The 72,089-nt window shown below is 30.9% G+C and overlaps 1 protein-coding gene across 1 annotated transcript; it reads left to right on the top strand.

Moving 5' to 3' along the window:
- The first annotated feature begins 21,609 nt into the window (after positions 1-21,609).
- Positions 21,610-71,025, top strand: LOC116770634 (neuroglobin-like). Its single transcript, XM_032662189.2, has 4 exons — positions 21,610-21,696; positions 46,543-46,939; positions 64,266-64,497; positions 69,730-71,025. The coding sequence occupies exons 2-4, from the start codon at positions 46,752-46,754 to the stop codon at positions 69,886-69,888; spliced, it is 579 nt and encodes a 192-aa protein (XP_032518080.1). The 5' UTR covers positions 21,610-21,696; positions 46,543-46,751; the 3' UTR covers positions 69,889-71,025.
- Positions 71,026-72,089: the final 1,064 nt, after the last annotated feature.

Genomic DNA, 72,089 nt, shown 5'->3' with positions numbered 1-72,089 from the left:
ACTCATGGGCAGCCTGACTAAAAAACAATAGTTATTTACAGTACGTTATATTAAAATTATATTACTTTTCTGTCATATTTCTTAGTTAGTTTAAAAGAAATTTCTTATTATTCATTTTCGCTATTCATCTGCTATAGTACTACTATATAGGAAAGGCGGAGGTTCGTTAGATTTTATTAAAGGTATTTGTTGAAAGACACAAATCTATTTTCTATAATATTTAAACGAGAAATATTTTTGCACATCGAATATAGTTCGAAGTTTAAGCAATTTTAAAGTGACGTACAGACTGTTTGCAAGATAGATACATTAATCAGAATATAATTGTTTTAATTAATTATGATACATATAAATAGTGATGACTTACTAATTTCCTGGTTTTGTCTCTTTATGGAACTGTCAAAATGTATGAACTTTATTCAACGACATGTACCTGTCCTTATAACACCTATAAAACTATTGTGAGTGGTTGAGAATTAGTAATCATAATATCTCCGGTCGCAATCTGTTTGAATCCATTTTTAAATAACTTAGGTTCAATGTTTTTATAACATTCCAAGCAAAAATACAATAGCCGTTACACGAAACTATAACAACTTGTAAACGGTCAGTTGTTTTGTTTAGGATATTACAAGTAAAAAATATTCCCGATAATGTTACCGAGGATTACTGAAATATCTTAAATACATTACCAGAAATACTCATAAAGAGATTTAAGTAGTTAAAATAAGTATTCTCAGAGATCTTTCCGTACTTTACGATTCTACTTCTCAGTGTAGTTAATATACTAATATGTCCATTAAAGTTGAATAGAATAGGTATTTTATTTGTTGACCTTCCAATTTCAAGGCCTATTTTTGACATCCATATTTATATGAATTAAAAATCGATACATCTAACATACGTCGGTTAAGTAGGACATTCACATTTATTGTGTTCAGGAGTTATTAGTTTTATACGGACTAAAAAATATATGTGTTAAATAAACTTAAACAAAATTTACAATGGAGATACGAATAAAAAGAATGACAAAAGATTTATGATAGTATGGAAAATATAACTGGACTCCAAGGTTTGGTTGCAATTGAATTGAAGCCCTGTTTTTAATTTGCACTGGGTTAGATTAGCCTCGTTTAGAGATCGTAGGAGCATTGAATTATGGTATACTTCATGTCAGGAAAAATTAATGTCCCTGAACTGACGTCACACCTTTACTGTATAATATTCTGAATAAATACGTAGTTTCTTATTTAGCTTTAGTTTCCTTATTCTTTCTTAATGCATCTGTTTATTTAATTGTAATTAGTTTATTTACTTTATTTAAATATTCATTTATAACTTTTCATTCGTTGTCTTGGGAATTTCTAGAAGATATTCATTCTCTATCAAAATGTGGTAATTAAAAAGTTATAAATATTTTTCTGTTTTTAAAATATAAAGTTACTTCGAAACATTAAATAAAGATGTCAATAATTTTTTTTATATCATTTTTTAAATTGTATTCGTTACATCGCAAAATAAATGTTAATATTTTTGATAAACAATATTATACGCATATATTATAACTTTTTAATCATAAAACGTGTTAATTGATTCCAAAACCCAAGCATGTTTTTAACAAAACAGACAAATATTTTTACATTAATTTAAAATTACTTTAAAAAAAATTCCTTAATATATATTTTTTTATAATAAAATTTTATTATTATTAGTTGTCAATACATTTATTCATGGTGAGGCTAGAGTATAAGTATTAGACATATTTAAAGTTAATATTTCATTTTTATTAATTTTGTTAGCATACATATTCTCGTGAAAACCAGACATACAATAAAATACGCCATCGTATGCGATGATTATTGAAGTACATATGTTTATAATACATAGGTTCTCACTAAAACAGTTGCTTATACAAAATGTGTTTAATTTATTCAGATATAGGATAATATGGCTGACGGCTGTATCGACAGGAGCTGGTAGTGGCAAGCGTTCAAAGGCATAAGGTTGTCCTTTGAGTAGACTAGGATCTGGGCTTAAAATTATATATCTAAGTTTCAGACATGGTTTTTTTCATTGTCAGTCAGTAACTTTGTTTGTATTTATATACTTATATATTAGTGTGTGTGATCCTTCTCCATGTGAGAAGAGGCCTTTCCCCAGCAGCGGGCTCCGATAGGCTGATGATGATTATGACCAACACTATATTTCAAAGCGAGAGATCTTTTAATGTGACATATGTTTTTATTTTTCATGTTAAATTTAAGTAATAAAAATGTATTTGTTAATTAATATACAATTAAAACGGTAGGAACTTTACGTTGAAAATGACGGTAGTGATGTTTCCAGTATATTTTGTGTGTGGTCTCTCCGGTGACATCTGTCTATAAATCTGTCATGTTTGCGTGTCAGCATGATTTCGCGTGTGTATAGGTTATAACTATAAAGTGTTTCCGACTTCTGTTACGTGAGCTGGAAAAAATGAAGAGATAGCCTTATTTTTTTATGTCACCAGACGCGAAAACAACACCAAGATAACATATTTTGGTTTGAGATTTGGGTATTATGTTGAACATTTTAGAATTAATTACGTATAAACACGGACATATAAATTTTTGACTGGTTAATTTAAATAAATGAAATCTTGATTATTTTAATTTTATAGAAATCTTTTGGATATCTGTTTATATTGAGAACTGTTTTAATAATTTATTCAAGGACGGATTATGTCGAACAACATAAAATGTTGAACAGATAAAGTGACAAATTATACATATCATTGAGACGCGTTAGTGCGGGCGCCATTTTGAATTTTGTATCCGTCACTCGCTGGGAGATTTAAAGCTACAAAGGAAACGAATGTTCCTACATAGTTGTCATTAAAGAATGAAATGAGATAAAACAAAAAGTGTCATTAATACATTAAAAAGAAAAGTATAAAAATATTTTCATTTTCAAATGTAATGAAATAAAACTATCCAATTAATTAAAAAAACTCTGCAGACAGACTCGTTATAATAATACTACGTGACGCGCTACTTATATTGAAGTAAGGAGCAGACAACATACAAAAACGCTATCATAATATTTATAACATAAAAATATGTATTAAATAATTTTATTGTGATAATGACAAGAGAGCTTTGCTGTTCCATATAATGGAAGAAAAAAATATTTAAGCTAATAATAAGATGTTATATATATTTATTTATTATTATTGCGATAATGTTATAGTACATGTATTTAAATAGTATATAAGCGTGAATTTAAAAAAAACATGCAATTTATATAACTTATCAGAACTTCTGCATGTATTTGTCTCTCGTCTGTTTTACGTTCTATGTGAAGTGTGCAAGTTCTGTCATTAGAAATAAAGATACAGCAAATGGCGTCAATTTATTTGATGCTCAGCGATAAAATAATTTGTATAGAAAAAGTTTTTATATTAAGAAAAGCCTTTGTTTCCCTCTATTTGATGGTTATTGTTTTATTAGTGGACATTATTTTATCTATATAGTATTAAGCGTGTATTTAGTATCATTTCTATCAAGAAAAGCGTGTTACTGATGATAAAGCAACTTAAAATAAATGTAATGTTTGGTAAAGTATACAATAATATATTACTGGTTGTCAAACGTTTATATATGTGAATAACTTAATTCCAAAGAAAAAAAAGCCTTCCAAGTATTACCTCACTCAGGCATTCATTGCCTTCAGGTTTAAATACTTTTAATAGCTTAATGATTTTAAGTTAAATGTTGGGGAATAGTTTTATATGACTGTTTTTGTTTTGATTGGATTGTAGTGAGATATAGCAATTGGTTATTTAATTTAATTTTTTTCCCTTTGAATTGTTGATATTCAAATAGAATAAAAAAAATCCTTAGGACAAAAAAAAAGTATGACATTGTTAAAAATACTTCTTCTTCTTCTTCTTTCTTGATCCTATGTCCCCTAGATGGGGCAGAGGGCATCCACAGTACGTCGCCATCTCGTTCGATCTTGAGCTTCGCCTTTTATGTCGCTCCAAGTCTTGCCGATGTTTTTGACCTCTGCAATGATCGTCCGCCGCCAGGTCTGCTTAGGGCGACCACGTTTCCGCTTTCCTTCAGGAGTCCAGTCTAAGGCTTGTCTCGGTATGTGTTCCGGATCCCTTCGGAGCGCGTGGCCGATCCACTTCCACTTGCGACGTTTGATTTGCAGGTCAATCGGTGTCTCACCGCAGCGTTCCCAGAGATTAACGTTGGAAATTTTCTCGGGCCAGTAAATACCGAGAATACGGCGAAGACACCAATTGACGAAGACCTGAAGCCGATGCGAGATGTCCTTAGTAACCTTCCACGTCTCACATCCGTATAACAGCACGGATTTGACGTTGGACCGGAATATTTTGAGTTTAACTCTCCTGGTTAGTTTCCGCGACTGCCATACAGGACGGAGTTGCGCGAAGGCTGCTCTTGATTTGGCGATTCTCGAAGCGATGTCCTCTTCGGCACCTCCACTCTCCGATACTATGCTTCCTAGGTAGGTGTATTTGTGGATTTTTTCTATAGCCTCTGTGCCAATGAGCAACGGCAGAGAGGTTGTTGCTCCGCACCTCATCTCCTGGGTCTTACGCGTGTTTATTTTTAGCCCCATCTCTAATGCTTCTCGTCGTAGGTCGTCCAGTTTGGTTTGCATGTTGGCGTGTGTATGGCTCAGCAGGCATAGGTCATCGGCATAGTCCAAATCTTCCAAAGTGCTGGACAGTCCCCATTCTATGCCGCGGCGCTTGCTTTTCGTCACTTTCTGCATGATACCATCCAGAACGACAAGGAAGAGAATAGGAGAAAGGAGACACCCCTGGCGAACACCTGCATTGACTGGTATGTCCTCCGACAAAAGACCGTTGTGAATTACTTTACAGGAATATTTCCTGTAGAGGGCTTTTATCAGGTTGATTATTTTGTCGGGGACTCCAACTTCACGTAAACGTTCCCAGATACCTGTCCATCTCAGCGTGTCGAAAGCTTTTTCGAAATCCACAAAGGTCAAATACATTTCCCTCTGCCATTCTGATGCTTGTTCGAGGATTATGCGTAAGGTAATAATCTGGTCGGTGCACGATCTGTTGGGTCGGAATCCAGCCTGTTCTCTGCGAAGAAGAGGTTCAATGGCCCTCGATAGTCTGTCTAGGATAATCTTGCACAGCACTTTAGACGGAGTAGAAAGCAAGGTAATCCCTCTCCAGTTGGCGCATTCACTGAGATCTCCCTTCTTTGGCACAGTGATGAGAAGCCCTTTAGTCCAGTCATCCGGTAACTCCTCGGCTGACCAAATGTTCCGCAGAAGAGGTGTTAGCGCGTTCGCAGCGGTAGGTATATCTGCTTTTAACATTTCCGCCGTGATGAGGTCGTATCCAGGAGCTTTACCATTCTTAAGCGACTGGATGGCTTTCACTACTTCCTCTTCAGTGGGGGGAGACTCGTCGATATCGAGGCTTACAGCGGGCAGGTTGGCAGCTGTGGTTGGTGTTACGGGGCTATTTGAGACTTGGAAAATTTCCTCAAAATGTTCACGCCACCGTTGGAGCTGTCCCTCCGATGTAGCAATCAGTTCACCCCTTTTGTCCTTCAGGGGCTTCTTCTTTAAGGCCCGTTTTCCGGTCAAGATCCTCGTCGCCTTGTACATCTCCCTGAGATTACCGGAGTTGGCAGCTCGTTGGGCGCAATCCGCCACATTTTCCGCCCACACTCGCCGATCGTGGCGAGCACTGCGGTATATGGATTTGCGTATGCGCCTATATTGCATCCTCAGGTCTTCGCGCACTGCCTCATCGATAGTTGCCAGAATTTGAAGGTGAGACTTGCGCCTCTCCTCAATGAGATTCCAAGTTTTCTGTGACATCCAGTCCTCGCGTCTATGGCGTTTGTAACCAAGAACGACGGAGCTGGTCTCTGTGTAGGCCATTTTGATGTAGTTCCACTCCGCGTTGACAGATGAATGGTCCGCTTCAAGGGCGGAGAAGCGATTTCGTAGTGATACCCTAAAGGCCTCACCTACGACTGGGTCCTGTAGTTTGTTGATCTCAAATCGTTTCCCAACCTTGGTAGTGGTGTTTGTGGGCCGAGCTACAGCTACTTTGAGTCGTACCTTGGCAACTAGAAGGTGGTGATCGCTATCGATATCCGCGCCACGACGGTTGCGGACATCAAGCAGTGATGAGCGCCATTTGGCGCTGATAGCAAGGTGGTCGATTTGATTCTTGGTGACTCCATCGGGTGAATTCCAAGTGTACTTGTGGTGATCACCATGTATAAATAATGTCCCCCCGATGGTAAGGTCGTTGTCCTGGCAGAACTCCAGGAATCTCTCTCCATTATCGTTGCGGCCTCCCAGCCCGTGTGTGCCCATGTGTCTTTGACAGCCGACGTTTTCCGTGCCAACCTTGGCATTCAGGTCCCCCATGACGATCACTATGTCTTGTTTGCGAATGTTCTTTATAGTCAGATTGAGTGCACTATAGAAATCGTCCTTGTCCTCCTCTGACGCCAAATTTGTAGGCGCGTAACACTGAACGACGGTTATCTTGCGGGCCCTACTGTTAAACCGAGCTGTGATGATTCGCTCTGAGATAGGTTTCCAGTCCAGGAGGCTCTTCTTCGCGGTGTCAGAAAGGAGGAATCCAACTCCGTTCTCACGTACACCTTCTTCGTCTTCCTTTCCTGAGTAAAGAAATGTAAGGCCTCCAGACAGTCGTAATTCACCAAATCCGTTTCTGCGCACTTCGCTGAGACCGAGTATCTGCAGCTTGTATCTTAGCATTTCTGCTCCTGCTTGAGCTAGTCGGCTATCCTCGCTCAGCGTTCGTACGTTCCAGCAAGCAATTCGTGTCCGTATTTTCATGCCAAATGTCTTCGTAGTTTGATCGGTCCGGTTTTGTACTGTGTTGGTTTCGCTAATCTTTTTGGATTTAGGTAAGCGAGTGATTAGCCCACTATACCCTAGCTCACTGGTGGGGCTGCCACCTTAGAGCCAGTGAGCGTGCTCGGTTTTGTCACGGGTTTCCTCCCTAGTGAGTGGGTTCTGTTTTGAGGCGCAGAATATTCGCCTTTCGCCCTGTACCCTCAGCTCAGCTGCATCCTATGGTAGCGGTCACGCGTCTGCGCGGTTGCAGCAGTTCCCAGGAGGGCCGACGGGGACGTGGGTAACTCGGACTTGCTAGGGCTCTGCGTTAGAAAGGTGTTCCGCCACTAACACTGCAGATAGTTTCTTGGCATTTTGTAGGTAATACTGTCCTCACCAACAGTGATTCCCACCAAGACTTTACCCTGCCTTCCCCCGGTTATATGACGTGTCATACACATCTCGTCAGCCCGTGATCACGGTTGCTGAAAAGTAACCGAAACGTCGGGAGTATGTAGTTTTTGACAAAAATAAAGCACGCGTAGTATATCCGAATAATACTAGTTTAATTTAAATGATGAGATATGTTTATATATTTGTAATTTGATACACAGCCTAAGGTCCGGCTTTTTAATCAACCGACCAAAAATAGCAAGCGGTTCTAATACAATTCGGTTCGGTTCGGTTCGGTTCGGTTGTAATACTTTTATTACAGAAATCTATAAATCTGTATGTTAGGCGTCTGTTCGTAACAAAACCCATGATTGTTATTAAATTTTGGTAGTATAATGGCTACCTATAATAATATATTAAAAATTACGACAGCAAAATTATTTTATACGAATTTACTATTCAGTAACCGTCAGATAAACCTTATATAACGTTATGTAGCCACGAACACTGATACAAAGTGATAAATAATAATGAACATGTGCATATATTCAATGTATTAAGATTATCTATTCCTATAGAACTAGTTATGTTAGTGTGAAATCGTGCTATTCCACAAAAATAATAAAATTATAAAATACATAATATCGTTCTTCATAATATTGTAATAGAACGGCTCATAATATTATTTCTAAATATAGAGAAATATAATATTGAGTGCTGAAGCTCACAGTTGGCCTGTTGCTCGCCACGTTCTGAGCTCCGGCGGACTCTATTTTTATTTATAATGTTAAAGAAAAAATATATTACTAAATACTAAAACTTATTGGAATGACGAATGAATTTATAGAATTTCGCCATAATAGCCAAGGGTCTTCGGTCCACGGATGAGAAATGGCAATAAGAGGATGAAGTTTTGATTAAAATAACTTGATTTTTATATTAATTCGTACTTCATTTATTCATGATTCTCATGTTCAATATTTATACGCGGTTTTCCCGAAATTGAGTTTGGTATCGTCATGAAATAAATTAAAAATGAACATTGATTTCGAAATGAATCGATAAATTATTCTTATACACCTATTTATACTAAAAGAAATAGGTTCCAGCAATGTTATACGTCTTATAACAACAGCTCGAATTTCGTATTTAAATTTTACTTCAACATTTTTTTTAACTATCGTGTTACATGTAAGCTTATTCAAAATATAAACGACTGGTTAGACATAACTCACATAAGAAAAATTTCATAAATTTCTATCGACTACAAGATAACCAAATCGGAATTATTAGATGCTTTCCCATCTATATTAGAAGGATGAAATTAAAGTATTTTTTAATGACATTTAAATTAAACTAAGAAAATTTCGTATACTACGCGTTTTTTTATTATTTTATATGTACATTATACCGATGTTTCGGTTCCTTTACAGCAGCCGTGATCACAGACGAGATGAAAGTGTGTTCAATTCAAACCGCATATTTAATGAAAATAAAAAATAGCATATTAACCGAAAAACTTACTTTCATATAAATATATACATGCTACAGATATCAATGTTCAATATATTTTTTACATACTTAAAAAACTAACTTATACACTAAACGTATCTCAATATTTTTAATAAAAAAAACCATGTTAAAGCATATTGTAAGTTTAATTTAATACTATAAATTTATGTATTTCTGTTAAGAAACCTTAAATTAGTGACGGGATCTCTAGTTCCCAGTGTTGGACGGAGGGTTTGTCATCGCGAACTGCACGTAACAACAATAAAACACATTCGCAGATAACCACATCATAGTGACAATGCGTCAAGTTTCTGTTTGAATGCTGTTTACTGTAGCATTGTTGGTGGAGCTATAGACCGATAGCTATTCAGCAACTGTTCCCACGCTGTATGAAGGTATTCTACGCTATGCTCAGTTCGTAACTAGTTTAATAGATTCTTAATTAAAACTATCGCTTTAAGTATATTAATGTTAATGTAGAATGGTTATTAACTGAAAATACGTGAAGTGAAATTAATTCAAGCTATTTATATTGCTTTTGATATAATTATAGCAAAAATTTCCTTTAAAAATCATTACATTCGTCTTGCTGTTTTTAAAGAAGTGTAAATATTTTTTTTAATATGTAGAAATGGTTTTATCTTAACAGTTCTTGCTACAGAGGTTATTCTTATTTTCATTATTTATATTTTTAAAAATAAATATATTGTTCTATAATAATACAACTTAGTACTGATGTTATACCCGAATAAATGACATTACTTCTACAATAGTAACGTACACTGGTCGTTAGCTGAGGTAGATTTCCCTAGAAACGACCACTGCTGTACATTTACCGGGAATGCTAGTTCGCAAGTTAATAGTTTTAAAAAACCCTTGTATTTTATGAACTCACATCTAATAGATCTTACATTAATTATTATTTAGGTTTAATTTTAATTAATAAAAGTAGTTCAGATTAGTTTCCAGTATTACTTGGGGCTTCTGACTGTAGCTGACATATCTCAGTAGTATATTAACTGTATACTACTTTTAATTCAATATCTTTTTATCGATACCTACATTAAAGATAGTTATGACTGAAGTGGAGAATGTAAGTTTTAACTGTGTGTCTTTAATAGATAAATCATTTGATTTATTAAAATTGTATCTAAGCTCTTTTGTTTCTGTGAAACGCCTTTGTTATTTATAGTCTTGTTAGATAAGTTGCCAATTAAATTTCAAATATTTTCAATAAGATTTTCATTCAAATTTAAATAAATTATGAAAAATATTGCAATAGAATATTTTTTTTGACCTTGAAAGCTTTTAAAGATTTCCTTGAACCTCAGTTGAATATCCACCAGTAAAAGCATTTACCGGAACCTTCGCTAGCTTTGGATAGCGTTGTATGAATAACAACGGTCTAAATGTTAGGAATAATTTTCTGTATTGATTTCAGGTACTCGGGGAGCGAAATATTTTTTTATTTATCATTAATGCATGCCTTTGATATCTTACAGCGGGACAAGGCATTGAAAAACCTATACACGACCATTGGAAAATTGCAACATTACGAGTATCTACTTTATTTCGTTAAATTTGTGACGTCATAATTTTTAATTCATATTCTTAGTATATAAATAATCACAGACTTCATCCAGACTTGGTTTTACTAATAATATTTGCAGCATAAATACTTTTTTTTCATAATATACTTGGATCCCTACTGACCTCGTTTCCCAGATTTTCTGTTACTCCTGATTGACACATAAACTTTGTCTTAGAAATATTTTACATGTATATATTTAAATATATATAAATATTATATAAAGGTATGTATATTTCGTTTAACGTTTTCTTATTGTGTTCATTAATTTTCTTATAAAAACGAAGCGCCTGTTCTTTTATCTATAGCAATAAAATTTAAACCCAATTTCGTAACTACAAATAATATAAAGAAATTAATGACACTTTATAAAATTGAATTTTGTCTCATTATAAATATAAAAGGGAAATTAATGGAAAATAACCAAAAATCGCTTCTCCTGTTAATAAATACCAAAATAAATAACGGTTCCATAATTTTCTATTGGTGCGTTAATTTTTGTCATTATTTTTAGTTATCGTCTTTCTAACAGTAAAAAAAGACCTTAGTATTTGTATTAAGTCAGGATTTTTACAGTGGAATTTTAAAACATTATGGGTCAAGGTATCCTGGATTAATTTACTATAGGTTATAAATGGAAAAATAACTTTTGATATTTTAATAGGTTTGTTTACAACACAAAAAAGATTCTCTCAGCTGATAGACTGTAAGGGAAAGCACACGTCGCGTGATTAAGAACGTAGTGTGTAAACAACTTGATTGCTTCGGTGATCATCCACCCACCTTAAAGAGCACTTTAAATCGATCAGTGGAGCTGTAACCAAGGACTCGGTTCCCAGCTAACGAGCCCTATACTATGGATTTTAAAATTAATAAATAATTGTAATATTTTACTTAAAATATGTTAATGACAAACATTAAACACTAAATAAATAAGGTTAAGGAATATTACACAAATAGTAATTTATTCCCCATATAAATTTCTTATTGTTATTTTTACAATACATCTGATTGATACTGGATTGAGATAAGATATATGTTTATATGCTAAAGTGTGTTAAAATAGTCATACCGTTGGAAAGATTAAAATGACCTACAGAAAAATGACAAAAAATAGAGTTATGATAGATGAATAAAAAGAAAGATTTAGTTTTAGATATTTTAACTTTCTAAATTGACTTTTACGATTAACTTAAAAAAATACAACTGGTGTACACATTTTTTTCTTTTATTTGAAAAATGTATGTCCCCCTTAAGGAAAGCGAACACGTGTAGGCAAGATGGTATTGTTTCATAAATAACAAATAAAGTTATATCAGGTGTATCCACGTTTGTTTTGATCGGTAGGCAGAAGGCATTGGATTTTCTCACACATTAAATAAAAGAGATCAAGGAATTGTCGGTATGAGATGGTGAGGCGTATAAAGCCATATAATACGCCCTAAGTCTTAAATGCAGATGACACAGGTTATGGAAGGCTTGTTTTATAAATTAAACTTCAAAGCCGTAGATTATTTTAATTTAAAAATAAATGAATTAATTGAAAGCATAAAATTCTATGAGTAACAGGTGACTTAAGAGCGGATTTACGGTGGATGCTGGATCAAAAGTTAATTAAATCAGAGCTTCCGTACTCTCAGCGATCAAATAACAACGAATACTCTAGATTTTAATTACATAGTTTTAAAGCTGATTTTAATTTTAGTTTTGATAGGGATATTATTAGGAAGAAGTTTGCTTAGGGTTAACATAACGGAAAGTATAGTATTGTACTGAAGTTTTGCTCTCCAGGAATAAAGCTGGAAGGATTATACTGTCCTGAAAAGATTGATAACTTGTAATCAATTCTTGAAATGATTTATTAGAAAATTGGATATTGATGGTATTAAAATAGCAAGCTTTCCGTGTTATTCAAAACAAGTATATAAATTAAATAATTTATAAATAATGTATTATATAGTGAACGTCTGTATATAACGATCACTATGTTATCATTGTAAATAACTCGCAAACAATATTCACGTTCTCATTTGTCTGTCCATGTGTATACAATCATTACTGTCACGTCGATTTTGTATTGATGTTTTTCTATGTCATGAAACTTAGAAGTGAAACATATAAATTTAAATCAATTGTAAATATATATTGTTCTGTTAATTACTTATATTAGAAGTTAATCAGAACAAAACCAATTAACTCTCTTAAGCTATTAATATTTTTTGCATCAGATAAACTTATGTTTGTCAGGTTCTTTTTTGCATCAATGACATATATATTCCATGAGAAGAAATAAATTATAGAAATGCCTATGTAAGGTAATAGTAATAATTTTAAAATATTTTGAAAATTTTCTTTCTCACGAAGCTTTTAAGATTATTTTTGTATTAAATGTTATTCTTGTAGTAGTGTCTAGATAGTATACAGCTTACAGTTTGAAGGATTTTACGATCTACTTCGAGTTCATTAATTTCTAAAAAAAACAGCACCTTTAGTCTATAAAGACAACGTAATCAGATAAGGGTGATGAACTGCTGATCTAAGAAACGGATTTTGAATCGGGCTATCTTAACGACCCAGGACATATTTATTGTGTCGTAACACGAAAAGAAAGGAAATTGTTTGACTTCTAAAATTTATATAGAACAGGTAAGAAAGGTGTATAAATACGTTCATTTTGTTAGGAAAATTTATATGGAAAATACCTCATAGTTTCGATTTCTTATAAAATCTAAAAAAATTAGATTACAATCATTGATTTTGAGAAATTAAATGTTGAATTTAAATTAGTGTCTATCTGCACTTAAACTAGTGCTTTCATAAGTAAACTTGAGTGACTCAACAGAGTGAAGAATACAAAGAGTGACAATTAGGGATCCAGTCAACAGCGACTTTGGAGTGCAGAATACAAAAAGTTAAAATTTAGGGATCCAGTCAACAGTGACTTTGGAGTGCAGAATACAAAAAGTTAAAATTTAGGGATCCAGTCAACAGTGACTTTGGAGTGCAGAATACAAAAAGTTAAAATTTAGGGATCCAGTCAACAGTGACTTTGAAGTGCATTTTGTTGTCACCCAGAGGAGTCACTCTGTCTGGTCTATCATAAGTATTTTGATTTACTGATATCAACACTTAAGGTGATTTCTGTTGTTTATGAGTTCAGTGGATAGAATTCTAACCTGTTGACCCACTTCGATGTTTGTTTGTTTTAATAACGTAGTATTGAAAAAAAGCAACTCAGATATACTTAGGGCATTTGAATAAAGAACATACAAGAAATTAAATTAAAGATTGTCTACCGCTACAGTTTTCTTTTATTTAAGACATCTCTAACTTGTAATTTTTTTGTTTTTCTTCAAGAACCTTGTGTCTACCTTCGTGCGTCAACGTGTTAATGAAGCACTTAAGACGGAATATTCGGCATCTTAAGAGCTCTCTACCAACAAGAAATGAAATGCTGCTACAGTCGCAGCAAATGGTCACAAAAAAAAATTGTGCGTAGAGTCTCTCCGCAGGGAAGAATGAAACTTCGTAATGTTGCTATGAATACAGAAAGGGTAGAAATTGATTTTTAAGAAATTTTTAGTGTTTCTTTGAGACAAAATTTATACACATTACTTACAATTGCGCCACGCAATTCCTCTCGCTCTGCCTCTTTTTATCCCCTCCCCCTCCCTCCCAGAAGCGTTAAACTTCTAACACAACCGTGTTGGAAGTCTCATAAAAAGTTTCACTTCTAAAATTGTGTCAACATAAAGAAAAGACCATTAAAATTTTAATAAAGACCATTAAAAATTTACACAGAATATTTATATTAAAAATGTAGTACCCATGAGAATACTCCATATTTTTGTTTGAATTTAACACCTTTACAAATTAACACATATTTATATTATGTAAATACCTAAAAAAGGTACCTCCCCTTATAAAAAATACATATCTCTGAAAGTCGTTACTCAACCAACATCTTAACAATTAAAAACATATGATTTTGTCTTTTTATTGTATTTTATGTCATTATAAATGACCCAGCTACTGCCGTCGCAATTTAAAGAAGAAATTAACTTCAGCTGTATTTTGTTAATGCTCTTATAAATAAGGAACATCTTGATATAAATTAGAAATAATACTTTGTGACATCCGAAGTGCGGTAGAGCTTACTATGTAACGTTAGTAGAACAATTAAAAGTTAAAATTATGAACCGCAGGTTTATTGCCATTAATTTTTCGTATTTAAATATATAAATAAATATATATTTTTACTATTGCTGTCACTTCTAAAGTGATTACTTGTAATTCATTAGAATAAAAATACAACTTATTTGATTTGTTACGTTTTCTTTTTGTCAACTCTATCGTTCAAAGTTTCATAAACGCGTAGGGTAAGCAGCATCATAAGGAAGTTTATCTCATTATTTATCTACAATTGCCGCAGGTGACCAGAATCGCAAGAACCAAGCATACTTGATAGATATCCTGCCACATAAGCAAATATGAAGTTTCAATTAATTATATATGTATTATATAGGTATAATATATGAACTAGAAAAATGTGTGAAATCTAAGACTTTCGCGAGTATTCATTTAAAATGTGTGAATCCTATATGTTAGTTAAGTATATCATATCTCAACAAAAAATCGTTGTATATAAACTTGGACTTCGGTCGTGGTTTATTCGTGCGTTTGATTAAAAAAAAAAAAAAATTGAAATCAGAATTAAGAAACATACCTCGGACATTAAAAATAGATTCATTGATTTTAACAGACTGAACATACACCAGACAAGCCGAGCCATTACGTTCTTATATATGTAAGTGTTAACAAACAAGAGATTCGGCGTGATGACAGATATACCCAGATTAAATGTCGAGGCTTCAGAAATTAAAAAATAACCTCATTTAAATGTTGGGGATGTCTTGTAATTGTATTCAATTTAAGATACTCATCAAAAACATTGAATGAGTTGTCCGTGACCAAACTTAAAGATCTTAAGACACAGTTACCCTGTTCTGAATGATACTAAACTTTTATGGACGAAAGTTATAGACTTGTGGTTTGTATATAACGAAAAATTAGGACACCTGTCAGATAATTTTATCTCACCTTCCCTCAACAGAAGATTGCTTTTTTAATTTTTGTAAATAACATAAAAAGTGAGCTATATCCTTTTCCACAAACGAGTGTATACAAATTTGATTGTGACTGTCGCTTGTCATTCATCGCACAAACCAAGAGGAGCATCGGTACAAGGGTTAGAACATATACGTACGAAGAAGTCAGCGTCGTGTGAACAAATAATGGGCCAGCTGAGACATTGCATATGGTTGGACATACCGCAGAACCTCTCTCGTAGAGGCACTTATATACCGCGATTAATCTAAGAATCTATTAAAATAAAAAATATATATTTATTGGAACAGAGATCAAGGCCGGCAATTATCTTACACCTGGCATACCCTCATCAAAAATATAAATTGCCATGTTCGTAAGCACACTACAGAGCTGAAGATAATATTGAAGATACTACTGAAGAAACTATTGACTACAGATGACAAATAACAAGAATAACTGTCACTGATGAAGTGTGAAATAATAAATGTCCGTAGTATATCCGTAAATCATAGTTCTATTTAAATGTGTACAAGCAACAACCTCAATGTCATTATCAAAATTAACATTAAAATTAAGGAAATTTGAAGTAATTTTTATTAGATATATAAATAGAATAAGGAAGCGAGCAAGCGTATTACAAAATACGGATATATTTTTTACTCACTGACATAAATATACAGTTTAAAACTGTTTAAGTAAAGAAAACAAAAATTGTAGTGCATTACTCAACTGTAAAAATATACGGGACTTTTACAAAGCACTTTGTAAATTAAAGGATACTGACCTCAGGGACCTGCAGGGTGCTTCTAACTTTATATTCCTGTACTGTTCTTCGTCCTTTTTAACTTGCGAAATATATGCGAGGGAAATGTACACTCGATTAATTTTCTACAAAAAAACCTAATACTTCCTTAGTTTTCCACTGGATAGGGAGAAAAATACTATTATAATGATGTTAAAAATTAAATGACACTTTATTAATAATAATAATGTCACTAATATTATTGTATGTGACGAAGAGCGTCATTGTTTGTGGAAAGGTTTAATTATTAACACTATTTTGATTATTACGACAAGTAAAATAAAAACAAACTTAGGCACCACCACGCCCTAGTTCTGAATAGTCGCTATTATTGGTGAGTGAAAAATAACATAATTTGTTGAATAAATTAAGGAATACAAAACCTGAGAGTATGTTTTCTTGACTACAGATATAGATTGGATAATTTTTTTTTTTCTGCAAAACAAAAGATATTCAATTATTCTGAATGATTATATATGTATATAATCAATGTAAAAAAGTTTCTGCAAAGGTTCATCGTAAAGTCGACAAATAAACTCGTGACCCATGGGCGTTTCTTTTAACTTTTTATTCGATGCCCGTGAACAAAGATAGCCTCGAGTACACAAGCCTCAAGTAACGAATATAATACTAAGACTATATGTGTTTAAGAAATAAGTTCCTGCTGAACTGCAAAATACTTGATACCATTGAGTTTTTTACGTGAAACGTTTTTAATAAGATGTATATGTCCGGTTGGATTTAAAATAATGAATGTATATAAAATTATTCAGATTTAATTTAATATTCCGCTTGTTTTCCATAAATTTGAATATAAAGTGTAAGCAAGCTATAAAGAAAATTTATTTACATAGTTACTAGTACAAGAACGTTGAATTTAAACATAGCTTATATTGACTCATTATTTAACAGAATTCCTTGTTTCATATAAAAAGTTTGAGTACAGTAAAAACTGAAATTTTATAAATCGTACTTGGTAAATTACTGCAACGTAACAATTTTTGTAATAAAAATCAAAAGTTTCCCTCGCTTTTATAACTCAGAATATTCATTATATTGTTGTAAGGAATAGTCCATTAGGTACATGTATTTGTTTTACATGAAAACAATAAAATACAAGGGACTGTGATTAATTGTATCTTAGGACTATTAAAACATTAAGTAATGAGTATATTTTGGGAGGTTACGCTCAATTAGACGGGTCAACGATAAAAAATAAGCTTCTGTGATCCAAAGTAACGATATTGAGATCTTATAAACGGTAGGACAGTAAATGTAACGTAGAGTAATTAATTAAAATGTGAAATAAGACGGAACACTTACAGGACAATTAAAATTTGACTATAATATAATTAGAGTTAAAAGCTTTAGGTCAGCCGGGTTCCTATGATACCGGGATTGTTGGATTGATGTGTTAAATCGTTTAGTATTGAACTGGCGGTTTTATTAGCAAAAAAAAAACTGGGTCGACAGATGGGAACGTGATCACTGAAAACGAGGTTTGCTTGATAAAGTGCGGCAGACGGTATAATGACGTGGAGAGTTCGAAAAAATCACACACAAAAATATATGCTTGATGTTATTAAACCGTTTATACGGAACCCCAGTCTCGTTAATATTATAAATCGTATAGTAATTTAAGTTATGTTTGAAAGTAAGGATAAATATAAGTGATGGTAAACATGCCTAGCTCAGCTGCTTGATAGTGAACTATGTTTAACGAGCGTTTCGACAATAAAGTTATATGTTTTTGCAGCCTGAACTAAGCTGACCTACTAAAAGATTAATTGAATTTTATAAAAATCTTTTCATAACCAAAAACAATTTCTAATGTGTTCAATGTTCGCTGTGAAAGCTTCAGAGTAATAATGGGTTATGTATGTCAGAAATTTAATTACAAACGATTAAGCGTTAGGTAACCTCGTTCAATACGCGAAGTTACTGTTTCAATGCTATTTATTCTGGCATTGTTAGCGCTGCTGATTGATCGTTACTCCTACCCGTCTCAAACAACAATTCCACCCTTACCAAAGTGAAACTATGTTGTATAAAATTGATACAATATGTCCGAGGTTTTGCCTACTTATATATTTTGCAAAGGTTAAATGCTTTTGGAGACAATCTACAGAGTTCATTAGTGTAGAGTAATAAAATACTCGAAAAATTCGAATAATTATTGAACGGTAATTACGAAAAACAACGTCTGTATACGTAGATATTAAATTTTAAGCATAGTAGGATTATGAATATTTAAAAGTGAGTAACATAACATAGCCTTTATAACATTGTCAGTAACAACATATTCCTATGTTAAAGTCGTTTCCGTGCGCCGCTAAACCTATTCAGGGCAATTACCTTTAAGATCGTCTTTTCGCATGACCGAGGAGAATCAAGTGGACTATCCTCCGATACTGTGGAAAAGGTTTGGCTATTCAAGCGTACTACTTAAATTACATATAAGATTTAATTTTTATCTGATTTTTAATTCATATTGAAAATATAAGACGATATATTATGTTTTTAATTAATTTAAAAAAAAGACAGACTTTCAAATAGGTACTATTGATTTAAGTATAATTAAACACAGTTAATGAGTCTAACAAAATATAAAAATCATGAAATTATACCATTATTTAAATTCTCACATGAAAAATCAATGGGATGGCAAATTCTTTAGTCTAGGACTAACGATCGCTTACACTAAAAGTTGAAATTGAATTGGATCGCTAGCCCAAGTTGCATTCTTTTCAATAGACCGAACAGTGTTTTATATAAAATTGAATAAGTGTAATTAATTATATTAATTTAGTTTCATACTCTCAAATGATACCCAAAAAAAAAACAGTATTATTTTAATAAGAATTATAGTATACCTGTTGAAAGAGTAATTAAATTGAAATATATATGAATAAAGTGAGACGATTAGTAACCACTCAAACTCTACTGTAGTTTGCAATATGGTAATGTTGTTAAGATCTTAAAAGTTATCTCAAGATATAATAATATTCCCACGTCGGTATTTAATTTCGTTGTAATTAAGAAAGTTAATTAACGGCCGAGTTTAAGATAGCATTATTACGAAGTTCCCACAGTACACAGAGATAAATACTACCTTAGAAATCTGATTGCTTCTTTGTTTAAGTTAAATGTAATTTTTAACCGACTGTGCCAAACAAAAGAGAGGTTTGTGTTCTTGATCTGCTGGAAACAGATTAAGGATTTGGAGGAATTTTGTACATTTAGATTCGGTTTGGCTTTGGTTTGAAGTCTGATAATAATAATTATAAATGCTTATTTCTCATAATAAGATGTTGATTTAAATTTTTTTACATAAAATAACCTCTAAGCATAATAAATTGAAAACGTTATTAAGACTATTGAATTGTAAAGAAACTGTTACTAATAAATATCTCCGTGATTGTTTTTTTATATATTCAGAGTCCTCATTAATTTCTAAACATGTGAATATTGCTACGTTTAATTATACAAAACTTGACTTATTTCTGTTTAAATTTTAACTACTTCTAAATAGCCGTTATGTCGGAAGCGTCCCTGGACATAAATAATATATTGCAGATTACTTAATCATTTTCACAACTGATATCTAACACTAGCATCTCCAGCTAGCGATGTCACCCACGGGATAATTTGAAGTTAAAGAACAAAGAAACACAGGTTTGGTGAGAGAGTGAAATAATGTTTACTTAAAGCTTTTAAATTCATTTAATGCTGTAGTATGTACTTCATATGTTCTGTGAGAGTGTATTGTCCAGATCAACCTAGTTGCATGAGTTGCAGCTCATGTAGTTTTGCTATTATTATATAGCATCCAACATTAAAATGTACTTACATTAACATAAGTGCTATTCCAGTAAGAGTTTCCCTCGAAACATCGTCATTACTCATGCTCTGTAACCATTTAAAGAGATTTCAGTTATAAATTTCAACTCAGTTGCTATTATATATACTATCCTTAGAACAAGTTTGAGTCCTGAACGATAAAACCGACAGTTTGTCGGTTATCCGCTCGTATATCACATCTTACATTCGTATCTCCGTCGGAATTAATTGAAAACTTTGATACTATTCGTTTGAAGTATTCGTAAACTCATTTTAATGTTACTGTTATCCGAGCCTCTGTTATCATCATTACGCCTAAGTAGCGCAATACGTTACGAGAATCATTTTATATTCTTTTCAAAGAGCTCATGATTGATAAGATTTTTCTCTTTGATAACACAAAGCATGTGTTTTACCTCATGTTTTTCGTAATGTTTAAAACAAATGAATGCTACATGTATATTATATTTTATAAAAGTGTTTGTAAGGAACTGATTGTTAAAATGTAGGGTTTTACTTTAGATTGGAGTGGGTTTACCAGTAGATTTTTATCATTAAAATGTCATGTATAACCGGGTGTGAACATTAGTGATAGTGTTGTAAAACATTTACAACTCATTGGTTCTTCATTTTAGTCATGCATACGTAGGTTTGTAATACACTGGGTAATTGTGATTAAAAAACAAGATATCGCATAAACTTATTAATTGAATTAATTTTGTTCAATATATAGCATTATTTAAATTAGAGATTCATAATTATAAAAATAATTATGTATATACAGAAATTATAAAATACTTTTTTTTTGGTACTAATTTAATTTAATTTTATAAAGTTAAAACTTTTTCTAACTATATTATATTTTCAAAACGAGAAATACAATTCTATCCGAAAGTACATAGTATAAGTTTTTATAATGTATGTATGTATGTCACAAAAATAACGAGAGAACGAACCGTGATAAACGAAACACTCACAACCCAATGAGCTTCAATCCCCACACCTTATAACATCTAGGTAAAGTTGGAACTCACTGGGATATTATATATAAGAACATGTGACCATGACCTAATATTTTCCAAATATCCATAAATAATAATTATCATTATAATAAATAGATTAAAATATCTGAAAAACAATACACATTTATACACATAAATAAGTTTTTAATTGTACTTTAATTTTCTTAAAATATACTACCTAATATTTGATTATTTACATACTTTAAATGTACAGTGAATCATTACCTCCGATTACTTTAATGTCTTAGGAAATTAAAATCTGACATTCAGTGTCATGTAATACATAGAACATATTATATTTATACGTCATTAATAAATAAGGTGTTTGCTTATATGTAGTGTTCATATTTGTTGATTTATCAACATTTCCACACTCACATATATATATTATATAGAAAAAATACATTGAAAATTCAACTCAGTGTGATCACGATCTAACTTGCTCTACTGAAACACTTTCAGTGGGTGAGTCGCGTCACGTTGGACCGCACGTGTGGTGACGCCTTTATACTACGAAACTATTGTTTAGTGATTCAAGGATTTCACATGTAAGTGTTAAATGCTCTTACATATTACAAACACAACTTAAATTTCAATTTAGATTTTTCATACATTTATTGAAATAATCCATTTAAGTATTATCTCAGTACGTACTGACCAATCTTTTTTTCTATAGCTGTTTTCTCTATGGGTAATTGTTGGTAGGTTTTGCTATAAAGTAATAGGTCCCATTATCACAGCTCTACCTCCATTGAAGCGGGGCTCAAGTCAATTATGCAATGTGCATATTGAATACAAATTTAATTTCTATAATACTTAATATAATGCGATAGATATTTTTACTTATACATATATAATTTTAAATCAAAATCGAATTTCCTTTAAAGACATGATTTCACTTTAATAATTTATCGGCATTTCGATTTTGTACGACATAATTCACATTTTCTTTATATGTACTATTCGTAAACTTTGTTTTTACAAAAGTATTTTTGAGAAAATCATATAAAAAGTATTTGTACGTAGTGAACAGAGAGGAAAACTTAATTTTAAAATGAGGTCATAAAGTTAGTACTTGAATTGATTCTTTAAAGATATATATTCATATGGAAATTACCCTTTAAAGTAATGCGATCAAGCAAACCAAGGATACTTAAATGTTCTAAGTACGTTATATTTGGGAGAAGGCCAAGGTAAGGATCGAAAATATCTCCAAGTTATCGAGAATGAAGAGATTAAAAGTTTATGTTTAATGAGAATCTGTTTATTTAATAATTTTTGGTTGATATTGGCGCTGACTTGGTTCAGTTTTCTATGTCATACTTATACAGTTTCTAAGAACAAAAGATTTTTTTTTCATATTTCACGGTATAGACCCATGCGGTCTGAAACTATAACGCCCTTGGCCCCATTCTATTCTACTTTCACGTCTTCCCCCTACTGCGTCGTCTGTACCCTTTAATATCCTAACTATAATATATTAACTGCTTTAGAAATAGATTTGTTTACGCATCTTATTCTCTGAGCAACGCATTAATGCAGATGCGATAATGTATATTGTACATATATTAAAACGAATTGTTTCTGTTACACGAATATAGCAACATAAAAAAAAACTCACAATTTATGCGTTATAGTCATAAAAATAGATTAAAATAGATTCGGATTCTTGTATTATGATGATGCTTTATGGCGAACGTAAGTTATGTTTTTTTAACGTAAACCACTCAAATTGTGTTTGTGTTTTCATGATAGTTTATTATAAAATTAGATTTAACATACAATTAAAGATTCTTAATGAAATCGTCGTTTGCTGATAAATGTGAGACGGAACACTTTTTGGGACTTTATTAATTATTTTTCTGCACTTAACTTTAATGAATTACAATAAAAAAACGTATCTTCTATTCTCGATCTTAATTAATGAAATATTTAAAACATTAAGTTTTAAAAGTACTAAGGATACATAACGTTATACACCCACTACCGTCCCACTTTGTTCTATAAACATGCCATTTGTGGCTTAAAAATAAATTTAAAAGATATCCTCATAGAATAAATGTAATTGTGATTGATTGTATGATTTGGTATGTCGGTGATTCCACGTTATCATCCAAGGACACGTCCTTAAATAATATATTATAGACATGAAGTATATGTAAAGTAACCGCAAGTCTTGTAAGTGATTTGTTCGCTAACAGATACCGCGGCCATCTGGTCTTCTATGACGCAATTGTGCTGAAACTTGTGGGATGTACTGAAATCTGTAAAGTTAACGAATCCCAGCATCCGCTCACAATTTAAATGGAACGTTCGAGATTCGATTGTTTTCTAGAAATACTATAAGATATATTCTGGTCAATTTACTAGTTAATTCTTGTATTTTATTCCTATATATTAAACAGAATAACCTTACCTAACCCATAGCTATAGCTGTGATCATAGAAATATTTGAAATAAATATATAATCATTTATTAAATAAATTAAAACTCACTTCCTTTCTGCTTTAATCACTTATCCAAACATTCTCTCTTAAGGAAAAATATTTTAATAAAGTATTTATATGAGATATTAAATTTTTTTATATTTATATGTTGTTGTACTTTTGCTGTATATATATACTAATATTGCAGCTAACATAAAAAAAATCTTTATATTCTGACTTGTCTGTTACACACTGCCTTTTATCTAGAAAACCGCCGTTAGTACGCTGTTTTTTTTTTCATGTCTTTGTTTTGTATTAAGGTTAAGGTTAATATTTTTTTATTATCATATTCATATCTAGAAAAACATTTATAAAATAAAATAGAAATAAAATTGTTCAAAATCTCTATTTCCTATAGAAAGATCTATTTCAATTTCATAGGAAATAAAAGCTTCGTTTTTATAAAAGAATAATAAACAATATCACAGGAAATATCTTAAACAAACAGTGCTGTGGTTTCGTTTTGTTACAGATTTAAAATAATGAAAATAAATATATGAAACAGTAGTTCGTTCATTAGTTTGTTATTCTAAACGTAAAAATAATGTATCCAATTCATGGGTGCCGGGTCCATCGCGTTGCAGGGAGAGGAGCTTCAACAGTGCTTGGGACTTGCGACCCAGGTGTAGGTTTAAGAGACTGATCTAACGCGCGTTAAACGCTCACCTCCACCGTCCAAGCTCCTCCCTCTACCTAAGCAAATTTGAAAAGAACCCTTTAGGGCTGCCTTCGAAGTACGTTCCAAGAATGAATTGATATTAGTTCTAGATAGGCCCAAGTCCGTTAGTAGGTTGTAGAGAGATTTTGCCGTTAGAGTTCTCGCTCCCACTTCTACTGCGTACAAATCCACGACGAACCTATTTCAAATGAGTTCGTTAGTGAGCTCGTTATATTTATTGACCGTGATGGCATGGTCTTTGGGAATGTTGGTTTCCCAAGGAACTCTAAGCCCTATTATCAGAAGGCGCTTCAAAATTAGCGAATACATAAATATGTCTGGTCTGGAGGACGACACACAAATATCCTTTGGGATATTATATTGTTTCTCATACATATCCATTATTATAGTTCAATCCGAAGCCGCTTAAAGGATAGTTTAAGGCTCCACGTTTGATTTTGTAGCCCTACTGCTTTCTCTCACAAAACCTTGCTCGTTTGTGGTTATTTCCATTTGCGCTCTGGCTACCGGAAGACTAACCACTTCACATATGATTTCCAGAACCCTATCGTGACGACGCGAGTATTGACCGCTATATTGGAGTACCTTACATCCCATCAGTAAATGCTCAGCAGTTCCAACTGCCTTCCCACAGATATAGCAAGTTTTTTCAGTACTTTTACCCTTATGTGTACAAAATTAATTACCGTAAATTGTAGGTTAATATGAAAAAAAAGTGGACTTTATATATGTTCAAAAAAAAAATTACAAATTTTGTACGATCACAAATAATCATAACCATTTACAATATCATTATTGATCTCATCAAACCTCAGAACTCCGTTTGATCGGTTCCAATAATTGTGTAAAATTTATATATTTGAACCGAAACTTTTACCTTGTACAACGTTTTTACCCTGAGTAATTTTAATAAGAATTAATTCTACCAATCCGATAATGAACGTTTCGTTTATGAAATAGGTAATTATAACCTTGTAGAATAATGAAAATATGTTCATTGTTTATTACTTTAGAAAAGAAGTAAAGAAAAGCAAAGAAAAATAACTACTTTTTATTTATTTCAGTTAAATATTATAATTTAATTATAACTGAGAAAAGGATTGACATATATGTATATATATTACCACCTGGAAATAATATACACAACGTGATACAAATATCTGATTTTTAATACCTTTTTTGCACATGATTTATGTAAGGTAAAGCCTTTGTCACACTTCCAACACATAGTATAAGCTCGGATAAGGAATTTAACATCAAAGAGTTCGCTTTAATCCAAGCAATCTGAGAACTCAATTTCATAAGTTAACTTGACAAATATGAGAATTTCCTCAATATTTAAATGTTCTTATAAAATTTATAAAAGGAAGGAAGAATATTTATGGAAAACAGAATCATCTCCTATAGCAAATAAGCTAAAGCGACTTCCTATATTTATGATATCGTCAATATAAGTGATTAAATTTGAATAGGTTTTGTCCATCTATCGAATAGGGCAACGGAGAATTTTACGTTTGATTTTGAACCTAATGGTGATTTGTTTAGTGTTTCAAGTTACCTAATTATTTATTTCTGTGGAACGTATTTAGCATTCAATAAACAAAATGCAGAAGATGATTTGTGGAAAGGAAAATTAAATCATATTATTCGTTTCTGGTTCTGCCCAGACTCCGTTTATCGTGTCCAAAATATCCTGACAGAACTTCGACAGGCCAAGAGGAACGAGGAAGATAAGCGATGGGTAAACCTATGATAACCTCTCGCTGTCATAGGAAGTTTATGGAAATGTTGAAAGGCCTCATTATTATGACAAATAAGACTTTTACTCGAGAATCACTCTCAAGAGAAGGCTTGCTCAAAGAGTTTTGTACGACAAAAATTCCTAGGTTTTATTTTTCACATTTGTGGGAAGATATTTCTACGCAGTAAAGTTAGAGGTCCTGGTCAATTAAAAATTTTAAATCTTTTCTAATATCAAAATGAAGTTTATTTCGTAACATTAATAAAATAATTTTTAAATGACTCTTCAGTAGCCTTGGATCTTTCTAATACACTTACGATGGGATAGGTTTGAATAAGTCACCTAATAAGAAAAATATTATTCATTTAGACTTTGTTTAAGCTTCTAGTATTCTATTCAAGACTATTTAACGTTGAGAATACATAAAGAAATATTTGTATTATGAATATAAATAAACTAAAGGCAGACGTTTTATAAACAAAGTATGCGAAAATTATAGCCATGACGTAATAAATCAAGTTCATAAAATGGAATCTGTTAAATATTTCATATTATTTGAATTTAAAAAGACTTTACTATAATAACAACAAGCCATCATTTACACGAATTTAGGAGGTTAAAGTTACATGAAAGGGAAAACCCACACGGATGTGTTTTGTACCAGATTGAGAGACTCACACCCGACCGTGTCCATTAAAACTTTTGTTAAAACTTTTTATGTAAAACAAATAAAATGTTTACACGTAATTCTAAAATAGAACAGAAGAAACTTATTGGATCGTTTCTCGTTTTTTATATTCTGTGTGATCTTTACATTTAAACATAGTATATGTTACATTTGAATACAAAACATTTATTAAAACAAACATACTACACGTCGGATTTAGAGTCACTTCATCGTTTTTAAAACAGTGATGTCAGCATTACTGCTGCTACGAATGCCTTTATTTTTGATTATCGTCGGGCTCTCAGGCTTTTGAAGATAATCTCGTAAACAGTTTGACGAATCCTTTATTTCGAAGAGGTCTGATCCCTGCAATGGATCGAGCGGTATTTTTAATCTGCACCCTCGCCTCTATTTATACCAAGCAACTCATTGTTGTAACACTTGCACAGGTACGCAGGTGACACCTGATAATTTTAATCGTCCATAATTATATTAATGACGTAATTAAAAGCTTCTCGCTTCGATATATATATTCATTTCTCAATGTCATTCAAACATTGTGACCAATGAATCGAATCATAACGATATCACAATCAGTGAAAGTTTATTCAAATATTAAATTTAAACATTATCGGAATCTCAATAGAAGCCATTGGTTTGAAATTGTTCACATGAAAAAGGTTATTGGAATTTGACATTTTATTACGACAATTTCATAAAAGGTTCGGAATAAAGGGCAAATACTTTGTATCAATAATTAATATTTGGTAGACTATTATCAATTAATTAAAATTGAATTATAGGAGTACATTATCGTTTGTCCTTTGTTAAATTAAAAGCCTTCATTAAATATAATAAGTCATAAGCTGAAGTACTTAAGTTATAAAACGAGATTATAAAAGAAAATGTGAAGTTCAACAAAATAATTTATTACGTACGTACGTTATTATTATACATATGATTTAGTTTACTGAAACGTTTGCTTGAATATATAAATCTAGAGTATTGTTTGATTTCACTATTTGAAAATTTTAAGCTCAGTTCGCAAATCTAACAGAGAAACTTGTGGAGCCTTCAGTGGATGAGAATTTCCCGCGCATACATACCTCGTTGGTTGAGTGCGTGCGACAGAGATAACACCTGAAGGCTTCGCGATAGAGAGGGACGGCGAGATACAACCTTCCATAGAGTTGTCGATATATGGTTTGGTATAAAAGCTAACCGAACGCTGTCTCTGAGAGTATTACATGATGATTTTGTCTTCAAAATGAAAAACATTTTCTTAATACTGTATTATAAGAAACCATTGATTAGATATGATTATTTTATTTAAAAAAAGTAAAAAAAAAATAGTATAAATAAAGGAATGTTGAAGAATCAAAGTTTTTTCAATAAAATTATTTACCCAAAGTAAAAGTCCACTGAAATGATATTATTCAATATTTGACGAAGTTTTGGTATGACTCGCTATTTGGAAGGGTTTGGACGATATAAAAAATAATATTAATTACATACAAAATCATTATATTTCGAATAAACAGCGTTTAAATATTTCAAAGCTATTGTTAGTTTTCTTAGCATTTCATTTTAATGCTTTTATATGTTATGATTAGCCAATTTCTGTATTATTACCTATCAACACATCTATTGACATAATCTGTGACGTCATCTCAGCTTAAGTTCAGTCTCGCGTCAGCCGTCCAACGGCTGTGTGTGCTGAAGTTTGTTTTGGTGAGTGTCATATTCTACGCTTATACTTTTGTTTTGTCTTATTGCTTAATAAAATACATCTGATTAATATTTACAAAGCAATGGTTCTTATAATAATCATAAGTACATTTGTATATTTAAAATCTCATTATCCTTTATTATATATATATTGCATTATTGAAATAGAAATTATAAATGAGCGAGCATTTCAATGTTACATACATATGTACGTATATCGTACATGACAAAGCAGATGCTTAACTATTTAACTAAACAAGCGACGAAATTGTTTGTACCGATTAGGTATATAAAGACCTGAGTATTGTTTATATTGAAGGAAAATGATTTTCACTTTTAAAACCCCGTGTAGAGGGATAAATACGGAGGGCGAAAACGTCAGTGAGAGCCTTCATGCTAAATACCTGCCATGACCATTTGGTTGTGCTGAAAATGATGCGGAAGACTGAATACGTTATAAATATAAATATGATCTGACATGTTTAATATATTATAAATTTTCTTCATCATTTTTATTTAATAATAACAAAAAGCTCTCTTGATTGCATCTAGTGTATTAAAAATGATGGTAATTTAAATAAGTTATCAGCCCTAAGTCTAAGTATAATTTAGTCGTTCAACCTACACACATTCGGCTCTTGATCAAATTCAGTTGTTGTCATTTACAAAGAATTTATGAAGGCAACAGATATTACGTTTTGTAATTTGGATATCTTTTTCTTTGAAAATCTTTCAGCTACGACGGTCCACCGAACTCGATATTGATATAGCGTTCTAGGAATTAAAGAAATATTAACGTAATAATATTATAACTGCTCTCTAGAAAAAATATTTGACTGAAACAACGATATTTTAAAACTTGAAAATATACCAAGATTGATTAACTGTGAGTCCAGAAAGTTTCAATTACTTAATGCAGTATATTATGCTTTAATTCCATTATACTTCAGTTTATAGTCTTATCTAATAACCTCGTTATTTTGTCAGAGCACTCTGATATTAATTTATATATTAAAACTCTTTGGTCTACATATAACATAACGATGCTATGTGTACGTAATACTTATATACTATGTGTGATAATTACTTTGTGTAAAGAAGTCGACTGTGCAAAAAAATTGTTAAGTTTTTGTATGAACACAAGTGCTTGAGGGCTAATTTTTACTTTCTGAATACGTAATTCTGTGAAAAACCCTGTTTTTATAGAAGTAGTTTTTAGTCGGTCGTTATTAAATCATTATAAATATTTAAAGTACCAATGTAAAGCATCATTTTCAATGTAAAGCGGTGTTTTTCTCGTGTATTTGAAATTACCGAAACATATAAACGATAAAAATTAGACTCAACTTTATCATAATTTTGATAAATAATCGTAAACATTATCAAGGTTGTATTAAAATTTCTCTGAATGGCCAATCAATGTTTATATAACACAAGGATTTTTTTAGAAAAATAAAAAAATATGAGTATATTTATTACAATGTTATACAGATATTAGAAAAACAAACTCCTATAAATTTATTATTTGTACGTCTAGAGTCTAGACGGTCTGTCTAGGCGACTAGTGGTTGGGTCTCGACTCGATAATATTGTTATATAATCGTACCGGTAAATTATTCATAAAAATAATTAAGATTAAATAATATTTATGTTTATTATAGAATCGGTATAAGTATATTATATAATTATTAATTTCTTATTTATTTTAATCTCAACTAACGACTGCTGAGAATTGTTAAAGCATACATTTTAATATTAATTCAATGTCTAAAAATTGCTCTGCATATTAACTATATAACTAATAATAACATGCATGAAATATGTCTTACTCTGATGATATTCATAGATTCATGATAGAAAAAATGAGAATGTTAGAATAATTATGGTAGAAAAAATTACATTTCTACAAAAGCCCCTTTTACCAAAAATTTCTCCAGCCTCTTTATCTTAAGATTAATCGTGTAATAATATTTTTTGTAGGTTATTTAATTACTTCCAAGTTTCAGAGCCTGAAATGAAATGTACCCAGATTACTGTTATTTATGTTTTATTCAATTAGACCTGATAGACTTATATATATAGATATACGTTTGAAATATAAATGTTGTGTTTAAAAGGAATATATTTTTCCTCGGTTCGGTAAAAAGCTTTTTTGTTTTAGTTTGTTGGAAAGGTTAAATAAATTTAGAAAGTAAATGCGAGTTTCCAAGGCCTTAGGTTCCGGGCTCACTCAATATTTGTCCTGCTAAGGATAGTTTAATTAAGTTGGATTACGTCTTGATGTAAATCGAGTAGGATAAGTTTTTTTTACGTTATATTGAAGTTTCCTAGAATATTTTATAATGTTACTGTATGTACGATGATATTTGAATCAGTTGTCAGATAGATTTTCGTCTGCTCTCTTATTAGGATATAGTTTTCAGGTTATTGATACATCTTTACCTCTCACAGAAGCTACTCTTGATCTCTCTAATCAACAATTAATCTTGCCATTTTTTCGCCTGTCATTCATTCCTTCCCCACAACGACCAAATCTATTCCGTCACCTTTTTTTTTTTATAGGCCCATATTTCAACTTCTTTTCGTATACTAGTAATAAATTTAGTAATTTTATTCACTGTTAATATTTTTATTCGTGTCTCCTGAAACACTATCGAGTATTGATTACAAATATAAAATATTACCTTTTAGATTTTATGAAATTTATTTATTTTTCATGAAATTTATATCATGAAAATAATATTTTGTTTGTCTTAGAGTCTTGTCGCCACAGTTATAATTTTCATATAATTGTTATTTTGGTATTGATGAATTATTTATTCTAAATTAATTAATTTAAAATAAAACATTGTTAACAGTATCACCACTCCACCCCTTACTTTATCATTTACAATAATTACCAAATTTTTGTCTCTCATCAATTTCTCTTGTTCAATTACCTTATACTTGGTTCTTGGACAACATCTTTTGTAAGAACAACTTATGGAATAAAATTTATAAGCTAAGCTGTTGGTCGCAGCTGGATTTCTATTTGAATATAAAGCTCACGACACCGCTCCTTAAGTTTGGAAAAAATCGGACGAGCAGTCATATTTATATATTTGGTATCAATAAGCCGTTTAAGAATAGCAGTGGAGAGGAAAAATGAAATCTGTTCCTGTTAAACGAACCTTGCTTATGAGATTTACATTTTAAAGGAGATCCATTTGAGATACAAAAAATATATTTTATATATAGCTGTTAACTATTGTTGCTATTGTAGTTTATTTTGATAGAGTTATACATATATATATATATATATATATATATATATAAATATTTTAGATAAAAGTTTTATGAGGTAAAAAATATTCTGGTTAATCTACACATATGTGTAGCTTTAAGTTGTTACGTCACTAAATAAATTTAAAGTATGACTATGTTAAAATAAAAAGTTGGTGTTCTAAGTACACAGACAGCACTTACATTAATTCTAAATAGTATTCTAAAATGTTAACAAACACGTCGAAGAGCTATTTATTTCCTCGGGACACTGGATAAAAAAAATGTATAACATTATTGTACGTATACAGTTTTTAATCTCGTTTTTGTTCGGTACATAAATAAAATACAAGCGGCTTATAATTTTAAAATGTAATATTTTACGATATTTTTCTGTTTATTTAAAATGGATACAGCCGACTTTTTAATTCATCAAGATAAGCTTTGCCTACCTCTTCTGTAATAAATAAAATAAATTACAGTTTTATTTAAGACAATATTCGGGATTCATACTCTCTGAGAATTATAGTAGATAGTAAGTGATAAATATGAAAATATTTTATTAAAAAAACGACGTACCTTCGTTCCTAATTAATTTTTGTGTTACGCAAAATTCCAGAGATCGTCATTTTAACATCAAATAACAGAAAAACGTGATATAAAGAAGGGATTTATGGAAATGTGCCTACTAATTTTTGGTTCCTGTATAAAATTCACTTAACTGTATGTAATTGATACACTCGTGTTATTTGTTAATTCCATATAATAATAACCATTAGCTGTATTAAAGACTTACTTTACTCCACTTTATTTTCGTCATCTTCCCATATATCTATTTCATACTCTATTTGCTATAAAATTAATCTCTCAAGAGTCATATCAAGGCCGAGTCAAATTAGGGTGCCCTCGACGTGGTGTTAATCAAAAACATGATTTACTGTAACGATTTAAGAGCGTAAGTTGAACGAACGGTTCATATGGTATTGTGTTTGTGAAACAAAGACCGTGTCCTATAATCGTCTTTACCGCCTGCATGAAAGGTTCATTTTCCATTGTTATAAATGAACAATTTCGAAGACGATATTCAAGATGATCTTTAACATGGTTTCAGGACACTGTAGACACTTCTTGGCAAAAAGTAATTAGTTCGTAGTACATCAAGCGTAATCTTTTATTGTATGGACCGAAACTGCTTTTTACGATGCCTTGAGGCTTTAAGAACACACAGTTGTTAACTTGAAAAAAAACAACGTTACTTATATTGAAATAAAATTACATGTAATGGTGTAGTCGATAATTTTAATAACGTCAGATTGAGACAGTATATGTTATTTTTAGTTGTTAATAACCAATTACTTGGTCACTTCGCTTTTGTCAAACGTAAGTTGCGATATAAATTATGATTAGTAACCATTCATAACCTATCAATGTTGGTCGTTATTAATTTTATTCGTAATAACTTTACTCTCGTAATTTGTAAATATTATTAAATTTCCATGGAAAGGGGAATTTCAAACGCTGAAATTCTCTGTCGGTCAAATAGTATGGCGAATATTAAAATAAAATTAATGAAAGTTATTCAAATTTATTTTACATTTAAAACAGTTTATATATTTTATATTTTATTTTTATTTGAAGTTGCTTATATGTTATATAATAATGTTTTAAGCTGAAAGTAAAACATGCTTCTTTGGCTCAGAAATTTTCAATGGCTTGGAATATTACAGAAAGTTGGATCAATGTCAAGAGGTATATTTATTACATCATCCTGTCCTAAGTGACGCGTGGCCAGAATCTCGATAATAACGAATAGCGCCGAGTCAGAGGAGAATTTCATTTACCTATGTTATGGCTTCCAGTCTCCAACACTGAGTTATTGTGATATAAGTTGCTAAAAGTATTCGACGTAGCTTTGAATAATGTTTCATGAGATGTCAAAGTGTCGAAAGTTTTAATAGTTTTTGTATATATTGTGTATGGTAAGAATTGTAACACTAATAATATAAATGTTAGTTCTGTAACAAAACAGTTAGTAACAACAGAGATGGCAGTAAATTTTAATTTGGTTTAATTAACGAGACAAAACTTATCGGCCAGCACCCTCATTGTATTTAGGAGCAATAAACAACATGGGAGGGAAAATAAAACTAGTACATTTTAATTTGGGTTTTTCTTCATTTAACCTAAATAAAATCTCGTGAGTGTTTGATTTTATAGGCTTTCTGTTCAGGAGAGATAAATAAGGACACAATTAAACTTCGCCGACGTATAAATTTATTTTAATGATCTGGACTCTGGTTGTATTTTTAATTATAACGTTCTGTCTTCTTCTTCTCTAGTTGAAAATAATCGTTATTTAACCGTTTCTATTCCTTATTCACTTACACATTGAAAATGTTTCATACAATATGTATATTTAAAGCTGCTCTCTGCTCACATTTTTCTATATTTAAACATTGAAATAGTCAACATTTTTTATTCAAAATTCCCAATGAAACCACTTCCTTCGCTGTCTATTTGTCTTGTTAACTATACAGACAATAATACCTTACTGGTTATTAAAATAAATTCGGAATTCGCTAAGATTTTTGTCATAAGTCAAAAAAAGATTGGAAATGTATTGTATGTAACGTTTTGTATGGTGTACGATTATTTTATTGTATTCAGAACACAACGTAGTTCTGTATAAGACTTTAAAAAAATCATATTCTTTAGTAGTGACAGGTAATATTAGGTAATTTTAGTCCGTACCATTTCAGATCAAGTAAAGAAAAGGCGGATATTGAAAAGTTTCATGTCTTAACGAAACTGAAAATTTCTGATAAGTTTTAACATTACAAAAGCGATCGTCACCAGTATTTAAATTACGTCATTATTCCTTAAACATTTTAAACACAACAATAAATATAGTTAATATAGTATAAAAGGAATAAATGAGTAAGTTTTCATTGTTAATATATAGGGATGTGAGTTATCTAAGTGGTCACGTAGTTGTTCACTGCGCCAGTAATATTGTATAAGCTGTACATTACATTCAGTTGCATGCAAATGAAAATCCGGCCGATTCGAATTTTTCACATCTTCAATGGAAAATGTGTCCATTCTTTATACAGTCCATAACCACTTTTCCCATTATGTTGATGTAGTTTGGATTGTTTGTGCTGAGAGATTTATTTCTTATTCATAATACAAAGGTTGTTTCGACAAAATTCGACAAAATGTAGACATATAAATAGGTCTACATTTATATACATATATGTGTTTAATTTATTCGTAACAATAAGGTATATAAGGTTATATTTTTGCTTAACTAATAGCTCGTAAGCTGTTTTTGATGAATCAAAATAATCTTAACAAAAATTTCTTCCACTGTATATTATACTCCTTTAATGAGACAAGGTTTCAATTATTCATACATTCTTAAAGTTAAGTGTGTCAGTCTTATATACGATGAACAATGAGAATTCATTTTCTGTAGACACTGTATTATTTTAATAGCCCATTAAAATTTAATCAAACTATTTAATTTGATATAGAACTAATACCTTTTCGGATTTACTACGCGAATTTTTATTATTTTAAACTACATAATCCCAACGTTTCGGTTACTTTTCAGCAACCGTGATCACGGGCAGACGAGACGTCCCCACGATTCGGTTACTTTTCAGCAACCGTAGGACGAGATGAGAACCGAGCAGACGAGATATCTGCCCGTGAAAATGTAGTTTAAAATAATAAAAATTCGAGTAGTAAATCCGAAAAGGTATTAGTTTTATTAAAATCACTCGCGAAAGTCTTATTATTTTATTTTACTTTATTCTAAATTATATCATACAATTATCTAAACATAGACTCAATATATTTATTGAAAGAATATAGCAAAGATTTAATACATAAAACTGAAAATGGAAAGTAAAAAGAAAAGACGATTTAGCAGTTTCGGTTTTCAATATCTTTAACGACCATTTATCGAAGACTAGGTCATATACTTAATATTTTACTGTATTGAGTTCAGTGAACTTATTTCATATTCGATTATTTTCATAGTAACAAACTATTTCCCTAACTACACCACATTTTTACTTGAACCTTAGAAAATATATAAGTGACGATTACGCACCCGTAGTAAATTGACTATTGAAGTGTGAATTAAATTAATATTTTATTATAAATAGATTTATCTTTCAAGATTTATTTAATATTACAGACACCAACCTGAAAGCTATCTTTTTCCTTTATCTGTTGCCGTTCCGTTATCGTTTGTTACTATTGTTACCTATGAATACATAACAGTTGAACAAACAAGTGATCATCCTCCTGTGCAAGGATTTATTGTTTTTAAAATAGAATGGGTAAATTACGCAGCTCCCTGGGAACCGTCAGGACTTATACACAAACACACTGAATTGAACTTGTATTCATAAATTATGTCTTTGCATCTGGATAAACAGTTGAAAGCAACAATTCGGTTGCTAGCTTCATTAGTGATTAGCTATAGCCGATCAGTTTCCCCAATTAACAATTACTTTAACTAATAGATGATATTATAGTACATTGATGTAATTTTAATTTCACAACTTTCATATGACTGACTTAGTACAGAGAAATATGGTACATTTATTTAGTTATAAATCGTTTACAAAATTATCTTTTTATTTCAACATTTCGTATTTCGGGATAATCAAATTTTTGTTTCATTTCGACTTTAATTTCAATGCATACTAACTGTGGTATTGTTAAAAAGAAGACAATAACATCAAAGAACTGATTTCTTAATAGTTTACCTAAAACTAGTTTTAAGCTAACCTTTTTTAATATTATTCATACAAATATTTTTTGAGGTTAATATTTTTATACGAGAAAACTGGTTATTAATACATTTGTATGGCAGTGAAGTAATGATTGTACGAAATAAACTCTCTAGATTCACTTTGCCTATCCTTATTAAGTGAACGAAAAGAGGCTCGTCGGCTCGAGTCTAATGGCTCTATCCCAGAGATTAATCTGACTTGTGACGGATGTATTACTAAAGGTGATATTAGCCTTTTGTTGAATGATTACTTTGGCCTTAAAACCATCTAACAGACATTTCTTACTTGGATGCTACTTTTACTCATTATATTTTTATTACTGCTTTGAAATATTACTGATTTTTTGAAACTGTAAATGTTAAAAGAGTCTTCCAAAGTAATTTCTCTTACAACTAGTTTCACGATTTCTGTACAGTATTCTCATACGATTTAAGAAGATTTGCAGTAACGGCAACTTTTATCTTTAAGGTTTAGCCATCGCCTGTTTCCTTGTGCTTTAATTGCTGAAACCTTAGAATAAAAAAAAAGATTTTCTACCAACGACCCAAATGTTTGATTGCGCCTTTGAATGTTTTAGTTCCTAGCCTGAGGTCTCTATTGCTAGTGTTCAGTAGTGACTCTTATAACACTGTATGCGTTTATTTCATATGAAAAGAAAAAAAAATGATTTCAATTTATGTTTTAAGAAATAAATGTTACAAGAGAACCCCAATCTGAAAGGATCACACAAAGGTCACGACACCGGCAGAATTCAAATTTATCACTCTCAGAGCATTGCCGTATAAACGTAATGGTTTTAGAAACCTAATATATTAATATTAATCACTTTAATGCACAATGGCTTAGATGACAATATGACAAGGACGTGGAGTCAGTTCAGAAACTAGTATTTGAATTTTAGGTCACGAATATTCGAGCGTAAAAAGAAAAAGTGAATTCATGGCGAAATTACGGTTTAATTCCAGTTGATCCGAAATTAATGTAAGATTTACTTCGCTATCAAAAAATCTCTGGCGGTAGACAAAAACAAGAATAATTGACTAGCTGACTGACTTTCAAAATCTATAATAAACAAAATTGCGAAGTTAATATATATATACATATATTTTATTGGTAAGAGTGCTTTAGAAAACGTCTTGCAAAGTAACATATTAAATTTGGGACTACATAGGATCCAATTAACAACTTACGATGGAACTGTTATTTGAGAGGAAGTAGAATAAGCGGTGACCTCGGTCTCGCTAGAGGTCTAAACTACATCGCGACTAAACTTGAATATTTGGGAGGTAATGATATTATTACACATTCAATTAAAATACTAGGCATGATTGCTATGAAGATACTATTAGATCTTTTTGTTATTACGTACTCTTCCTAGTAAAATAAAATTAAAGATTTCTTTTAAATGAAACTAGTATTATTCGGATTTACTACGCGGATTTTATTATTTAAAAACTACATAATCCCGAAGTTTCGGTTACTTTGCAGCAACCGTGATCACGGGCAGACGGGCACACCTCGTCGAAACGTCGGGATTATGTAGTTTTTAAATAATAAAATCCGCGTAGTAAATCCGAATAATACTAGTTTCATTTAAATGAATACTCGCGAAAATCTTAGATCTCATTAAAGATTTCTTGCTCATAATAAGTAGACTTCAATTAACAAATGGACATTATTTATTAAGGTTTTGTAATACTTTTTAATAGAGAATATACCGCCTGGATAAATAAGTACCCAGTTATGTATTAAAAATTTTGTTTAATAAAAATTAAGGTATAAGTAATTATTAATTATGTTGACTGGAGTTTATAGATAACAAGTTAAGTCTTAAAGTTATTAAATAAACAATCTTCATTTGGAGGAAGTTTAGAAATTCAATTTTGCTCTCGATTCTGTTATATTGATGGACTTAAATGATTTTTAAATAAATTATTATAAAATTCTCTAAACCATATTTCAATCAGCCTTGACTCGGTCCCGAAAACACTGATCTTATTTGGTAGATTTAAGATTCCTAAGGTAGGAATTATTCCGCTTGTTGTCGGTATATGCTTCCCCCTTCTACCGAGATACCGAACCAAAAAACCATATATTGACCACTAGTTAACTGCACTCCATAAAAATCAAACGTTTTACAATTTTCTTCGATATTTTATAATTTATCAGATACAGAATAATTTTTGGCAACAATATCAAAGCATTAATCAAGACTTACTAAGCTCACATCCTGAAATATATTTCACAAGTCATTTTCACAAATTTATCCTTTCAAGGAATTACTAGCCGTACCAAGTCATATTGGTGGAACCGCAAGCCAAATATCTCTTGGTTCTAGACAGCTTAACCAGTAAGAACATGTGCACTTCGGTTTGTAGCGTTTAATAATATTGCAATCTCGTAAAGTGCCTTCGTATAAATCCTTGGTGACATGACAATGAGATTAATATCTCTATTTTGGTTCTTATTATTATAAAGGATCGTTTTGGTAACAACAGATCATTAGTCGCATCGGAGTTTGTTAATCTTAACAACAATCACAAACAAAATAACACATGTAAGAACTCTTCTACCCCCTTTTTCAGTATCGGCATTTTCGTTAAGCATCATTTATATTTTTATACTTTAATATCTACAAAGCCTTTTCTTTATGTAACATATCTGTACTTGACAAAGACTACTATTTCTTTCTAATCTGCAATCAACAGAAGTGCCTCTCAATTCGTCTTGACAAGAATACAAACATATATATATAGTTAATATTAACTATCTTGTAATATAAAAATGTCTGAATTATTTTCATATTGAACGTATTTTTTTTTAATCATAAAATTTAAATGACCTCAGTTATGTTGTTCGTAAGAAAACAAAAGTTTTTAAATTCATTGCTATATACTAAACGATTTAAACCAACACAATATATATTTGTCCTTCTTATGTGATTTCCTCGTTTGTTCACAAAAACAACTTTACATCACCAAGAACAATTTAATAATATTATTTACGTCTTATTTAAAAACTTTATATAACTAAAAATTTACTGCTAAGAATATAGCTCCCTGACCTTTTCATTGCAGAATCGAGCGTCTTATTTAACGAACATTATCATGAATTATATTATAATGTGCTTAACTTGTTTATTTTTATCTTATATTTAGTTATCGTATAAATGTGGAATTATTATCTCGAGTACACATTAACCTAGTGACCTACATTTATCCGTTCCTTTAAAAAATGTTACCTGGAAGAAATTGCTATTTATTGTTAGGTTCGCTTGTTGTGTTCATTGAGTCTTTCTATTGGTTTTCTAGTTTGAGTTATTTTCAGTGAACAATAAGAAATATTCTATAAAGAGTGTTTTTAATAAATGTTCCACAACATTAAAAAATGGGTCAGCGTTATATTTTTTAAACTCTGTGGTACACTCCACTCAAATTTATATATGAATTTCATATAAAAAGATAAACAAATAAACAATACCAAGGCGAGTTTTATGGAGTTAGAGAGTGTATTTTTATAATATTTGCACTTAGGCTTCGTTCCAAAATAAACAAGCCTACGTATTTCCCTAATCTCCAAGCAGACTTCAGGAACACGTTCGCAATTATATATATACATATAACAAATTAAAGTATTGTTTTATAATGATGATTTTATATAAAAATGTTTCCCAAGGATTAGTATTAAGTATTCTAGTGGAGACTTGTCTTTGCATTCCGATTGAAATGAGTTTATGTCAAGAACAGATTACAATTTATCTTTCATTTATCACCGCTTACGTAAACAGTGGCTTAAATCTCTTACAAATCTACGTAAATAATATGCTCTCTAATATTTTTACCTGCTGTATATAGTTACTAGTAAGAGTAATCTTAATATTATGAAATATGTATAATTCAGATTTAGTTTTCATATATTCACTCATACCTTATTCACGTAATGTATTCCAGATATATTTACGAATTATGCGTAACCTACTTCGGTTATTTTGTTTATTGCACCTTAGTATTTTCTATTTGTTAAAACAATAGCTAGCTAAAAATAATACATATGTATAACATTTAACTCGTCTATGTTAAATATGAAACTAAATTGAAATCTGTTCTAAATTTCACGTTCCTTTTAACATTAAAATGTTTGTTAAATATGAAAATAAACAAGCGGCAGTCGGGCGTGCGGTCTATCTGTCTAACGGCAGAGCTCTCGATGTTTACTTAGTTTATATAAACATACGAAATCTATTTTTTATCTTCACCTGAAGTGAATAGCATCGTCTTGATAACAAAATATCGATCACTCTGAGATACTTTTGCTGAGAATTAATCAAATAGTAAAACAATGGTAGAGAAAAACAAAGGACATATTCATTTATTTAGGATAATAGTCGATAAGGTTTAATCTGACTGATCATACGTAACTGTAACAATGACATTATATGTCAAAGCTATTGAATGAGTGTTAAAGTTTGGCACATTGTGTTCATTTCCTCGTATACTCATTGTGTATCGTCAATCAGAGGGTGGGAACTTGATTTCAGCATAATGTATTTTGTTCCGACGCAATCCGACTCCAACACAAAGGAAAGTTTTAGGATATTTGTTTGAGATTCTTTGAGGTACTTATCAAATTAATACCTTCCTAACTCCTCTGTAACTGAGATCCAAAAACAATCAATAATTTTTATATTATATTTACAATTATGTTTTCATTCGTATAACATTATCATTGAAGATGTTTTTAATGTTAAGCTTACAATTGAATTAAATTAAAATACAGAATAAAGAATTAATGAATATTTAAAATCCAAACTCGCAAGTTTCGAAATGTTACAATTCAGTGATTATCTTGAAAGCGTTATTAGTTATTAAAACATTTTATTCAAACAACAACAACACAATTCACTGTTTTATTTTTCAATTAAGGTATGATCAAATACTACAATTCTCCGCTCCTGTAAGTGCAAGACCGAACTTGCCACGAGTATCGATTTTATCGGTACCCACTCAAATCCCTGATAACATACTATCGCCTACTATTTGCTCTTTAGCCTTTATTGATTCATTATATCAACAAGAGGACACATAATATGTGTGCTCATTATTTTTCTATTGAAAATGGCCGCTCTAATATTTCTCATATATTTGTATAAACGTGACGACAGACAATGAAATCGCAGAATTTCGATGATATTAAAATAGATTACCAGAGGACATATTTAAAATGTTCCATCAATAGTCATATAACTACCAGATGGTTGGAATCGCTCCAAGTTACGGTCAACGCGAGTGGTGAGGCGTTATCCCAATTCAATATAGAACAAAAGATTTTCAAATGAAAAGTTTTACAAACAGGCGTCATTACAGATTTAAGTGACTAAGGTGTATCTGTTGTCAGCCGCTACTAATGTAGAATGATAATGAATATACCGTTGTATATAGTTGACTTTATTGTCATTATTTAGTATTTGTCCAGCGACTATATATAATACTTTAAATTATTCGTTATATTTGAATCGTCGAACACTTTATGTTTCATTAAAAATGTTGAACATAATCGCTCTCTATCGTCTCAACCAGATGTAATATCCTATTCAATTTATATTTGTGTCCTCGAAGCCCCAAACTGTGTCATCGTATTTTTACTTTGCGTCTCCAAGCTTTTATTTGGACATCATAATGTTTCACTGCTTGGGAGTTGGGACATAAAAAACGATGTTAGTGTTTGAAGTGTTGTTCAAAAAATTCTATAAATAATTTATATCAAGTAAGATTTATTACTTCTTTGTTTGGATGCTATCAAAACAACGTTACCACTGAGGAATCTCTGGGGATTTCTCTAGATTGGTCTCAAATTTTTTAAAATAAAGTTCTAAATGTTCTTACAATGAGCTCTGAGACTGTTGCGAATATTAATTTTAATAATATTTTATCGCGTTTTTCATCTCGCCTGCCCGTGACGGTTGCTGCAAAGTGACCGAAACTTCAGGAGTACGTGTTCAAAATAATAAAAAACGGGTATTAAATAAGAAAATATTAGTTTTTTATTTAAATGTTCTTGTCATATTTTGTACACTATTCGAACCCTCGCCCATCCCTCCCCTTGGAATAATTATTATTCAATTATATTAAACGGCCTGTAATATCGCCGCTATTAATTATTCCTATGTAAATATTAATTTAATATGTGTTCACACATTGTTTGCTTATTTGCCTATAACATATACCAACATTTCATTTTCTCGTTAAACATTTCATACTTGTTTATGTGAAAATTCATTTTATGTATTTTTTTTTTTTGATAAAAATACGCACTCACTTTTCTGTTTATGAGGTTTTTAGGGAAAAAAAGAAAGGAATTAATATAATTTGTTTGTTCATATATAATTGTAAATGAAATATTGCTATTTGTCTATTGGTTCTTATTCGTTTATAAGAACTACGTTATAGTCTATTCCTCTTATTTTAATTTTCATCCACATGACACAGAAGTTAATAGTCTAAACGATTTATGAGTTATTAAAACTACTCATATACGTACCATGTTATACTCACCGTATTGCGTAGAATATTTCAATTTTCGTTTTCATTCCAAATGTTGGACTTATCTAAATGGATTCAAAAAGGTAAAGCAATCGCCCTCAGGGATAACGCTGTTTTGTTCCGATTCAATCATTATATAATATTTTTGTGCCTTTGGGATTAAAAAATATGTTATTGTTAGGTATTTTATATTGTATTTTTAAAAGCACTGATATATTTTTATTTATTTTAAATTAAACATGGCTCTATGAGCAATTGTTAAATATTTAGTACCCATTGGTTTAATGCATGTACAACGTGATGTATTTTTATGTTAATCGTACTCTGCTCAAAGGAAAGTTTCTAACACAAATTTAATCTAACTAATAAAAATGTCAAATCCTATAGTTTTTGGCCACACAGCCAAAAATTCTTTATATTCCTACTATTAGTTTAAGTCTGACGGTTGGCAAACGTTATTGAGCTATCCACTGGGAGAATGTATCCGTGGAGAATTTGAAGCAATTTTAACATTGGACTGTTTCATTTCATACTTTTATATTCACAAAGTTTACGGCAAAATATTAACTTTAATCCATTAAATATTCTGAGAAATAATTTAATTACAATTATGTTAACAAGATATATATACAAATTTTGGTTATAATGTAGTAAACCAAATAAATATCACACATGACTTCCATCGGGACTCTTCTACAATACCGAATTACTTCCTGTATAATCATGTTAACTCACATAACTATCGAATGAAAAATAACTGAAACTATAATCAATATCGTAAAATAATATTGAATTATTTACATACTTTTAATTAATTTTCAAAGCATATTATAACAAAACAACCCAATGATTGCAAACACTTTTATATTTTATCGTAATTGTTCCGCACCGTAACGGCGACCCTCGTCACTAGACAATTAAATTTGCAAAAATGAATATGTCAAAGACAAGAATATAATTTGTTTTATAATCGTTCGGAAAGTTTTAAAAATATTTTCTAGTTTTATTGATATATATATATTTTATTATTATACATTTGTTTTTCTCATTTTCACAATGATTTGACCGCTTAGTAAGAGGTTATATATAATGCTTTTATTAGTACATTTGGTTAAAACAATGAATTATTGAAATGCATGTTAATAAACTTGGTACTAAAGCTTAAGAAAGGAAAAAAAAGGATAAGAATATTTCAGAAAAAATACAAACCATGACTCCGTCTTCCATAACCCAATCGGAATTAATTTTAAAAGACCGACCAAAATCGTTAGTTGATCATGATGGTCGAAGTTTACACAGGACCGTTTACTCTACTCCGCCCTTTAGTGAAATACCTAATTCATATTTGAATTATTTTATTTCGAGATACAACCATGTTTGTAAACACAAACCATATTTTTGTTGGAAGACGTTCTGTTTTCTTTATAAAATTAATGGGACACTACTGAAAGTTTAATCATATTCATGTGGGAACGCAACCATCTAAGATGAAATCTATAAATGTAAAAAGATACGGATCGTAGCTAACAAGCTTAGCTTTAACAACAGTTAAACTAAATGCATTCAATGTTTCGTATAGAAAACAAAATTGTAACATACATTTGTAGAATGAAAAATTAATAAAAATGATATGGCCTCATAAAAAAGGTTGTAGAATAAAACACGACTATTTTTCACTTTGTCTGAACTTACCGGAAATTAATTCCATGATTAAACCTTGTATAGATGTGTACGTAACATTAACCACCAACTCGTATCAGAGCTATCTCGTACACAGAAATTTGTAGGCAACGTCATGTTGTCACACATTTTTCATGATTTTAAACCTTCCTTACAAGACTTGATGGAATTATATTTTTTTATTATATAAGCATAAAATAGAAAAGAAATAAATTATTGCATCAGGCTGTAAAGTGAAGCAAATGAAATGATTGTAATGAACTTAGCATATATGAAAAATGTATACAAGTACGATCAACAGAACAATTAGTGTTTAACTTGAAATATGCAAATTAATGTAAGCTACAGCTGCCTTGTCTCGGAGCTTATACATATATAAATATACGGTTGGTTTCATTCAAATTCAATTATTCATGATAAAATTAACACTTATACACAATACTTCAGTACCGTCAGCAGCAGAACAACACGAATAATATTTAAAATAAAACTGTAACAGCAATTGTATTAAAATTATTGTTTTTGAAATAAATTTGTATTTTTTTGGTAACCGTACCAACGTTCGTAAATATGGTAACCTTCACGCATGTCTGGGCATAAACATGACAAACCGTGACAGAATATTTAAGCTTATTACGTAACACACAAAAAAACGAGCTATTACGTGGATATTAGCGTCCATATTTCCATAATCACTTAACGTCAAATTGCTTGCGGGTTTCGTGTATGGAATGTCTAAATAAATTTATATTAGCGTGAAAAACTGCTGACGGAATACTGAATTCTCTGAAAAAATATATAGTTTGAGCGAATGTTTCAACGTTTTTTGAAGACGTACGTTGTCCGGATCGAATACGTTTTAGAGACGTAATTAATGTCAGAAGTAGCAAAACAATATTATAAGAAGCTCTTATATTTTCATTTAAAGAGAAACTTATATATGAATGTAATTTAAGTCATGAGCTAGTTCAGCTTACAATTTCTTAAAGAACCAAAAATAATTTTCATTCAAAGTTCATTTGTTTATCAAATTTATATTTTTAGACAAATGTCTCAATTAACGTTTATATGCATTTATAATACATTAATAATTTCTTCAATAACAATGTCACTGAACTACTACGGACCGACAAATTAATTCAGTTAACGAACTAGCACTCACAATATAATAGTCTAATAGAGTTACCTCGGATTTACCTTTGTCTTACTTTTGCTAGTTAGCAAGTTGAGATATTCTTCTCTTTATTCATTTAGTACCAGTTTTTGAAATATATTTGAGTTTTTAAGACGACATTATAATGATTGTGAACAAATTAGGAGTCTAAATTGGCTTTTTTGTTACAATAAATGCGAGTGGAGCTAATTTGATAAGATCAATTAGCGATGGTAGCTTTGAAATAACGACTACCAGGTGTCCATTAAACGACTGAGTAACTCTACTGAAGCTAATATTTCATGTTTCTTTAATTATTAAAATTGAAAGCTTTATTTTTAATTTTACTATCTTTACATAAAAAGCAGATTATTTTTAACGATTTATAAAATATATCGTTAAAAATAATGTGCTCTCTACTATGTCCACTTAATTTCATTGTTGCAATGTAAAATATATTTCGCTTTGAAAGCACTCATATTCAGAATTTTACATTTACTTTATAAAAGTTACCTCTCAAACCCGAGGCACTTGGAACTCTAAATTTTAACAAAGGTGTTCCAATTGTCCCCTTCTAATTTCATACGATCTACCGTCGTCAGCACTATTAATTTTGCAAATTTTATTACAACAAATTCTCTCTCCGCAGGTAAATGATAAGATAAGATAAAAGATGTGCTCAGCGCCGAGTCATTCGCAGCGAGTTGGACAGCGTCATTCTTAAGAAATGGAATGACTTTCGAGTAGTGCTAATATATTTTTAAAGTGAATTAAGATATAATGACGATAGTGAATTGAGTAAAAGTTAGAGTGAAATGTCAATTTTGTGAGTTATTGAAGTGATAGTTGTAGTGAGTCATGGGTTGTCAGCTGGGTAAGCTGGCTGCTTCTGAGCGAAGAGGAAACAACCAGGATCTTGGCGATGGGCCACCACCTGCCACAGATCCTCGACTGCCTTTAACAGCAAAGCAGAAGTACTCTATGCTCGCCTCTTGGAAAGGAATTTCGAGGGCGATGGAAAAAACTGGAATTTGCATGTTCATTAAGTAAGTTTTATTAAAGTGATATATTAGTAGCGTATTAAAAAAAGTTTTAAACATGGTTTTTTATCTGAAAAAGTAAGCATATTTACACAGTTTTATTATATTTTCATACCAATAAGAGTTCAAACTATTGCAAGATGGAGTTCAACAAAGACGTTTTCCGTCCGCGATCGATTCTGCAGTTTGCTGAAAGATGAATAATAAATAAAGCCTTTGAAGGCGAACGAAACATCTTTGCGCGTTTTTGTTCGTACTACTTTTCTTGCTATTTTAGATACTTAAGTCATTTATGGCTGTGATAAATTCAAAATATTGTAATTTCCATACATATTTCCTTTAGTTTTTTTCTGTATAATGTCGAATAAATACTTAGTTTAGTAATGAAAAATTAAAATTCATATTCATAAAAAGTAATTTAGCAATGGAAAAAAATTTGGTGTCGCGAAGAATTATTTCGGAGGTGCTTCATAAGTCTTCTCAATCATTGTCATTCAACCTTCTCACGAATTTTAATTTTATTTTTATATATTCAGTGTCGGTACGAATTTATCTGAAAAATTTGCCCTAAAAGTGTTTTTTTTTTAAATCGACAGATAGTACTTGACTTTCAGTCATCTGTCTGTTAGTACGTGGGAAAAAAGCCACAGGTGGTGAATGCACTATCTCAGTAACAGCCTATTCAATCTTGCTTTGAAGGTAATTTCTTGTCCACTGATAAAAAAAGCACGAATTAAAGCGTGTAAAAACTATTCAATCTTTTAAAAGTGTATTCTACAGTGTATCCGAGAGATCATCTACTGTATATAATCTTATCAGCCTTGCCAGCAAAACTAACAAAGATGGACTATAGATTAGTTCTTTTCACGTATGTTCACGTTGGCTTAAAAAGTGAGACGATATTTGGCAGCACTTGATTAAATGTGCCATCTCTGTTTTGTGAACACTTTTCCTGGGAGTTCGATTAACTTTTCATCTCACGTTTGATCCCAGCTATCATTTTCGTAAAAAAAAAGCAAAAGGTCTTTCATAAGTAACAAAACGATTTTGAACTCAGAGCACGGTCCCTGAGACTGTCAGACATCTAGCAAATCATAACTAGAGAATATGCCATAGCTAGAAATCTTACCAGTAAGGCTATCGTGTCAAATCCTATCAAAGTATGACATCATATGAAAGATAAATGTGTCGTGCACTAGAATATCCCCAGTCGGCCGATTTTAGTGAATAATGTTAGTTACTGTAAATATAATTGTCTCCTAGGTCATCGAGTCACCGAGTGCCTATTTAATATATATCGTATAGAGGTTCTTAATTTAAATCAAATGACAATTAGCATGATTTGCGAGGCATGCAGTCTTAGGTACAGGAACCAAGTTGGAAAGCTTCCAAGATTAAAGCACTATATTAGTCATTATTAGTCACTGTTAGCTTCTTCTTTGTCGTATGTCTCTTCAAATTTTGCGAGAAGAGGATGTGAAGATTGACAAAAGTTATCTCGACTTCTTTGTCTTAGTAACAAATATATCCAAGAAAATAAATTTCACTTCTAGATATACGCTTACTTCAAAAATATTTCATTTTAAAAGCACATTTGTTATAGTTTAATCCACTTTGACTACAAAATTAATGTCGACCTTAAAGTATATACATTTTTTCATGTTAATGTTAATTATAACATTTTATAAGAGTATCTCAGTATTGACAAGATGTTTTTTATCATTATACCTTTTCCTAGTTTTCTTTTTCTTTGTCATATATATATTTGTTACTACAACCTAAACATCTACATATCAGAAGAGTTGTTTTTTTTTCATTTGTACTGATAAAAATAAATATAATTTCTAAAAGAAAATTACCTTAAGTTAATCTATCATTAGGCTTGTCAAAATCTTTCCACCCCTTCCAGAGATTACTCCGAATAAACAGATTTATAATGTTAATGATTAATATCCCAAGCAGCCACTCAAACTTCATTAATGTGTATAATAATTATTAAATAACTTTTCGATATTTTTCTACATATATTGATATAAATATTATAAGCTATTGAATGAAAAAGAGCCACAAAACTGAATATATTAGTAAAATTCATCTAAACGTATACAAAATCTGTAAATACAAATATAAAAAAAGTCGAGTGTTTTCTAAGTTAACTAAAATTTGACATCATCGTTAAAGGCTTATTGGTAACTACACGATCAACTGAGGCTTTAACTAAATTAATTTTATTGATACAGCGCCACTTCATACAGTCGACGGTGCTTCAATTCGCCGTACTCGAAATACCTCTCGACTATATTTAATATGGACGTAACTTTGAAATTCGTATATAAATAGATAATTTTATTAATTATAAACCTCACATTGAGAACTTTGGCTTAAATGGCTGTGTTTAAGACTTTCCATTCACTACTCAACCATGTTCAAACACATTGAATTTAAAACTTATAGTGGCAGGTTTTTAGATAAAAAACAATATTGAAATATGAAATATTAAAAAAAAAAAATCATACAAAAACGTAATTTTTGTACGAAAATGTTTTAATATTTTGTGAGCACTTAAATACAGTTTAGTTATCAGGTAATTTTATTTGAACGCTGTCGTTGTGACAATTTTTCCATATTTCTTTCCTTACATTTTAATAAAACCATAATTACATGAGTTGACTTAAAATAATTGTATTTAAATTGATTGTGTCAATATTCACTGAGCTAAATTTTAGGTTACTGGTTATATACTATAAAACTAATTTCTATTTCTGGGCGAAAAATGTCAAGGAAAACATTATTTACATCAGATTAATGTTAGAAAGTTTAGTTAGTCACAAACATCGACGAAGAATATTCGTTGAACATAAACGTAACTTTGGCTTGAAATATGTTTGATGTAGATTTTTCTGTAACAAGTGCAGCCTGTGTTTACATCAAACAGTTTTTAAACTTTTGTTTCAAAAAATAAAAGAGTGTTAAAAAGACAAATTAGGACGCATTATGTTGGTTTGTTCTGTGGAAATAATTCATATTATGTCATACAGCTAGTACTGAGAGACCTGTTAGCATAACATAGAAAATAATGAGTATTTAATAATAATTCTCATGGTAAACCAGTTTCAACGGAAGATTGGAGTTTGGGAATGTCTTGGAACTTCTAAATAAGAGCAAAGAAAACAGAAACATCATTAACTTAAGAAAACAATATAAACAAAATGGTCCTCAGACATCTATATCGTTTGTTTCCGTTTTCAACTATTAATTGTATATAAAAGTTATTAAAAATACACATATTTTTTTTCTATAAAGTTTTTTCAATGACAATTTTCATATCTAAATTGATATGAAATAAATTTTATCATTCCAGGTCAATAATGTTGTTGAGATAATGCTTCGCGCTCTCATATTATTATCAAATGTACATAAATTATTTATATTTGTATAACAAATGACTTGGATCGGATTGAATGGCTTTAATATAATATTTTTCTATATAATACAAGTGATTTTATGCTATTTATTTTTTAATGTTATTTATAGTTTTCATCAAAATATCCTGGCCAGGAAATATGGCCTTGTTTACACTATTTAGTTTTTTGTTTAGTCACTATCGAGTTTCATATCTACATCATCAGTATTTCGCAGGACGTATAACATATAAGAAAAAAAAGAAATTTAGTTGAACAATAATGAATTAAAGCTGTAAACTAAACGTTTATCGTAAACAGCAGTTCTTGATATCTTTATTAACGGCAATGTTAACATTAGCTTCGTTCCCGCTACACTTTATTACGTTGAGAATAACGTTTAAATTTATTTTAAAGGTATCTTAATGAATATTTCTTCGTTGTTTCCCCGTGAATGCAACTGGACGTTAATAATAGCGAGCAGCCATTTTGTTTTTCCACCCTAGTTCCCTTCATAACAATGGTTTATCTATACGCGCGGTACAGCCACAGGGTTGTGTTTTAATAATTGCATCTTATTTTCCTTCATTGCTTTTACTCGTATGTTGAAGCTTAACATTATCAAACATAAATAATTTACTGTAACTACTGCAATAATAAATTAATGTATTTTTTGTTAAATAAAATATTTCAAGGTATTCTAAAAATAGAACTAAGAATTCGTTCGAATTTTCATGTGGCTGTTGGCTTAATTGTAATAATATGATTTTATTGCATGCCGATTGTTTCAAATTAGAAGTCACCTCCGAATATTGGGAAAAAACATTTGAACCTGTAATGTTTTGCGGCATCGCGGTTCTAAACCCACAACGCTGAACAGAGGCGCCGTAACCTCGCACCGTATTTTTAATCTGTTAAAATGTATGCATGAATATTTTATCTACACGGGTTTATTGATGAGATCTAGTGGTTAAGTTAATATATAAATCGTAATTGATATAATATTTAATCTTATTACGAATGATACTAATTTAAAAGACGTTTTGTTTAAAATTTTATATAATTACGAAGATTTTTGAAAATATTGCATACAATAAAAATGTATTCAACAAAATCAACTCCTACATGTACTTTGCTTTGATTAAAGCTCAAAGGTGATAGCGCCTTTAAAAAGCCTTTTGAGACTAAGTTTTAATTGATGTTTCATCTAAGGTAAGGGTAACCCTCATGTTTGAGGTCTACAACCTTATTTTATATTCTATACATAAGTCTTTTTCCCGTAACCAAAAAAAATTTAACTTTTGTTACTCAAATCCCTTGGCGCTCGAAGGAAAGCATTCAGAAACCGTTCACTACAAAGAATGATCGAATAGCTGAGTTCTCGTTTTAGATTAAGCTTTCTTGAAAGTGTGTTTACCGTAAAGTATTTTCTATAAATGTTGTTTGAAATTCGTTCTCACAATGTGGCTACTACGAATAAGCCACAACTTTGTAAATTGGTTGATACTATCACCTGTTATATTCTATTATGAAAAATAACTCCCGATACGTACCATTTTTATATAAACGTAACTTGTTTTACTTGAATCCAAATTAAGCTTGTAGTTTTTTTTTGCTTGCGTTATTATGATATACATAAAACTGAAATAGTTTAATAGTTCAAGACCTTTTTAATCTTCTTTTAACTGCTGACGAGAATCACGTTTGTCACATCAATTTTTCCGCGTAATTTAATTCTTATCGGGAAATACATAGGATTACGAGTCCATCGAGTCTGAGATAAACCACTTACCATCAAGTTGACACGTTGACAAGAAGTAAAAATACGCAAAAATAAATAAATTTCGAAATCATTTACATAATAAATGAAAAATGAAAAATAATATTGATACAACCAACAAAATACTAAATAAATTTTTAAGACTTAGTAAGTTTGTAATAGTATTTAACATGATTTTTGATTTGCTCAGACTGAAAATTGAGATCTACAAAAAATAATAAAACTCTCATCATATATAATAAATTGTTTTAGAGAAATATTTTTCTTGTTGACTATCAAGACATTGTTGTTGAGTGTGTGTTGTCAGTTGTAGTATTTACAAAGCTCTGTTCTTGGTACAGAATACCCGCGTCAAAGGATTTAAACAAACCAGGTCTGGTTTGTTGTGGCCAGAAGTAATTTAAACCCCATAAAACCACCCAATTCAGTGCTTGATTCAGTCGAAAAGTCCTTTTAGTACAAAGCTATAGTTATATAATAGTATAGTATTGACAAATTTGATATGTACTATTTCGTTTCTTTTAAATTAATCTGTTTATTTACTTATTTATCCTAAGTTTTTTATATTTTCATTGTATATAAATGTCTGGCTATGTGTATAGCAATAAGCAACTAATAGTTAAACGACGAAAGTCCTAAAAGATTTAAAAAGTTCTAAATATATCTTTTGTGTAATGCATTACGATACAATATGCTTTAATGTACACAACACATAAAAAATTGTACACGTCACAGATAAAGATATTAAAGTGTAAAAAGCGACCTTCTCGAAAGATGAAAGGGAGTGAGGAGTATTACAAAAAGTAAAAAAACACGTAGACATTAAGATTTGTATTAATATACAATAAATATCTATACATATAATGAGAAAGTAAAAATCATGTCTGTACATTAAATATTTTTCAAAAAAACGCGGGCGTGGTTGAAGTGTTGATCACTGTGCTCGATAGATGGCGTTGATAAAATACGTCATCAACCTAGATCGCGGTGTTAAGATTCTCCGTTGTGTAATCACTACCATGCGGTTCAAAAATCTATTATTGTTTGTTGGTTGTGGTTGTCTATTATTTGTTATCATCTCTTTTCTGTATGTTATTGTTTAAAGTCTGATATATATATATATATATATGGTTATGCGAAAAGCGACCAACACATGAGACACAACAATAAAACGAATGCTTACAAACTTTTGACGATATAAAAGGTACCTTACCATAGTCGTAGATTATATATTTAAGACGGTTTTAAAGTAAAATAATACTCCTTTATCTTAAAAGAAGCACTTCTGTCAAGCAAGAAGCACTTCTTACAGATATAGGCTAGGAGTTTGGGAGTCAGGCACCTTTCGCTGTAAGGGAATGCCTATAATAGGAACATAAAAGCTCAGGAATTTTAAAGATAATGTAATTCTCAGACTAAGGAACATTCATCAGAGTCATTTAAGAAAACAAATCGTTCCATAAGATGAGAAGGCGTATCAGGAACGAACAGATTCCTTTTAGGTATATGTATTTTAGACAAAATTATATTCAGTGCTTTAGCGGAACAATAAGAATTAATCATTTATTTATATGACGTTTTGGAGTACTCATTTAACAATTGAAAACACAGACCGGAGACTTTCCTTGTTCTCAACGTTTTGATAATTACTCAACTACAAGACTAAGTTATCTCGTCACATGAGATACGAAGTCACTTTGTGTTTTATTTCTGAAACTTGAAATCTGTTGTTGTGAAGTTAAAGCATAGTCAAATATTACGATAAATTAGTAACAACAATAGACTTAATAAATTCTACCTCTTTTTGTTTATAAAATTTTGTTGTTGTAATTAATTCCTTTACTTTACAAAAATTACAAAAAAAAAAACATTATCCTAAACTTGTATCCATAAAACAATGTTTGAGAAGTTATTTTAATTAAAGATTTTCATTTATATTAAATTCTTTAAGAGTACAAAATAACTCTATATTTTGCTTCTATAAGATCTACCTTTTGCTGTTTTATATATTTATGTTACATATATATGTATATAATACGTGATTGCGTAGAAGAACTGGTTGGATTCCAGAAATTACTCAAGAAACATTATTCTATTGCAGCATAAAATAGTAGTGTAGCTTGTACAGTAAAACCACTTCTTCATAAGACGCCATTCCTTGTTTGATTTATCACCTTCCAACAAAAACTAATGGCGTAGTTATTGATTATAATATGTAATCCCCTCAAGACAGCAGGTTCACTATGTTGAAAATTTAGGTTATCCATGTATTTCAACGTTTTAAGAGTATTTCTATATCATACAGAAAATATTTACAGAATAAATATGTGCTTTAAGTACTTTCAACGTAAGGTTGTTTTTCCAATGTTTTTACGTTCTCCCTGTATCATACGGATATTATTTAAAAAATAACAATAAAAAATCACACGGCCACGACTGAAAATTATTTACAAATGAATATAAACGAACATGCTTATGTGGCTTTATAACGGTTTGAAAACAAATTGACGGAGAAAATATTTATTTAGTGGCTGTTTGGGGTATCGAGCACCAACCCTAAGTCTATACTCTAAGGCATCGGAAGTGACGTCACTTCCCATTAAAGGGCATTAAGAGCTGCGTAAAAATGTACCAAGTCGACGTTACTGCTGTTTTACGAACCGATCCGAGATCTCGCAACGCCAGATCAATTATCATTGACCTTATAAATTAAACAACAACCGTTCTAATGAGATTTCCATTTATGGTGTATAGTATTTATTAGATTTCCATGAATAGTGTAGTGTAGATAAATTCCAAGTGTAGATTGAGCTAGATATATTTTTCATAAAACTTTAGATACAATATATTTTATTAGGTTTACATTAACTTCTGGCACTCCATTACTTTATTGTTCTACGACCTTAGTATCGGTAAACATCTCTCAAAGTCGCGTATCTTTTGTATTCAAAAATATTGTGAAAGAAACACGACTTGGTTATTTTTAACGGAATCGACAACTGAAGTCTACCATCTTAAATTTTATCACGTAAGTTATGGAAGCGGGGGCGTTCGATAAACAGTTTTAAGGAAAAACGTGCAAAGTTTATTTTTGTATAAAATGTTTTTATAAGTTGCGAAGATATTTTTCTGGGGAATAAGACAAATAGTATTGGTGCAGCTGGAAGAGATAAACTGAAATTCTTTTTGTGAGGGAATGTGAAAGGTCCTCCAAGTCACTTATCTGGTTCCAACCAAGAGCGGGATATGATCGATGCCGGAAATCAGACGCTCAAGTTAATGGATTTTCAGGTCATGTGTCGTCTAATTTGATTTTAACACCAATTTAATTACTACGTACATAAATATCACAATTCTAATATATGTTAGCTGTGATTATAATTAAAAGTTATTAAAACTATAAGCTGACGAGTAATAAATTATTATTTGTATAGCGATATCGAATAAAAATCTCAATACGATTCTCTGTATAACGCTAATCGGTATAAGGTTTCAGTTTTATTTTAATAATAAAACAGACAGACCGCTCTAACGAGATCAGACAAATCTGTAATGAGGTCCACATTATGGAATTGTGGCGAGGTTAAAATGTGGCAACAATTCATGAATGTTGCGGTTCCGTTGGCACTTGTGGCTTTATTATGCGGAGATAGTGTTGCTATTATCAAATGATAGACGATTCTAAACAGTAATATTGGTTTCATTGATCACGAGTTACCTTTATGTATAAAGCAACAGAAAATATATGACAATAAGAATATCATAAAGTATACATAGATATTTTCTTGCATGACTCGCCACGGATAAACTTTCTATAAACAATAAACTTATTACTTCGATAGTTTGAAGTTCTTTTGATCGAGTGTTGTTGTTTATAACATTCTTGTTGTCTTTATCGACATTTGTATTTTAGCTACAAATACTGTAGAAGAGTGATGTCTATAAAAATAATTCATAATACCTACATAACACCTCATAATCTATCGTTATATTTCAGTGTTAAAAATTCAAATAAACCTTATGTATTAAGTTAACAAAGTCCCTATGGTAGCGTTAAATATTTTCACATTATTAATGTACACTAACAATTCAAAAAATATTTTGCATGAGTTCGCACTGCACGCGGAACAAGCGACAACGTCACAGTTTTTGGATGCCACATTTTTAGGACAAGGTATTTTAAAAAGCATATGCGCAAGCTAACTAGGTTTGGTGGATGAAGCCATTAGTTGTAGTGAAACTAAATCGTATAGTTGAATTGTACTTAAACCTTTTCCTTGGCTAAGTTAAGCTCTATTAAAAATCATATGAGAATAAAATTACTACCGAACTACAATTTGTGATCTGTTTTGAAATTTAAGAAGCGTAGTCATACTTTCGGCTATAATTAATGGAGTTTGTTTTAAATTTAATAAAGAATAGCTTACAAAAAATGTTTATAGTGTGATCTTATAATTAATTGTTGTATTAGACAAAAAATCCAACATGAAGCTTTGAGGTGCTCTTTATTCTTTAAAATCTATTTGAAATACTTTTTTGTTGTTCTACCAGTATTAATATAGTGATAAAGAGACAATGAATATATTTTCAATTCATTTGTTAAATATGGTTATCATTCGATACGAATTCTTTTGATGTTGATGCGGTTTTCACTTGAAAATAATTTTCCTATACTTAAATTTAATAATATATCAAATAATATTTAGGATTCCATAAATAGTATATTTGTTATTGAAACTTAAAAGGAAACGTAGATTTATGACATATTTGGGTCAAAGCAAGAGTAATATTTCCATTGTTACAATAACTTACAAACCTCTCGGGGATGTCGCTGCTGCTGACTCATGTTCAAATTATGATTATCTGATGGTTTCAGATGAAACTAGTTATTAGAGCGAACTAATCGGACGGTTCGTTGGTTACTGGATTGCTATGTTATTTCTAAATGCCGAATAGGATACGAAGGATCGATTATTCATGATTGTCTACGGTATATAAGCAAAAGCATATATTGAAATGGATTTATATTTATTTATATTTATGATATGAGATTGTTATTATTATTCATATTTCGATTAGGTTCTGCGTTTTGTAACCATTGGAAAAGACGTCAAACCTTCATCTAAAACTAAATTGATATTTAAATGAATAAAACTCGCGCAATTCTTAGATCGCATTAAATTGATATTTTTGTTTAATCAGTATTTTTATGCTGAGGGTAATTTATATGATTTTATATTTTAGACGTGTTTTGTGATACTGATATATATATATATAGGTATGTTCTCTACATATGTATATTATCGTTCTCTTGCGATCACACATTAGGTATAATAAGTGATTTCTATAAACTTATTCACTATGTATATAGGTACGTCTACATAAAGTTTATCTTATAATACATTATTTATGTACATAAAACTCACTATGATATACGAATTTTATATTTCCATGAAGTATTTTTGAACCAATACAGTGTTATACAACAATTTTTCTTCATGAAACCGAACTGTCAAACTAAGTCATTATTGTTTATTGTGAAAAAAAAACAAGAAATAATATTTTCTAAGAAATTTATTTAATGTACAAAGCGACTCCCATGAGAGTTGTTACTGTAATCGGATTTCTAACATTATGGAGAACGAATTGTTTCTCCTTTGATCATGTTGCTTGAAATATTGTGTTTCCCAAACTAAAAAAGTCGATGTAATGTTTATACTCATCTATGTCACATATTTTGAATTTTAAACCAAACTAATATTATACATCTGTAGACACTCAAACTGTAACTCAATCTCGACGTCTAGATGTTTGTTGAAGTTGCATAACTCACCGTTTCAAGTTTCCCAACATATTGCAGAGAACTGCGGCCTAGACCGCCACTTAGGGGGAAATTTCTTTGACTGTCTCTGGCACCAGTATACAATTCCATATAACTTTCACGTAGTGCACTTATATTTATTAGTTAAATATTAATACAGGAAAAAAAACTATTTCTTTGCGTACAATAAGAGACGTCTTTAAAACATTGTGGCTGTTAAACGTACACTATGTACATAAAATTAAATTTATACATTTAAATACTCGTACAGTAAGTCTCGTCAAACCATTGAATTGAATCACATATATAACTTCGTCTTCAAATATTTATTATGACTTTATTGCTGGCAACTAATTCATACATGTGTTATAATATACATATATTTTTTTAATTTAAAGTATTTATTTCACTAAATCATTTTTAATTTAATGATTTCTAAAACGCCATAAAACGAACGACTTGTCTTAATTTCAACCAGCTATCAGAGCCTTAATAGTCGGAAGTGGTTTATATTTCTCCGGGGAGCATGAAAGAGATTACATAAACTGGGTCGAAATTGAACAGCGGCATTTATCATTATAAAACAAAAGGCTGTTATTCAAAATTAAAGCAGAATTGAGAGCGCGGAGTCAAGAGTTCTCTAATAATCATATTATTTACTCGTTTTTAGTTTATACATATATATAATAGTCCCTAAATTTTTGATGTTCCTTTAAAGTTCGAATCCCCGGAAAGGTATGATTATTTACCACCAAATTTATTTCCATTACAAAGGAATTTTAAATCTATCTACGCATACGTGAGGGTTCCGGGAGATTTAACCGCTGGAGGGTCGACTTACGGTGGAATATAAGATTACTGTTGAACGTAAAATCTACGGCTTAAGACATACGTTGATCGAACGTGCCGTTATTCATCTGGCATCCTGATTACACTTTAGAATGAAGTGACCCAAAATCAATTTCACTTACAGCGAGAGTGCATCTCTACATATTTATATTGTACAGAATTTGCATAAGTCATACAACTAGGTACCGAATTATTCACCGGTTGGCCTAAAATTAATTACGACAGCAAATCAACCGTTAATCTCATTGAGACGGTTTAAATGTTATTGTAATCATAAACCAATTTCACGTAAACTCAACTGAAAACTAACTTAATATAGTTTAAAACGCAAACTAGTTATGAAAGATCTCAGGCACAGAGAACAATTAAATGCATGTTGAAGATATTAAGAGAATCAAATCCACAAAACGAAACGGAAAACAAATAACGGTTACTATAAGCCTTGGAAACCTTTCTTCATCTCGTTACAAAAGCAATAATAATTTGCTACTGAGCCAAAGTATCCTTGACCTCTCATAAAACAAGGTGAAACATGCCGATTGTAAAATAAATTTTAACACAACCCAATAAGGTTCAGTTTGTGTGAATTAAATCTATTTAAATTTATTTCATTTTAGCTTATATATTTTGCTCTCACGTTTTCATCATTATTCCGATGAGATATCATTGTGGATTTAGTCATTGTGTTATGCAGTGTACTTGCATTGCTAATTTACATCAGTATCTGTGTGTATCTGTATGTAAATTAGGTATGTAAACAACTTAGAAATACATTATTCTAAAATTTCTTAAAAGATCTCAATAATTGTAATAGTTTTATGTCCAATAATTGTCTAAGCTAAATATTTCAAAGGCACTTCAAACATTTTGTAGGCAACGCAAAGTTTTTACATTAATATTGGAATTAACACGTCGTACGCCTTCTAGTTATGAATCAGATAGGAATGAAAAAAAAAGGTATCATTTGTCAAACATTCAAAGCATTTATTACACATGATACAAATTAATTGCTTAAGAATCTCAAACAATTTTACGAAACGTTGAAACGTAAATTTAATCTATAAATCGAAGCAATTAAAATCACAAATACAAATTTTCCTTAATTATCTTTAGATCACAGCGATAAACGATTTTATCGTTCGTCAAGATTCAAAGTATTTCATTCTATTTACTCGCTAACTTTCAAAGCTAATTAAATCAATGTTTACAGTAATGTCCGCTTTGTTTCGCTGTAAAGTGATAACTGTACATAGATTCTTTCGTCTTATAAATAAATATTATTTTATTAAAATAAAATTATTACCATTATTATTGATTTTTTTCTTAATGTTTTCTCAGCAGAACCAATAATACGAGTCCGTGCTAGATTAATTATAAATTTATTTCGTTATATAAGCACGTTATATTAAATTTTACCGTCTAGAAAATGTAGTTAAATGTAAAATATATAATCATTATTAAATACGGCATAAGGTTCATAATATCTGTTAAATTATATTAAAGTTAACTTTCTCATTGGAATATTATAGAGATTTAATTAAAGCTAGCTGGTTCATCTGTAAAGAAGTCTGAAGGAAGCGTTCGATTATTTAAGACTAAGTCAATATCGGGGATGAAATTAGAAAACGGAGTGCAATCTCGTTACGATAAGCCGAGCGAATATAAAAATATAATTCACGTTCAACAAATAACTAACTGAAAATATAACACTGAATGTATATACAGTTGCTTTTGTTAGGTAATAGAGTTTTAACAACATAGTGAATGGATCTTCAAACAGGAGCAGTCAAAAAGTCTATTTGATGTTTTTTTTTATTGTATGACATTAAAAAGCAACAATGCAAGGTAAATGTTTTACAATGTCGATTATTATCGTTGCTTTTGAATCTATTTTCTGATATTTTAATATTATTTGAAACGTTTATAAGCACGGATTAATTCATATGTTACGGGATGATATTTACTTCGCGGAAAAGTAATATATCTCATCCTCGATTCATATTTTTTATATTATGTTGTAATTCATATCCCGCCACATATCACGTAATTATCGCCGAAAATTACTGGAACTACGGAACATTGTATAACATAATGAGCATAATGGGAAAGTCTTACAAGTGATTGTTTGTAGCGAAATCTTAGACATGTTAATAAAGACAGGGGTCCATGTTAACAAAAAAAAGGTAGCTAAAATCATGACATTTATTATTACAATCAAAATCATTTTCTCTGTAACTCATATAGTTTTAGCTTCATGGGATCGTGATGAGAGATTATTGCAGCTGTCGTCACATATCAACGGTTAATTCATATTAAAATAAACCGTGGTTTGCAATTACATATGGCGGTCGAGAAGCTTACTATAATAATTTTTATTAATTCTGTCAGAAGCATCATCATTTGAGTCTGGCTAGCCATATCTGATCGACATCTGATAGTAAATTTCTCAGCCAAGGCCCGAGTAACCGTGAATTCCAGATCTCATCAACTCAAAATCCAATATCAGTCAATTAAAATTGTTCATCGGCGATATACTAGTACGAGTACAGTCTCAGCATGAACCTAAATCAGAATAGAATAAAGGTTATTTGACTCTGCGTTACTTCCTTTTAACTTTATTTTGGTGGATCGTATCTAAAACGAAGCAACTGCACTCTTAAATTTTTTGACGTCGGCTTTGTAATATTTTTAAGCCGTACTTTTTCATTCTATTAATGTATCACAGATTTGTTATCAAACTAGCTAAAGAACTTTTTATAATATCTTAACGAAAAGTTATAAATTAGATACGCATAATTTTATTCATCTAAGAACGACGAAAAATTTTATCCAAATTAATAGCATATTCTCTATATTGAATTCCAATTTTGATTTTCGTACCCGTCGAAACTCGAAAGATACATGACGTAACTTTTTATAATGTTCTCCGGATATTTGAAGAACAACTTTTCACTTTTGTTGGCTTATCGTTTCATAAATTAAACAATATTATATCGCTCAAATTTAAAACCCATTTCGTCAAAACTAAAACGATTATCTAAACTCGTTTACAAACAATGAAGTAATGGATATTATATAAATAAATTTATTACTTCGGAAGTTGGTTAGTAACAGTCTTATATCCCCATTTTAATTACGCGAAAAGATTACTTTGTTTACGATATTTATAATTAGAAACACACATTATAGTCACATGGAAAGATATTAAATATCGGTACTGAGATATTCGTTTGTCGAACCAGTTCCACGTTTATTGCAAATTGGTTCCGATTGGACATTGGAACGGTTATTGCTTACTGAAATATTGAGAGGATTCATGCTGGAAAATGTTCATATGAAGGTATGGGCGTGTTCTCCTCGTATCTTGTGAAATAAAATGCAATAGATATCTGTATAAATGCGCTTAAAACTTGAATTTATTTTAAAGCTTTTTAATATAAGATTTGTCATTCGTTCTCCAACTTAGTAATTTATGCATTTAGTATTTAGTACTCTTGTCAATCCAAAGTATGCATCTCCGTTGGTCGTCTTAACTTCGTCTTATTAAATTCAAGGCACTGTAACGGGTTACTATATAATTCGTGTACGCTGAACACTCCCAACGTCTGAAAAGGCCGGTACGTATCGATTAAAATAGCACTAAATGAACCCATACTGAAAAGACAGTAACAAGAAAATAAAAGTATCATATTATGCTTTGAATAGAAATATATCTTCTGATTATTTGGTTTACAATAATGTATTTTCACTCATTTACTACAAATATAATATGCGGGAATTATATAAGGTGGCAACCGGAGGTTCCAGGAAAACTACGAAACATACTTATATGTATATTATAATAAAAAAATTACATATTAAAACTTATAACCTATACCTGAGACTACATGATTGCCCCGATGTTAGGATAGCAATACCATTCCATAGCTTGTGTGGTATCAGGAATCTCCTGGTTCACACGGCTTGGTGTTCGTTCCGCGGAGTCAGCGGCGTCACCAGTTATATGATATTTTATCCACACAACGATGTTGCCCCGGCGACGTTCATTTATATTATGATATGTAGCACGTACATACGTAACACGGGTTTTCTTTTATTTCAGAAATCACTTACAAAACATGTTTTCATGTAATTAATTAACAATTTCCCATAATTTTCGACGAGAAAATATTCAGAAGTATCCTAACATTTTACCACTTTAGAAGAAAAGCAAATTAAATAACTTAATGTGATCGATTTTAGCTATTAAAAATTTCTAAGTAAGCAAATAGGAGTAGGAATTTATTCTCGCGACAAACTGGTTTGTCGCATAAAATGATATTGTTACTACCGTAGTAAGTTTTAAAGCGTTTTTTTTTTTTGGAATTTGGCATAAAAAGCTTGTGTTAAAATATATTTACTTCCAAATCATCATCACCTTAAGTTTGATGTTAATACGTACGTACATTTAATACCTACTATGAGCAGGAAATCTCTATAAGACTATTTCTAGGATAAAAAAGAACATTTATCTGGCATATTGTTCAATAGATTCTAAGCCCATGGCTTGCGGCTTGTTGTATTGGATTTTATATTAAATTATCTCATATTAGGAAAGATTAATGAAATTCATGAACTTTTTGTGAAGAATACTGAAGATGTGAAGAAAAAAGAAAGCAATTAGGATGGTAAGGAATGTTTTTAAGTATAGACGAAATCATAAAGCTTTTATTATAATTGGCTTATAACATAGAGTTGGATATGAAATTAGAACATAAGAAAAACTAATAAGTTAAAATCACCTGATGTACAGGAGACCACTTACGACTATGGTGATGACGTGTATGTCTTTTTATTAATTTTGTTTAAAACGATACTTAAATAATATAGAAATGAGTGTGTGAGATATATAATAATTATATCTAAGAGTTGCGCGTGTATTCATTTAAATAAAACTAAGACCATCGGATAATAGCGTTTTTTATTACTTTATAAAACTAAATAATCCCGAAGTTTCGTTCCCTTTGCAGCTACTGTGACTTCGGGCAGACGAGATTAAAGTCAAAAAAACGCGTAGTATCCGAAAAGATTAGTTTCATTTAACCAATCATGTGTTTTGTAATGCTTTAGAATTGCTTTTACAAAGATTATATTAAAAAGGAGCATATTAATAATTATACAACGTGAAAACACGTGAAAAAACAAAAATGATATTGTGTTTAGAATTGATATTATTCTAACTGTTTGGACTTTGTTACATTAAATATAAACACAGGCCATGCATCAACTTATTGTTACATAAAATTAACTAAATATAATTGTGTTTATATTTATTTGTTTTTAGAATTAACCATATTCTTACTGCAAGCTGAAACTTAGTACTGTTGAATAGAAAATAATAGATTGTATATTTAAATCAGATCAATTTAAAGACCAAGCTTCTAGCTTTGCTTAACTTGAAAGACTTATCAAAAATCATTAACAATTACATATTGTTTTCAGGTTGTTCGAAGAAAATCAAGATCTGCTGAACATGTTTGAAAAATTTCGTCAGTATAGAACGAAGGAGGAGCAGATCAACTCGATGGAGCTCGCTGAACACGCTAACAATGTTATGAACACTCTAGATGAGGGAATCAAGGGTTTGGACGACTTAGACAATTTCTTTGAATACATCCATCAAGTTGGTGCGAGTCATCGACGGATACCTGGTTTTAAAGTAGAATATTTTTGGGTAAGTTTAAAACTTTTCTCACAAAATCCCCTATTAAAATATCTTATACATTTTATATGATCGTAATACATGAACTTCTTGCAATAAAAATATTACTAATTTAACACACGAGGTACCGGCCAAATGATTTTATTTAAATAAAATTAAGGTTTTCGGATAATTCTATTCGTTTTATAATTTTTAGACTACACAATACCGACGTCTCAGTTCCTTTCCAGCAACCGTGATCACAGGCAGATGAGATTAAACTTCATAAACTAATAAAAAACGCATAGTATTATCCGATAACTTAAGTAACATTTAACTGAGCACTCGCGAAAATCTTATCTATCATAATGATTTTATTTGTATCTAGATTAAATTACATCTGATTATAACCAAAGAATTAAGAAATAGCAACCTGATCTTAACAATAAGATGTCGAAGGTTACTATAACTGATAACATTCTGCTCATAGACACTTGGAAACATGTTCTAAATAGTCTTCAAAGCAAAATAAGGTTATAAAATTAATAAAATTGTAAAATATTGCAAGTACAGATCAATAATAAAACATATTAATTATTGCTCTTATTATATTAATAATTAAATTATTATAAATTAATTGAAATCAATTTAGTATTTACTTATACTTAAGTGTTACTGTTTTACATTACATGTAAGATACATTAAGGGTAAAAAAAAGTAGTCTGAACTCTTTAGCTTCCCTTCTTTAAAACAACAGAAGTAAAAAAAAAGACAACAACGAAAACTTCTCAGCATTCCATGGATACACCATGCGGGTGTCAGGTCCATCGCGTTGCAGGGAGAGGAGCTTTAACAGTGCCTTAGACTTGCGAGCGAGGTCTAGTTCAAAGGGGACCCCTATCTAAAGTGTATTAAACGCTCACATCCACCGTCCAAGCACTTCTCTCTACCTTACGAAATTTGAAACGAATTTACTAGGGTAGAGTAAGGCTTGACGCTAGTGCCTTCTCTCACAAAACCTATAGATTGCCCGTTTGTGGTTATTTCTTTTTGCTCTCTGGCTAACGAAAGACTAACCGCAATGATAATAATACGACAGCAGTGCGAGATCGTCAGCGAAAGCTAAAATGGATTCTGTATATTTATTCTTAAACTTGAACCGATATATTATTATCTTGTTATTTCTTAGTTTATCTACTAAGATAATAATTACAACATTAAACAATAACCTTGAAATCGACCCACATTGTAACTCAAAGTTTTTGAAAGGCCTTCTTTAATTAGTGTTGGAAAATTATACCATCTTAGCGCGCATAGCATTAATTCATGTTGTATCGATCCGAACACTTTCTATAAACTGTAATTTGCTTCCCGCTTTTGCCAGCATCTTTAAGCCCTCCGACAATAAAACACAACAAGTGTTCTAGGGATCCAGAAATCTCGGGTACAAGCCCTTTGTAATGATTTGGCTTAAAATACTTTTTGGTAATCATGAATCGCGTCATTCTCGTTTTTAGAACCGAAGAAAAGATTTTAGCTACGGTGTTTATTAAAGCTATCGGTCTAGTAGCTTTCGGATCAGTAACTCGATCTTTAAGAGAATGAGGACAAAAATTGCTTTCCTGTAGAACTCTGGCATTTGCTTCCTTGGCCAGATTTTACCGTATATATTTATGAGATGTTTTATAACCGATGAACTTTTTTAAACACTATATATGGGATACTGTCGGGTCCTGGTGTAGATTTAGACGATTTTCTCTTTATCTGATTACATATTACTTCAAGCGTTGGTGAAATGCCGTGGAAGTCGATGCGAGGAGATCTAAGATTTTCGCGAGTATTCATTGAAATAAGACTAAAATTTTTCAGATCTTCAACGCGTTATAATTATTTTTAACAGCATATTCCCAACATTTGCCCGTCGGGATCCCTATATAGTCTTATATTATTGGGCATATTACATGTGCTCTTAAAATGGTCGAAAGTTGGTCGGGGGTCAAGAGAAGCTTTCCGTGTTCTTTCTTAAAACTGGTTTCAGAATGATAAGAGGGGTCCTTATCAAAGCTACTTCATGTTATGCCCGGTCAAAGTTATTGCGATATTCTTCGGATTGCGTCTAAATTCCTGGAATTGATTTTAGAATTGACCTTAACGCCCTAGTTAATAACTAAAATGATTGTCGCCTAGGGCTTTTGCTATTCGTAATTTTTTTTATTTATTCCCGTTTTTTCTTCCTCCTTTTATCTTGAAAGAATTGTCTTCATTTTACTATTTTATCAAAACTAATGACGTCAGAGTCAAGAATAATTTAAACTATTTAATGCCAATTTAATACTTGTAAATTTTTAAGTTAATGCATCTACTTAATGAGATCTTGTAACTACTTAGATTAGAAAAATATACGAAACCCGGATAATGCTTATACAGCCAAGAATCTATAATAATTCTGAATGTCCCAGAAAATAATAACTATTATAGCATTAAGGACTTAAGTTCTATGAAATCCGAATTTAATTATAACATTCTTATACAGATAGAAAGACAAAGAAGCTATTAATAGTACGAGGCAAGGTATCTTTCTGTGTAATTCTAGTAATGAAGTGGTAAAAGTCTCGAATCCCGCACGTGTTGATGAATTTTGCACTGTATATTTTCAAAATGAAATTATGAAAAAAATTGTAGATTAATATTTTTTCCGAGGCAACCATTAATAAAATATGGATAGCAAAACTGTTGTTGAGTGAAATAGATACAAAAAAACCATTGCAGTCTTATATGAACCTCTTTTGTAAATCCTCAACTTTTAGCGACAGCTTTCCGCACATCCTTCCGAGCATAACTACGGTCTATGAATCTAATATTATCATAAGTTAACAGCATTTGTATTTAAGCAAAATTGCATAAATATAGAAAATTCAGTGCTTAATGAGATCTAAGTCTTCCGCGAGTCATTTAAATAAAACTATTATTTTTTTCGGATTTACTATGCGAATTTTTATTATTTTAATAACTACGTAATCCCGACGTTTCGGTTACTTTTCAGCAACCGTGATCACGGGCAGAAGAGGTCTCCTTAAGAAAATTCGCGAAAACTCGAGAAAATAAGCGTAGTAAATCCGAAAAAAATAGCAGTTTTATTTTAATTTTAATTCAGTGCTTGCTAGTCATATAAGCAATATTTACACAAAACATTAATTATAACGATTAAATTGAAGGATAAGTTAAAAAGGCAAATTAATCTTCTTGGAACTTAATGACTACATGTCGTGGCAAGAATTTCGTTAATTAAGCAATTTATAAGAGAGATATATTTGTTCCATAATAAGTTACGAATAACAAATATAAGATAAGCAAAAGTGATATCTTATTATGCGACAAATTATAATCCAGTAATACTTAATAGGGTCCACAGAAAACTATATTATATACATAGGTATAATAAATATGCCATATTAATAATTATAAATAATATTATAACCTCTTAAGAGGTCAAAATTAAAACAATTTAAAAAATGAGCATAATAAATGGACAGTGGGAGAAGTGTATGGAATACTAATCTACTTCAGTACCAAAATTTCATTCACCGCGCATTTTAGAAAGACGCTTTCATCGAATCTGTCCCGATCACGAGGGCTAAGAGACAGTGTGAAACGTTGTTAACAATATTGTTTTATTAATTAATCATAGAAATAAGCTGGTTTGTACTGAGAATTATTAAGATTAGATAACCTCAAATCTTTTTCCTTAAATTTTATTTTAAAAGATATTAAGTGTTTTGAACAAATAACGATAACAGAAATTTTCAACTATAAACTCTTAACTGTATGTAAATGCCTTTAAATGTATAACGAATGTACACAGAATATTCTTTAAGTGGAGTCTTTTTCTTTTCATCGTAATCAGTCTTTAGTGATTCTGCATAAATTTTCATGTGAAAAGAAATAGACTAATTCATGTGTAGGTACTTTAAATCTCAATTATGTACAGTATTCAAACATGTTATTTTTGCTATTTTCATAGTCAAGTAGAACAACAGTTATGTCTAAATAAAAACGTTAAGATAAGTATGGCAATATGTTAGTAACAAAATAGACATGCTTTCCCCTTAAAATTTTATTAGGAAAATACTTTTCTTAATATTTTCCTTCGTCCACAAATGTCTAACACCATAATCCCATGGGGTTTGATTTGTGCGTACGTCTCATTACCTCAAATGGACTCCAATAAGTCAGGTGCCGTAAATCCTTGAGTAGAATTTGGTAAAATATATGACCCTTGTCGACTGAAACTTGTTCGTAGGGCTAAAATAACATTTTTCTATTTAATCTCCTTTGTCAGTTACTATAATATTTTATACTCTATGTATACAGTAAATGAAAATTATTTAAAAGACTATTTATTATACAATATATACACATTGAAAAATAATTTTCATATCATATAATGAGAAGCAATATAAAATGCCAGAGGATATTTGTGCGTCGGCGTCCAGACCGGACGTTTTTTATATTAGCGAATTTTAAAGCGCGTTGTGCTAAAAGAGCTCCCGGTTCCTTGGGATACCAATATACCCAAAGACCACGCGATCAAGGTTTTATAAGTAGTACGAGCTCACTAGCGAACTCACTAAGAATAGGTTCGTTGTAAATTTGTATGCGGTAGAAGTGGGAGCGAGAGGTATAACAGCCAAGTCTCTCTACCACCTACCAAAGAACTAGGGCCTGTCAAGAATTAACATTAGTCATTCTCGGCACTGACTCGAAGGCAGCCCTAGTAGGTTCGTTTCAAATTTGTTTAGGTAGAGAAAGAGGAGCTTGGACGGTGGAGGTGAGCGTTTAACGTCCGTTAGATAGGGCCCCTTAAACCTACACCTGGGTCGCAAGTCCCAGGCACTGTTGAAGCTCCTCTCCCTACAACGCCATGGACCCGGCACCCGCACGGTGAATCCATGGAATGCTGAGAGTTTTCGTCTCATATTTAGTATAAGACTTGGTTTTGTTTCCAAAAATAAATTAAATTTTAATCTTTTATTCAATGTTATAATATTAATTGATTTTTCACACCTGTTTACTACAATTTCGAAACAATGACTCATTTATATCTTCTTAATTAAACATTAGAATAACGACATATTCCTGGAAACTTATAATCCTTATCAAGCAATATAATCGTAATCTCATTAGCAACGTAATATGTTCATTATTGCTAATTCCTCGTCTTCAGAAAATGCGGCGTTTGATGTTAAATATATATGTTTGTTACAGAAAATAGAGACGCCGTTTCTCGCCGCCGTGGAATCAACGTTAGGAGACAGATACACTCCGAATGTTGAGAACATTTACAAAATAACCATTAAGTTTATCCTTCAAACCCTCGTTGAAGGCTACGAGAAGGCTGGGAAATCAAACGCTAATACAACGTGAACGATTCACTTTTGAAACATTTGTAACTTGTCCTAAATGTTTTGAATTTCGTGACACTTTATTTAGTCTGAAGTTAAATCTATTCACTCCGGCGTTCATAATACTACGGAATTTCTAAGAATTATAATTTATATAAATGTAAAGTAACGTTCCGATACAATACAACAGAGGGGAAGAACTGACAACGTTTGGATATTTACTGCCGATTTTACTCTGAAATAATGATTTATCTGTCAATTCTACGTATTGAGTTTAGAAGGTGTTACTTAGGATCTCGCGTAGTTTAGAAATGCCTAACTACTGTTAAAATAGATATTTGGTGTGACCACATAGTGAATATGAACCTTTTTGTAGATATGTATATGTTTACCCGTTTAACAAACTATCAAACGAGTCTGATAACACGTTTTGGACATGTTTTAAGGGTTATGTCAATTCGTTGCAAAGTACATGGAAATATTTCTACCTGCATGCAAATTTGATTTCTATCTATGGCCTTAAATGTAAGTGTATCTAATGTGAATAAATGTATAAAATAATATGATATATTTATAATATTATTTTAATGTATTATAACGATCACATTGGCGGATATTTAAAGTAGCTCGTGAATTTTTTGTTAATACTAACTTCTTGGAGTAATAATTCAATAAATGTCCTTTATTAACATTAACATTATTTTGTTTTTCTTAACAACAGTTACTATTACGTATAAAGAACTCAGAAAGAGATAAAAATACTTTGAGAATTCAAGCTTACAGCCCACTCAAATACCGCAAGTGTGATCTAATGAAAACGAGATAGTCCGAAGCTCTGACGCTTCTAGATAAATATAGATCTGTATGTCGATATGAAGATTACTTATGTATTAATTCTTCTTCTTTTCCAAAGCTTTATATTTAATAAGTGTGCGTTACATATCTTAGCAGTTTCGCAATATAATATTTTTAACGACATAAAAAAAACAGTCACTACTATTAGTTATTGTACATAATTTACTATAAGAATAATGTTTCGTTTTAACTATTTAGATGTTTTATTCAAGTTTCTTTTAAATTTATTGTACAGTTAAAAATAACTACAACATTACGTAATACAGGTTTTTTGTTAATAAAATTGTATCCGGACTATAACAGTAACTATCCGGACTATAACAGTAACTAAGATTATATAATGCAGGCAGATTTTAATTTACTTAACTTATTTGTGAAATGAATTTGAATCGTTATCGTTTCACTTTATTATATATAGTCGATAAAATGTAATCCGATTGATTGAACAATCGCCTTAATCCTCTATCGATCTGTAAATTGTGTGAGCAAAATGTGCTTAATGATATCGAGCAAATGGAATCTGATTTTAATGAACTTTCTTTGTGTGATTGAATAAACGTCGCTCGCTGTACCTGCCACTTCACGAATATTAATTTAGCCGATTCAGAGCCTTTGTGTTGTGTACTGAATTGTTTTTATATTATGAAGTTAGATCGGAGGAGCCAGAAATACAAGTGAAATGTACACATTGTTTCAATCTTTAGAAGAAATAATGGCATTCTTGATTTATATTTTAAACGCTCTCCGTAACGACCTATTTCATTACAATTGTATTTCGTTACTTTTAGACGTGTATTATATATCTTTTATTTCAATTGTAAATCTATTTAATTATGTCTTATCTTTCTTTATCAAAAAAATATTTTTTTGCCAGTATACACATGTGAAGACTTAATCTTCACTAATCTTCACCAAGAGTTCTTCATTTAAATCGTACATACAGTGTCTTTGGCAACTTTACAACTAAATAATGATTTATTTTTCCTTTCATATCATTAGTTTTAAAAACAAACACTAATAATTTTTTCATGTATTCGTGTTCCTGAATATAAGGAGATATTATTTTTGTTCGACACACAACTCAATCGCAACACTAGCTCCTACCATTAATAATTTATAGTTGACGAAAGCTGTTATAGTTTTCGAGTACGTTTGATTCAGAGACCTTATTATGAGTTTCCATCGTCACTGTTAGTTTCAAGGTTTGTCATAAAAAATGTTTATAAGACAAATTTTTCATAAACCTTGAAACGGCTTGGTAGTTTGGTGAACTATATTACTTTCACAGATACGTTATGAATGACCGCACTCGAAAACTAACTTTGTATTATATGAAACTGTTAGTAAGTCTCTGTTCACTTTATGACA

This window comes from Danaus plexippus, chromosome 7 (assembly GCF_018135715.1).
Source record: "Danaus plexippus chromosome 7, MEX_DaPlex, whole genome shotgun sequence".
Lineage (NCBI taxonomy): Eukaryota > Metazoa > Arthropoda > Insecta > Lepidoptera > Nymphalidae > Danaus > Danaus plexippus.
This window is presented reverse-complemented; position numbering and strand designations above follow the sequence as displayed.

Bases quoted from the DNA above. Each gene is read 5' to 3' on its own strand.
- LOC116770634 (XM_032662189.2), top strand. From the start codon at position 46,752: ATGGGTTGTCAGCTGGGTAAGCTGGCTGCTTCTGAGCGAAGAGGAAAC. The intron at 46,940-64,265 runs GTAAGTTTTATT...TATTGTTTTCAG, and splicing joins GGAATTTGCATGTTCATTAA to GTTGTTCGAAGAAAATCAAG. The intron at 64,498-69,729 runs GTAAGTTTAAAA...TGTTTGTTACAG, and splicing joins TTAAAGTAGAATATTTTTGG to AAAATAGAGACGCCGTTTCT.